Source organism: Nicotiana tabacum, chromosome 15 (assembly GCF_000715075.1).
Source record: "Nicotiana tabacum cultivar K326 chromosome 15, ASM71507v2, whole genome shotgun sequence".
NCBI classification, from domain to species: Eukaryota; Viridiplantae; Streptophyta; class Magnoliopsida; order Solanales; family Solanaceae; genus Nicotiana; species Nicotiana tabacum.
The window spans coordinates 84,200,673-84,272,761 of NC_134094.1; the positions used below are offsets into that span (position 1 = coordinate 84,200,673).

Below are 72,089 nucleotides of genomic sequence, written 5' to 3' on the forward strand. Positions count from 1 at the left end.
ATCCTATGATTCCCATATACTCATAAAGTGTAACATAACCCATATCCATAAATTTCTTTACTCGAGTCATCCTCGATCTCAACCTCTGCAAGTCATAACCGATCCACAAGTATGCCTCAGACCAAAACCAATACAACACGTAACCATTTAATCAAATCGTCAATAGTAGATTCCCTCACTTAGCTTAATGCCATATAATAGAACATATGATAACTCACCATACCCATACTCTATTACTGCCATAATACCGCATGGAGCTTCAACTAAATCCTTCCTAAGTTCACATAACACAAACCATATAGTACCTCAAATCATCTACTAAGCTCGCATACAACCATATGACGACCATGTCAACTTTCTCAACCAAATTCAAATTCAAATCTCAACACATATACCCTGCTGGTAGAAAAGAAACTCTCCACACAACATTTTAAGGATCAGACCTCCGTATATTACTCCACAGGGGATAACCCACTTGCTTAGCCTCAAATTGGCATCTTGCTATACCCTTTCGCATCCACGATTACTACGCCATCACTTAATCTTCCTGAGTCTGAACTCACAACAAGACATGAAAATCTACTTCGTTTCACAATTAAACAACATGAAAAATCTTTCAACACACTCATAACTCGAGACTATACGTCATATCAAGATAGGAATCAAGCACCCAATAGTCCTTTCTACATCTCAAAGAAACTCGTCCCGTCATATTCAACCCATTTAAATAAATACCGCAGTCACATTGCACACATCATATAGCCATCCAACCACTCATCAAGCTACAAATTCCACTCATGGGGACATTACCGGAAATATGAGTCCAAAAGCATGTGCTCGCATAGCCAAAATCCCCGTGATCAAGCTACGGTCAAAACTCGGTCTCAAGTCTTCCAGACTGGCCTATCATCAACACACTGAAATCACATATCGCACCTCATCCATGGAATCATAAGTCATCGATACACAACCGATACCGAGCGCTCACATGCGCATACGAATATGTGGAAGGAATTCAAAGAGTTACGCTTCAAGCTGAATCAATACCGCACAATAAGGAAAGAAAGATGGGAAGTTTATCCTAAATGCCTCGTAACCTCTCAAAGATAGCTATGGATGTCATCAAACTGATCCGCAAGACTCTACTAGACACTTACTCATGACTTGTAGAACCTATGAACCTAGAGCTCTGATACCAACTTGTCATGACCCAAAATTCAACTAGTCGTGATGGCACCTAACCCAACACGTCAGGTAAGTCAATTAACTATAAAACATAATATAATAATATTGATGTGAGTCAAAGATGAGATAATTGAATTGTATGCAACTCCCCAAGGACATGTAGTACAAATCATGAGCGTCTAAGATTTGGATTCTTATAAAACTGAATTGAAATAAGTACAACATCTGTTTGAAATATAATTGAACAGAATTTGAATCTAATGCTACCAAGGACAAGTGATAGCCATAACTGGAACGCAGGTACATCTTCCAATCCAGCTCCCACCATACGCAGCAACATCAGCATCCAACGTCTGCATGCAAGGTGCAGAAGTGTAGTATGAGTACAACCGACCACATGTACTCAATAAGTAACAAACCTAACCTTAGGCTAAAAGTAGTGACGAGCTGGAAAAAGGGTCAGAGTTAAACTCCAATAACCAGCAACAGTCATAACAATAATAATAAAATGGTACATGAAAATGACTCAGAAGTAAGATGCTCAACTCATTCACAGTTACGAAAAGATAGGCATGTTTTTCAAGTATAACAGTAAATCCCAAAACTTTCACCAAAAGCACCAAAAGTATATGAATAAGGTTGAAAACCGTGATTTTTCCCAAAAACCTTTCAATAATAAATAAGATATTTCATTTTCAAATAGCATGAGAAAAATACATCTATATGCCTACATGTCAATATACAAGTGAAATCATGAATGTCACCAAAGCTGGGTAGCAGAAGGAAATGCATCTTTATGCATGTATCTCAAGTACGCATGTCAAATGCAATGCATCTTAATGATGAATTCATGTACTCACCCTCTTAGAGTACTCCATCTCACTGTCTCGTATTCTCACTCATCATGCTCAATACTCAGCACACTCAGTCACTCAGTATTGAACATGGCAAATCCAGCCCAAATGCAAATCAACCAAGGTAGATCCAGCCCAAAGATACAAATAAACCAAGGCAAATCCAGCCCAATGCAAATGAACCAAGATGCAAATAAACCAGGGCAGATCCAGCCCAAATGTAAATGATTTCTAGCAATTGTGACCATTGTGGGTGTGATGACGCCGGAGGGACCAATCCATCCCAAGAGCTATAAAAAGCCAAATCCTAGCATGAATCAATAAAGCATGTTGCGGTGTGCAGCCCTATCCCATAAATATCACTCACAATAGGCCATCGGCCTCACTCAGTAATCAATCTCTCCAGTCTCTCGGGCTCACAACACTCATGCTAAGCAGCATAAATCAATGATACGAGATGTGACAATATACAATAACAGAGACTGAGATATGATATGAAATGATGAATGTGATTGAACACATAACTGCCATTAAGCAAATAACTCAACAGCAAAGAACGACCATTGTGGATCCCAATAGTACCATCATATAGCCTAAACATGATTTCTATCATGAATTATAGCTCAAGTGCTCTAACACATATAGTACGGTAAAAATGTTCAGATAAAATAGCTACACAATTCCATGGAATTGACTAAATCACAATTTACACGGTGTACGCCTACACACCCGTCACCTAGCATGCGCGTCACTAGATTGGTGATGAAGTCATGGGGCCCATGGCTTTGGTGCCCCTAGGAGAGGATGATGATGATGAGCCCGGCGCTACGGCTGGTGGGCATTCTAAGGAGGAGGAATCTGATTAGCAGGGTGTTCTTCTTTCCACCTTACTTTGCCTTAAATTCTTACATGCATCTGGGACTATACATATGCTAAGTGGGGGTAGGGGAACTACTTCTTGGGATGTAAATTGTATAAATCTATTTTTTTTATTAGTTTTTCTTTAGGAACCCATAGTAAACATAGTCTAGTTTTAGAAAATAAAAAATAAAAAAATAGAAAAAAAATCAGAAAATGCTCGGACTTTTCCCGACGATGGATATTTTGGACAATTTTCTTGAGGGATTAAAGTCCGATTAAAAAAATACTAAAAAGATTTTATTTTTTTTAGAATAGTTAGGTAATATCCCTTGGTTTTTCTTTGGGCGCCGGTTCTTTTCCAATGGTGTAGCTCGAACCAGGTACTTTGTTCTTTTTAGGAGTAGGATGGGAAGAACACTGAGTTGTTCTGAGGTACCCATTAACATGTTTGGTGCTGGCACATTAGGCGATGGCATGCACTCTGTCTTCCCGTATATTTGATTTGAATTATGATGCCTGAGTAAAATAAATAGCCTAATCTATGATGCCTTGTCTCAATTGTTTGACATGTATGCCACCTAGTGCAACATTGCTTAAAATTTCTCAACTATATGTGCTTGCTTGACTTGAGAGTTGAATAGAACCATCTTGATTGAGTCATGTGCAATGTGTGTGTGAGGATTTATGATATTTTGTGTTATCCTGTGTAATCTAGAACTTGCCTTGCGTGTTAATCGAAGCGAAACCATTAAGTTGTGCTAGTCTAGGAGATGGATGTAGACGTTTCTTTCTTGATCATAGATGTGTTTGTCACTTAAAAATAAAAAATTTCGTTGCTAGCCCCTTTGAACCTATAGGCCTTTTCTTTAGAACCCGCATTACAAGTCGTATCCCTATTTTGTCCATAATTTGATATTGTTGAACCTTTATCTCCTAAGGCACTTAGTCGCTAAAGAAATAAGGTGAGAGATTGAGAAGTTTCTTTCGAGTGGAACCATGTAAGGGCTCTTAAGGTGCACTAAAATTTTGAAAAAAGGTCAGTAGCCGATGAACCTTAATGTATGGAGTGTGTGTAGAAGAAGAAAAAAGAGAAAAAGAAAAATTGCAAGAAAAGAAAGAAAAAATAATTCAAATAATAATATAGAAAATCACACATCTCCTAATCCTACTAATTGGTGCTAGTGGGAATATAAAAGTGCTTAATTGGAAAAAGGGTTATGATGTATATGGATTGTGGCGAGTGAGTTGGTTGAGAAGAATATGTGCTCGATTTGTGAATGTAATGTATTAAAGTGCTTAGGAGGGTTAGTCACTATTCCTAAATGTATCCTACCCGTCCCTTAGCCTACATTACAATCTTAAAGTCCTAATTGATCCTAGATTTGGCTAGCTTAGATTAGTAAAGATGTACACTACGGGCAAGCTTATGGTACGACCACGAAATACACATGAATTCTTTGTGAGAGTGAGCGATTTTTGTTCAAATTATGTGATGTCCTTAAATTATGTTCAAGGTCATACTTGAATCTGTGGACTATTCTATATTCACTCTTTCGTTTGTTGGTGAGGGCACATGATCTCATGAAGGGTGATGTTGTGAATTTCTCTTGTTGGGTGAGTGTGCGAGTTGAGGGTGTTAGTGGTAATGAATCGGCTCTTGAGGTAGGGTGGTTACGGATAGGTTGTTTGAATTGGTTGAATTGAAATGTTTATAATTGGGCATGTTTAAAATGGGAAGAATTTGAAATTTGTATGTTAATGCTTTATTACCGGTATCGATCATAGTCATGGGTAGAGTGTATGATTAAAAATTGAAGTGCTCCTATCGAGTTGAGATGTGTACGTTGTTGGGTGTAGTTGATAGTCCCATTGCTCGAGGACGAGCAAGAGTCTAAGTGTGGAGTGTTGATATTTAGCTTAAAGTATGTATATTTATATGTATATCGCCTCGCATTTTACTTAGGTTTCGTAGGTTTCGGATGTGAAATGTAATGATTTGTACTAATTCGTAATGTTTTTATGTGTAGGAATCATTCGAAGGCAATATGGGGGCGAAGGTGTGAGATTGGAGGCAAAAAAGGAGAAAAATTGGAAAATGGCCACAAAGTAGCACCACAGGCAGCGTGGGGCACTACTTGTGGCGCAGAAGTCAGAATGTTCAAAATCCCAGCACCAGGTCTAGTGCCCTACACGACCTTAGGTGCTGGTGACGGGAAATTTCTCCCAGTTCGCCCAGGACAAGGTTATTTCGTCCCAAGATCCCCCCCCCCCCTCTCCCAAACGCGTATAAAAGCAAGACTAAGCCTATTTTGAGGGGGGAGACACTACTTTGAGAGGAAAATACATACGAGGAACATCCGGGAGCGAGGATATCTCAGGTTTCTTCATCATTTCTTAATATTCTCAATTATTCAACACTTGTAAATTTGTTTTGATAGTATCATGAGTGGCTAAAACCCATAGTTTTGGGGTTGTGATTTAGCCATGAATACTGTTGTTTAAAGTTGACTTGACCTTAATTACAATTCACTAGTATATTGTTGTTTCTTCAATTCTGTGATTAATTGCTTAATTGTCTGGCCAATAGTTAGGTTCGATTTACTATATATGTTATGCTTGGGAAAGCTACATCTATATTAGAGAAGAATTGAAGAGAGCATGATCTTAACTCTGAGTGGGGGGTGGATTTGTGATTAGGATAGGAATATAACTAGTCACCATGCTTAATTAAATATTGTAATCTTAATGCATTCTTAATAGATTGATTCCATAGGAATATAGGTGTTAATCTATTTTGAATAGGCGAGTAGTAATTCGGGAGAATACTACGAGGGCAATTGTTCGATTAATTAGCAACCATGAGTGAATTATATGAAAGGGAGAGTTAATTAGAATACAATAGGATTAGTGAATCGATCACAACCCTCGAATATTTATCTCTACGGAATACACAACAATTATTTTGTTGCTTGATAAATTAGTTACTTGTTAGAATTATTGCTTAGAATAATCTCACTTTTGAATTCTGATTGACTCGACTGAATAATAATCTTGGTGAAACTAGTGGGTAGTTGACACTAGTCTATGGGGATTCCACACTCGATTTATCACTTTATTACTTGTATGACCACGTATACTTGGGTGTGCATTTTGGAGCGACAAGTTTTTGGTGTCGTTATCGGGGACTTAAATATTGACTACTTTCTAGTTTTTACTTTAGTTGTTTATTTCATCAAGTCAGTTCAAGCAGAGGCCTTTTAGCTGGAAACACAACAAACCCTTTTGGTTCTAAGGTCAAATACCAGGACTGAACACTCTTGGTATTTCATTGGGGAATCAACGTAGAGCTACTGAAATACTCACTGTCCTTCAAGGTACTCTTCAAGTTGGTTTTGTAATCTCGAGTCCTAAAAATCGCCTTATTACTAAGGTCCTTAAAAAAGCTAGGGGACGCGTTTGTTTTCCCTATTGGACTTGTACACTACCAACGCAACGTGGGATATGGAAGTGGTGTAGCTATTGTTGCTTTGAGTAGTCAGAATACTGGTGTTATAAGCATTGCTAATGCAGTTTTCGGATCGGAGCCAGATATAGATACATATGTTCTTGCTAAGGCTTTTCAAGTGGATAAAAGCGTAACCGCTCCGATGCAATCAAAATTTTAAGCAGTAAGTTTACTTACAAACACACCTATGGAATTAAGCTTGAAATTTTTGTTATTAATTTGTGTGCTATGTTAAAGGAGAGACATTTTATTATGCGATTCATTAATAGTTGTGACTGATGCTTAGTTGTTATTGTTGTTGTTGTTGTTAACAGATAATCTTGAGAGGATGAATTTAATTTTTCTCAATTTATTTTTTCTAGTGTTTTTATTTTGTCATGCCCCGACCTTGGGAGATGGACAAGACACTCGATACTTTAACTTGATCGAGCGAACCAACTTTTCATATCATACCTTTCATAATTCATGCATTCTTTAGAAACATTTAAGGCCTTTATTGATACAATTTGTCTTCCATAAACGTGAATAAAATAACAAAAGAAGTTATTCATACATACTATATGAGACCTCAATTAGAAATGACAAAAACATAACTTAACTCATTGTGTCTATGAAGCCTCTATGACAATATGAATAAGAAAAGATACCGATGACAAGGCCTCAGCTATACCGAAAAAAAGATCTAAATGTTCGTAACATAAAAGGGGTGCCCCGAATATATAATGGGGCTCACCAAAGACCGGATGATGCATCGTAAGCTCCCTTACATAAAATGGGATAAGAAACATATATAAAGAAAAACATGTAGAGATAATATGCAACTTAGAGAAACATTAAATCATTTCATAAAACATTTGAGAATTTGAATTTTAAACAACTTATTATCTTAGGTGGGGGTTCATTAGTTATCGACATTCTGTTAAACTACCATGTGTAAGCATGGAATTCGATCTCGACCCGATCGACTAAGCTATGTTGTGTGGATCGATATTAGTTTGCTAATTCATTAACCCCAGCTAAGGGGGGCTATCTAGTCGTCCAATCTAATGGTACGATCATCGTCCTACATCAGTACATGTAGCTTCGGGTATTAGGCACCTTTAACCTATACTTTCTCGGTTACCTAACAAGACACCCAAAATAGTTCGTTACATTTGACACTTTTGGCCCAAAATCGTTAACTTTAGAGTTAGGCTCAATAATCACAAAACATTCTCTTTCCATCTCGTCACCATTTACATTTATCATTTGAAACACCGTAGAGACATATTCGTGTTCATGAAAAACTTTAATCATTAAAGGATTTTCATCCATAGGCTTGAAACATTTATAATTTCATCAAGTAAAGCATAGCATGCGAGATTATAACATCGAAAGGAAAACGTAAAAATTGCACGGGGCACCCTATTTGGTCGCCCCCATTTAACCTATACCCATATTTTTAAAATTATTTAACATATACCCTAATTTTAACAACTTCAGATGCCTCCTCTTCTTCCTCCTGACCTATGCGCTCCTTTCTTCCTCCTATTCTTGTCTATCAAATTAACTTTTCAACCACTATTTTAATATATTCACTAATAAAATATGAAGTCAAATTAACAACTTAACCTACATTTGATCAAATACTGTCATAAATTAACAAAACAGAGTATTGTTATTGTTTTCTATTTAAATTCAGAAACCCTATCAATAAAAGGTAAAACGTGGGCTTCTGCAAATTTTACAATCATTTATTTTGCAAGCTCGAGATACAAATCCAAATGCATCGAAAGCGCAACAGATACTCTCTAGTTCATCTTGTTATGTGTTTATCTTATACTGAATATACAAAAGTTTCAAATCCAGTATGAAGAACATTAAGAATTCTCCATGAGGTAAAGCCCGATGTGATGCCAAACCAGCTCTTAGTTACACTGAAAAGTTAATTTGCCCTGAAGTTTGCATTACAAATTGAAGAACTTCAGATTAATTTGTCTGAAGTTTGTACTATAAAGTGAGGGAAAACTGAAAGTTTCCCCTTGCATTATAAACTGAAGTTCCTAAAGTTTGAACTACAAATTGAAGAACTTCAGACTAATTTGTCTGAAGTTTGCACTATCAAGTGAGGGGAAACTGAAGTTTGCCCTTGCACTATGAACTGAAGTTCCTGAAATTTACACTATAAATTGAAGAACTTCAGACTAATTTGTCTGAAGTTTGCACTATGAAGTGAGAAAAAATTGAAGTTTGCCCTTGCACTATGAACTGAAGTTTCTCAAGTTTGCACTACAAATTGAAGAACTTCAGACTAATTTGTCTGAAGTTTGCACTATGAAGTGAGGGGAAACTGAAGTTTTCCCTTGCACTATGAACTAAAATTTGCGTGATTGCCTTTGCAAGTCAGACCAAATTTCAGACAAAAATATCTGAAGTTTTGCTTTGATAGGGCTACACTTCAGGCAAAAAATTCTCAAGTTCAAACTTCAGACATAAACATTTGCTACTTCAGGCCTGTATACCTGAAGTTACCCGAAAAGTGGGTATGCTTACAATTTTATTTTGCAAAGTGGGTATAGGTTAAAATGTGATCCAAAAACTGGGTATAGATGCAAATCCTCCAAGGAAAACATGGAGTGTATAATTAGTTGTTACCTATATACTAACAATTTGAAAACTATTTACTCATGAAATCACATTTATAAGACATGAGGATTTTGGGAACATCAATTCTATGAGCGAGGTTAGCCAACATACGTTAAAATATCCCAAAGGAGCTCAGCTTCTTCATTCCCAAGTCACTTAGTAAGAATTTTAATCTATACAACACAATAGGTAGAAGAAATTAATCCCCCAATTCCAACATTCAACTATACTCAATTTACAATTACACAATGTGCCTCCGCAAGATGAGAGCTTTTCCTCCACTCAACTGGCAGCTTCTGTTTTTGCCTACGCAAGGCTGTGTATCCTACACATGGATAAATCCCTAAAGATTCAACTCTCCTTCTAAGCTCCAATCTACTTCCTTGAGCTCAAACTAATCAATATTATGCTAGTGAAATTGCAGGGTTTTATATTCTCCCCACTTAGAAACATTCGGCCTGAATGTTGAAACTTAGCCCTTGTTACGCATGAAATGGAGCTTTACACGTTAAGCACATGCCAAACTCCATAAGACCCTCAAATTTCACTAACTCCTTTTTTTCAGAAAAATTTGCCAGAGTTCCTTTGTACTAAGGCCTATCAACCTGCCAGCAAACAAAAGAAACCACACCAAGAAACATTTGTACTAGCCCTATAAAGCATCATAGTAATGTACACCACTAAGCATCTCATCCTTTCCTTCTCCATATCATCAACTGGCATAAATTCTCCAAGCCATGGATAGACACTAATACATGAACTCATACATAGAGTAAATAACAACAACAACAACAACAACAACAACAACAACAACTAATAATAATAATAATAATAATAATAATAATATATAAGACAAGAAAATTCTAATTCTCTTTATATACTTCCATCTTGTTCATGAAGCAAATGAGGATATCTTTTTTCATGTCTTCTTCCGCTTCTCAAATTGCCTCTTTGACATGTTAATTTCTCCATAATACCTTAACGGAGGCAATTTCCTTAGTTTTCAATTTCAGAACTTGCCTATTAAGAATAGCAATAGGAACTTCTTTGTAAGTCGAGCCTTCATTAATTTCAATAGTCTTTGTAGGTAAAATGAGGGACAGGTCACCTATCAGTTTTTTTTCAACATAGACACATGGAACACGAAATGTACGGAAGACAACTCTTGAGGCAATTCAAGTCTATAGGCTACTTGGCCAATATTTTTCGATATTCTATAGGAGTTAATTTTTCCTTCTTCTAAACATTACACTTTTCATGGGAGAAACTTTCAAGAACACCCAATCATCTTCTTTGGACTCCAAATCTCTTCGTCGAATATCTCAATAGGACTTTTGGCGATATTGAGCGGTCTTTAATCGATCTTTGATTATTTTCACTTTTTTCATAGCTTGGTGAACAAGGTCGGGACCTAACAATTCCGCCTCACCAACTTCGAACCACCCAACAGGAGATCTACACCTCCTCCTATACAAAGCTTCGAAGGGAGCCATTTGAATGCTCGCGTGATAGCTATTATTTTAAGCAAATCAATAAGTGGCAAGTGATCATCCCAACTATCTTTGAAATCAAAAACACATGCTCACAACATAAACTTGAATGGCTGAATTGTCAGAATGGAAAGCTATGCTAAGGTTGACTTGAGTACACAAGCTCTTTTGAAACTTTTGTCAGAAGTTAGCTATATATTGTGTACCTCTATTAGAGATAAACTAGGGTACTGTACAACCTGACTATTTTTTTTTATGTACAACTAAGCTTACTGTTCTACAGTGTCAGTAGTCTTCACGGGTAAAAGGTATGTTGACTTCGTAAGTCGATCAATAATCACCCAAATTGAATCAAACTTACGAAACAAGCACGGTAGACCTACTACAAAGTCCATTTGATCACTTCCCACTTCCAAGTCGGGATCTCTATGTTCTAAGCTAAGCCTCCAGACCTTTGGTGCTCGGCTTTAACTTGTTGGTAATTTGGACACCTAGCCATAAAGTCAGCTATATTATTCTTCATGTCATTCTACCAATAAATCTCCTTGAGATCATGATATATTTTTGTGGAACCCAGATGTATAGAGTTCCTCGAGCTGTGTGCCTTAGTCATGATTCTCTCTCTAAGCCCATCAACATTAGGAACACATAATCGACCTTGGTACCTCACCGTACCAACATTTACCCCTAGTGCAAAGGTCGTAGTCTTGTTCTTGTGAATTTCTTCCTTCAATTTCACCAAATAATCATATTGCTTTTCCTTTATCTCTACCACTAGAGAAGAATCAACCCTATTTTGCACAACCACACTACCTTGATCGGAGTCCATGAGTCGAACTTCCAAACTTGCTAATCGATGGACCTCTTTCACTATTGGTCTTTTCGATTCATCCAAGTAAGCCAAACACCCCATTAACCTCCGGCTGAGAGCATCGGCTACAGTGTTAGCCTTTCCCGGGTGATAGAAAATGTTGATATCGTAATCTTTGAGTAGCTCAAACCATCTTCTTTGCCTCAAATTCAACTCTCTTTGCTTAAAGATGTATTGGAGACGTTTGTGGTCCTTGAATATATGAATATGAACACCCTACAAATGATGACGCTAAATCTTCAATGCAAAAACCACCACTGCAAACTCCAAATCATGAGTCGAATAATTCTTTTAGTGGTTTTTAAGTTTCCTGGAAGAATAAGTAACAACCTTATCATTTTGCATTAGGTTACATCTCAAACCTATTCCCGATGCATCACAATATACCACAAATCCACCCGAACCAACTGGTAAGGTCAACACCAGTGTTGTGGTCAAAAAGCTCTTCTCACAAGCATTCGACTATTGAAACTTGGCTGCCTTTTGGGTTAACTTGGTCAATGGAGAAGTAAGAAAGGAAAAACCTTCTACAAACCTCCTATAATAATCGTCCAAACCCAAAAAACTACGAATCTTCGTTGGCGTTGTAAGTCTTGGGCAATTCTTCGCGGCTTCTATCTTTTGCGGATCAACTTTAATCCCTTCACTAGATATCGCGTGGCCCAAGAAAGACACAGACTCAAGCCAAAACTCACTTTGAAAATCTTGCATACAACTCATTATCCTTAAGTGTTTGCAAGGTCTCTTTAAGATGGTTAGAATGATCATCTCGACTCCGTGAGTACACAAGAATATCATCAATGAACACTATCATGGACATGTCGAGGAAAGGCTTGAAAGCTCGATTCAAAAGATCCATGAATGCTGCTGGAGCATTTGTTAACCCGAAGGACATCACCATAAATTCAAAGTGTTCATATCGAGTTCTAAAGCCATCTTCAGGTATCTTTCTCTCTTATCTTCAACTAGTGATATCTCAATCTCAAGTCAATCTTGGAGAAGTACTTAGCACTTTGTAAGTGATCAAATAAGTCATCAATTCTCGGCAATGGGTACTTGTTCTTGATTGTGACTTTGTTGAGCTACCGATAGTCGATACACATTCTCAATGAACCATATTTCTTCCTCACAAAGAGAACCGATGCACCCCTAAGGTTAAACACTCGACTGTATGAAGATCTTCTCTAGAAGATCCTTCAATTGTTCCTTCAATTCTTTCAACTCGGTTGGGGTCATTCTATAAGACGGAATAGATATAGGTTGAGTGTCTAGCAAGACATCGATCCCAAAATCAATTGTGCAATTTTTTCATATAGGAATTTTTTCCAATTTTTAACATCCGGACTTAGTCCTCCTCCCCAAACGCGATCACAATTCACTTTCTTGGGCTTCTACTCTAACCTTAAAGCTCTAAATCATCCATTTTAGCTCCACAATTGCTTCCTAACATGGAATCACCTCCTACAAAGCATAATACACGTAATAAGTGCAAATTATCGTTATTTAATTAAGCTCAAACACTAATAAAGTACAGTAATTAGAGTGCAAAATATAGATAAAATACGGGTTCCTAGCCTAACATTAGGTATAAACAAAATTTAAAGGAAAAGAGTGCAAGATCAAAGTGATATTATTTTTGTGAAAATAAATATAAACCTTTAAAAGAGAAAATTAAGAGGCTACAATTATTTTTCTTAATGAAGTTTTTTTGTACTTTCATGTTAATCAAACGATTTTTAAAGAGAGATAGAATTAAATAATTTTAATTATAGACAGAACGAACAATCAAAATTGTATATTAATCTTTATAGAAGAGTAAATCATTGCTAAAATTTTATACTTTGTGTATACTAATTATTTGAATCTTTTCTCAAAATCGGCTAAACCTTAACGTTGTAATATTGGAAAAAACATACACAGACTCACACAAAAAGGCAAGAGTCTAAGTCAAGATAAGAGTAATTACTATGGGTGTATTTGGATATGAGTCAAGTTGCTCTCCTGAGTAATCTATGGACGATGATGAAAGTGGAGGGAAGGGAGTATTATTTCACTTCCGGTGATGACAAGCTTCTCCATTGTCTGACATGGATCCCATCTTAAATTAAATTTTAATATTCATAATTTGAAAGGCCAGAAGAAAATTAAAAAGATGGGAGAAGAAGAAGGCTATTGATGATTAGAGTATCGACTTTACAACTATTTTCCCGTTTTTGTACATGAATTTATATAGTAAAAGAGCTCTGAATGAACCGTATTTAAGCAAAGACTTAATTCATAAAAATATAAAAAGTGAAGTTAAGACAAAAAGATGAAGATCGAATATGGGGATGGATAACTTGGTATAATGGAAGAATTTAAACAGGCTATTAGTATAATATGATTAGTCAAACACAAACTACTTCTCAACAAAGTACTTTTGAAAAGCAATTTCTCAAACTAAGTTGATTTTTGAAGCTTAACAGGCTATAACAAGGTAGCAGACAGCTTGGCTAAAGTTGCAGCAGATGAGCAGGATACCAGGAACTATATTTCTCCGAAGGAATTTGCTCGCTAGAACACTAAACATGATAAAACTGAAGTGTCTCAAAAAAGACAACAGCTAATCACAAGAACAGAAAAGAGACCAACGAAAACTTTCATACTCCCTTCGTTTCAATTTAAATGATACTTTCCTTATTAGTCTGTTTCAATAAGAATGATACATTTCTATATTAAGAAACAATTTAACTTAAAACTTTTATAGACATACAAATATCTTGGCCCCACAAAGTTTTTGCACTTTAAGCTTTTAACACTGCATATTTCAAAAGGCTTTTTTTCGTTAAACTTTGTTCCAAGTCAAACTACATGATCTAAATTGGAACCGAAATGTATGAAATAGTAAGCATCGATAGTCTCAAAACCAGCCAAATAAACGTTAACAAGAGTTCTTTTCTGCTGCACATCAAACAATTTCCCATTAAAGCAGAGAATTGCCTCCTTTCTCCAGTCTCATGTTTCACCGAACGAGCAAGAACCTTTTTGTCTCTCCCTGCAAAAAAGGAGGGAATAGTAATAAGCACAAATAATTGAAAGCAATTACATTTAGTAGCCAAAAAAAAAACAATTACATTGATCTGGCTATGGAACCATCAGTTAGGAAGCATCATTTTCCAAGTACAAATGACACTACAATCAGGCTTCTGCTAGTTTTAATCGCGGGACAATGTTCATTGATTGGAGCTCCTGGATTAGGAGCTTGCAAGCATAAGGCAACTTCATTGTAGATATATTTTCCCCGTTCTTGCACATAGAGCAAATGCCAGTCTTAAGCTTGTAGTTGTAATATCCCAATAAACCACATTTTCGACAAACCTGAACCTCAAAGGGATCGCTGGAAATCATCAAGCGCTCGTATATTAACATACTTGCACCATATGCAATCAAGCAATCACGTTCCATTTCTCCCACACGTAAACCTCCATTTCTGCTCCTCCCTTCGGTAGGTTGTCTTGTGATCATAACACGAGGCCCACTCCCGCGAGCATGCATTTTATCTAGGACCATGTGTTTCAGTTTTTGGTAATATATTGGCCCCATGAAGATGTATGCTTGTAGTGGCATACCGGTTATCCCTGAATAAATAAAGTCCTTGCCATTGTAGCTAAAGCCGTGCTTTACCAGAGTCTCACTGATTGTGTCAACTGTGTCTGCATGACCACTGGGTTCTCCGAAAGCACTGCCGTAATGAAACCTACCACATGAAACGCCAGCTTTACTTCCAAGAAGCTCTATCATCTTTCCCACTGTCATTCGGCTTGGAAATCCATGAGGATTCATAATAAGATCAGGGCAAATGCCACGTTCAGAAAATGGAAAATCTTCCTGCTGTACAATGGTGCCACACACTCCTTTCTGCCCATGTCTACTACTGAACTTGTCACCAATCTCAGGCCTGCGGGTATGACGGATCATAAATTTGATGCATAAATTGTTGTTCTTATCAGAGTGAAGAGCTACCCTATCAACAACAGGCGTCTCCCCTTCAGGACCTTTATAAGTTTGTCTACTAGGCTTATATGCGCTATCCGGCAAGCTCATAGGAGACGAGACTGGTGTCCTCGTGACTGTAGGGGACTCCTTGTTGATATAGATATCATGGGGTCTAATAATTTCTCCTGGAGAAGCTAGTCCATCTTCATCCAGAATCTGCATCCTCTCAGCTTCATATCCTTGACGCTGTGGTTTAATTATTCTATCTGATGTGTTGTTCTCATACTTCAGACATGTGGCTGAGTACTTCTTCATCACTATGCAACGCCCAAAACCTCGATCCAAAGAAGACTTGTTCATTACTATTGCATCCTCAATGTCATACCCACTATAACTCATCACAGCAACAGTGGCATTCTGCCCAGCCCCTAGTTTATCATAACCAACCAGCTCTATCGTTCTTGTAGTCAGTAAAGGGCGTTGAGGATACACCAAAAGGTAGATCAATGTGTCCATCCGACTCAACTGATTATAGGCAATGTTTCCCATAGCTTGCTTACCCATCGCACACTGATAGGTATTCCTAGGGGACTGATTGTGATGAGGATAAGGTATCAAACCAGCACAAACACCTAAGATTGTAAAAGGCTCAATCTCAATATGTGTTGTCTCTGGCGTAGCCTCCTTCTCGTATAGAGCAATCTGAAAAACATGCATTTGCGCAGTCAGTACTAGTGTAAATAATACTATAATCAATACACTACCAGAATGCACTCCTCATTTGCTTGACACAAACCAATGAGTTGTTCTCCTCGTTGACATCAAGATATTCTATCAAACCATCCTTTAGAAAGCTGTCGAAGTTGCGCACACCATCCTACAAAGAATAAATTTTCAAATCAGATGCAGAACTGACATAAAACATACAGCTCCGAAGTAAGATCCAGGTAAGATGAGTACCCTCAACTCTTTCATATGTTGTTCCTTGATTCTGGAAACACCTTTGTCAGCAATAACAAGTGGACGACAAACACGTCCACCATCTGAGGCGATGTAGACAGAGCGCTGCAAGAGATAATGAATCACCAGAAAATTCCAAATGATAAAAGCAAAGAGGGAAAATGTAAATATTTTGCCAACAGCATCACTATGGTGGAGTAATGCTACCATAAAAACTATCAGAGATATAGGAATTATCTATATGGCTCCTGATACAGAAGGAACCATTTTCTCCCAGACCTTGGAATATCTATGTTTTGGAAAATTAACAGAATTTAATTAAATCCAAAGACATGGGATCTCCTATTCTCGGAAAGATTTCACCAGCTGATCGGTTTCAGCCTCTCAAATTTCAATATTCTCATTTTACAGTAAAACAAGCAAATGATACCTTAGTGGACATCTATTCATCTTTCCTTCCATTAGTATGAAAAGTAAGACTTCATTTAAAATATATAGTTGCCATGTTCCCTTAGATTTAAGTGCCAAAAGACACCAAGAAAGCCTTTGGTCCCTGAATGCAATCTTCACCCTGATACAGCTTGAACTAAAAGGGATTTCAACACCAATATAGGTAGTTTTAACAAGTGACAAAACCAACACTAGGACGACGATGCAAAAGAACAAACTGTCAAATTACCTGCTTTTCATTCACAAAGATGCTTATAAACTCCCCAATTTTACCAGCCCTCCGTAGCTTCCTCATTGCATTAGCAAATCGCTGATTGAAGAGCAGATTATTGGTGAAAAGTGGACAACAAGCCTATGTTCAAAAACAGATACAGGAAAAAACCATTGCTGTTCCACTTCTCGCAAGAACATACCTGTGGACTCCTGTGCTTGCCTAGAATAAGTCCATTTAATATGATGAGATAGGAACTTGGCATGTGAAGTTCTTCTGCTGAAAGTTGTTCCAAGTCCTCAACACCCAAGCAGTAGCACAGAGAAATAATAGGGTGCTCATCCTCATCTGTCGTAACATGAGTCATCAATGCCAGGTTTTTCACCAATCCACAAGCTTCACCTTCCGGGGTGTCACAAGGGCAGAGCATCCCCCACTGGCTTGGTTGCAGTGCTCTAGGACCACTAACTTTTCTAGACTTCTCAAACTGTGGCGAGATCTTTGTCATGTGGCCCAATGATCCAATGTATGATAACCGAGCAACAACCTGAGTCATGCCTTTCCTGTGCATCCTAAATCGTTTTACATCCCAGTTGCCTGTAGAAAGGGTTCTCTCCATGCCCACAGTAATACTATCTTTGGCTATGAATGGAGAAATGTCCAAACGGCTGGAGCGACTGGGCCTTGCTAGAAGGGCATCAACTGTCTTCCTAGCTTCATCATTCATCGTCTTGAACAAATCCTCAAAAAGGAGAGATAACAGCTGACCGGAGAGCTCCAGTCGTTTGTTCCCAACATAGTCCTTGTCATCCATAGCATCCTTGTTTAGGATTGCTTCCATCATGCGCCTCATCATTACTGCAACATATATGCATTTTTTGCGGAAATTGTGTTGATGTACAGGAACATTTGCAAGAAATATGTCACGAAGAATACTTAAAGCTCGCGCTCCCTTCTCAACTGGACCAGCAGAATATGAAGACATTTTCAGCATCTTATCACTCTCGAGGAACTCCAATGCCTGTTGTTGCGTATACACCTTGAGATCTGCACACTCCTCGATTGATGGCAAAAGCAGAGCACTAAACCGAGGATCTCTTCCTATCATTTGCACAACCTCTTGATCGCTCTCCATACCCATGGCCTTCATGACAATCATGATGGGGACCTTGGTTTTGAACATATTCAACTCCAAGTACACCTTTTCTTTCTCCATTTTTACAATTGTTTTGCTTTTTGTTTTTTCTGTGCTGCTGGTAACAGATGCTTGCACACACCCTTTTTTATCGGTATCAATGATTATTCTGTTCTTCGAGAGCTGCTCCTGAATCAGAATTACCTTCTCAGTCCCTTTGATGACAAAATAACCTCCGGGATCAAGTGGGCATTCTCCAAGTTTTGCTAGTTCTTCTTCATCCTTCCCATATAGCACACAGCAACAACTTCTAAGCATAACCGGCATCCTTCCAATGGTAACATTCTTCTTTGTTTGCACTGATATCTGGCCATGACTTCCCGTTGTGTATTCGATATCGACATAAATTGGAGCCGCATAGGTAAGGTCACACAGCCGACATTTCTGTGGATTTAGTTTCTCCGTTACGCCATCAACCATAATTGATGGTTCACCAATATGAACATCATTGTACTTAAGATAAATGTTAGGGTCCAGTATCGATCTAATCTCCTTATTCGCTTGGACGATCTTCTTTATTTCCGTCTTGACAAAGTAATTGAAGGAGTCTAAGTGTTGCTTCACCAATCCTCTCACCTTCAAGAATTCTGGAACAAGCTGATACTTGTCCACCAAATTCTTAATAGGAGATGCAAGGTACTGCTTGTCAATTCCGTGGCTCAAGTCATTTGTCGGATTGGACATGGTGGAATCATCTCCCATACCCATTGCCAATCAATTTTCCAGCAAAAGAAAACCAGAAACAGAAAGAATCCAAATTGAAACAAAGCAAGATGATCCGTTTCACCCTGCAACAACAAACAATGGGCACGATTAAACATAAATATACAAATAGAACTATTAACTATCACTAGCAGCTTTATCCAAGAAAAATAAGGAAAGATGCAGTTATACGAGTGACAAATTTTCTGCTTTATTACAACATATTACTATTTCAAGACCTAATTTTTTGAAAGATAAAAAACTCTTTCTTTCATGCCAGCCTTAAAGCAATCAATTTACGACAATGAAGAATCAAAACATCAGCAAAAATTAGTGATTTTTCTGTATATTTACATAAAAAACTCAAAACCCTAAGATTGAAACAATGGAAACATAGAGGGAAAGGAGGCTTACGATTTCCAAATCCCCTACTTCAGAGCTCTGTTCGAAGGGTTTAACGGAGGCCAGCAAAAGTGAAGCTAAAAGAGAGAGGGTCTTGGGGAAAAACTAGGGCTGTATTTTGTCCCGGGCCCGGGCCTTAGTGGGCCTAACGGGCCGGGCCTCGCGGTCCCGGGCTTCGTGGTCCCGGGCTCTGGCGGTCCCGGGCCTGGCGGTCCCGGTCTTCGTGGGCCTAATGGGTGGAACCGGCCCGTGACGGGCCTAAGCCCACATGGTCCTGTGCTTAACGGGCCGGGCTCGTGGGCTTCGCGGGCCTAGCGGGTTTTTTTTTTTTTTTTTAAAGACAATTTCTTGTAGTATCATGGCTATATTAATATGTAGTATATATGTATATCTAATTATTAAAGTGCTTGACGAAAAAGAAAATAACAAAACAATAGTAAAACACTAAATTGTCATGCATAAATATCACTTCTTGATATTATATTGTATCTTATGTATATATATTCTCTTATATATTTTCTTTTAGTATATATATTGTATCTTATGTATATATTGTAGCTTATAAATATATTTTCTTGTAGTATATATATTGTATATTATGTATATATTGTAGCATAATATATTTTCTTGTAGTATATTATATTGTATCTTATGTATATATATTCTCTTATATATTTTCTTGTAGTATATATATTGTATATTATGTATATATTGTAGCATAATATATTTTCTTGTAGTATATATATTGTATCTTATGTATATATATTCTCTTATATATTTTCTTGTAGTATATATATTGTATATTATGTATATATTGTAGCTTATAAATATATTTTCTTGTAGTATATATATTGTATATTATGTATATATTGTAGCATAATATATTTGCTTGTAGTATATTATATTGTATCTTATGTATATATATTCTCTTATATATTTGCTTGTAGTATATTATATTGTATCTTATGTATATATATTCTCTTATATATTTTCTTGTAGTATATATATTGTATCTTATGTATATATTGTAGCTTATAAATATATTTTCTTGTAGTATATATATTGTATATTATGTATATATTGTAGCATAATATATTTTCTTGTAGTATATTATATTGTATCTTATGTATATATATTCTCTTATATATTTTCTTGTAGTATATATATTGTATATTATGTATATATTGTAGCATAATATATTTTCTTGTAGTATATTATATTGTATCTTATGTATATATATTCTCTTATATATTTTCTTGTAGTATATATATTGTATCTTATGTATATATTGTATCTTATAAATATATTTTCTTGTAGTATATATATTGTATATTATGTATATATTGTAGCATATAAATAATTCTAAGTATAGACAAAGAAATATTGCGAAAAGAAGCTCATGGGTAGAAGCAATAAATTTTATTACCAAAAAATGACATATCTTTCTTAGTCATCCTTCCCCCAATGGAATGAGCACAACAAGGTACTAATACCACCATTAGAAGGAAAAAAACTAAGGAAGATGTGCCAAAATACAAGTTACATATTATTCTATGTATTATCTCTAACAAATCTCATAAATCCTTCAAGGTTCGGAGGAGGTTGCGTTGGTGGTGGTGGAAAAGAAGCTTGTTCATCACCACTTCCGGGCGAAGCCGAATCCTCCGTAAGTTCCGCTATCATTTCTTCATAAGCTTCATCTATCGCCGGTTGTGCTTCTGCAATTCCAAAGTTTCTTCTTTCCGAGCGGATCCAATCTCTAAACAATACTGATTTTTCCAAGCTATCCCTCATAGACGCTCTATGATCACCTATTTGCAGTCTTGCTTGACTGAAAGCGCTCTCTGATGCAACAGTTGAAGCTTGAATTGATAAAATATCCCGAGCCATCCTTGCAAGAACAGGAAAATGTTTTTCCCTTGCCTTCCACCATTCCAAAAGATCAAAAGAGCCGTCTGGATTCTCCTTTTCAAGTCCCTGAGACAAATAAACTTGAAGCTCATTTAGATGTGAAGTTTCATCATAATTTTCACCTTGAGACCCCCTGAACTCCGTCCAAGATTTAAGAGCTTTTAAGCCCGCAACTCTTTTAGAGGATTGTGAGCTAGACGAAGTAGGGGTTGGAATAGTTGGCCTAGCATGCTCTAAGGCAAGTTGATAAGCATTATAAACTGTTTGAGCGTTAATCTTAATTGAAGCTTTTGCATCTGCAAGTGTCGCAATTTCCTCATTTGAAAGATCTAAAGCCTTATAAATATTTGAATACCAAAAATGAGGACCTCCCAATTTCATTGTAGGATTTAGCATTGCAGCAAGACCATAAATAGGAGGGATAGGAAAAAAATATTTTTTAAACTTTTGTTTCATTTCATTTATAGCAAGTTCATAAATATCCCCACCCTCACTAAATTCAACAAACAAATCAGATAGTGCTGCAATATAAACTAAACAGTTTGAAATAGTAGGATAATATTGCCCAGAAAATGCATTTGTTGCAATTTGAAAATGTTCTAAAAAATCTAAAAGAATTTTAACATTAGTCCAATCTTGAGTGGTAAGCATTTCATCATCATCTTCACCACCTACCCGAGAATTAAACGTTGCATTAATTGGGTTTCTATATTCATATGCTACTACTAAACTTTCGTACATACAATTCCATCTAGTCGGGCAAGGTTTAGGAACCTTTCTTTCTCTAAGGCCATATTCATCACATTTTTTAAAATACTCTCTAAGTCTACTTCTACGGTTTGAATAAAAAAGCCAATTAAGAGCCATTCTAACCTTTTCAATTTCTATGTTTAATATTCGCATACCATCACCGACAATTAAATGATAAATATGACAAATACATCTAACATGGAAAATATTAGTAAATGCAGGATTTAGTGTTGTTGTAAGCATGCCTATAGCACTGGTGTTACTAGAAGCATTATCCATTGAAATTGCCATTATTTTATCGCTAAAGCAAAAATATCTACAAATATCTGCAACAGTGTTAGCTATAAATTTACCTGTGTGACGCGAATTAATTATTCTATATGCAATTATGCGTTTTTGCATTATCCATTCTTCATCTATCCAATGACTTGTAACAGTTAGGTAATCACAATCATTACCACTTCTACCAATATCAGTAGTAATAGAAATCCGATTAGGTATATGAGTAAATAAATAACGCAAATATTGTTCATATTCATGTTTGAATTTATAAATATCACTCTTAACTGTTGCGCGAGGCCAACCTTTATAAGTAGGATTAAACACTCTTCTAATATAATGAACCCAATTAGGATTAGAAGCAAAAGTATAAGGTAAGCACATAACAGTAATCATCTTTGCTAATTCTTCACGATCTCTATTTGGATCGTAATATAAAATACCTCCAGTGACAGTGTTAATTCCTGGTTGAACTAGATTTGAACCTGTACTAGGGTTAATCGCAGAATCTACACTTGTCCCCTCTAGATGCGCTTTCATTTGAAAAAATCTAGCCTTATCTCTAGGGTGTGTTTTTATGTGCCTAGTCAAACTACCTGTGCCGCTACGGTCTCCTACATATTTATGCGACATTAATTTCCCACAAGTTTTACACTTAGCCTTATTTTTTTCTCTTACTTGAGTAAAAAAATTCCAAACTAATGATGTTTCTAAGCGTTTAGCAGGTTCTCTATTAAAAGTAGGAGTTTCTACAGGTGGGTCGACCGGTGCATCACTTGGGTTATTAAGAGGACTAGTAGGTGTATCATCTAAATCCGGTGCTTGAGTTTCATCATCATCCTCATTTTCCTCATTATTTTCTAAGATGGTTTCATTAGGATAAAGAGCATTCATAATTTCATCATCTAATCTATCACCTGGTGCAACATTATGATAAAATTCACTATCGGTAAATTGAAAACAAGGGTGATCACTATCAAGAATTACGGAAGGAGGAGGACGTCTAGGTTGGCGACTACTTTCAACTTGCTTATCTTTTCTAGGTCGGGGAGCCGGGGGAAGGGTAGTTGGTTGGCCACTACTTTCACCGGTTTTATCTTTTCCTTTACCAAACATTTTTTTCAAAGTAAATGCCATATTAATTATAATTATGCAAACTAAACCACACAAAAATATATTATAAAAACGTAAGAGTTGAAACGAGTTTACCGGATTGCCGAACAACTTCTTGAAAATTGAAAATCGTTGAACACTTGAAAACTTCAATTCAACAACTTCACAATTTTTCACGAAATTTCAACAATAAATTAAGTAATTGTAGTAGAGAGATTGAGAGAGATTGAGAGATATTGAGAGATATTGATGAATTGGTGAATAAAAATGAAAGAATGAGGGGGTATTTATAGTTGAGAAATGGGGAAAAGTGTAATTATATAAAGTTTGGGGTTAAAATAAAGTTTGGGGGCCAAATGGCCATTTTTTTAACTTAAAAAACGGTCATATTTTCAGCCCAAACGGCTAGATTTTAAATATGGCCGTTTGATTTTTTTTTTTTTTTTTTTTTTTTTTTTAAAATAGCCGTTGGGCCCGCCAGGCCCGCCAGGACCGGCCCAGGCCCGCCTGCCGGTCCCGGGCCAAACGGTCCCGGGCTCGTGGGCTCAACCATGGAGACCAGCCCGTGACGGGCTCAGAGGCCCACCAAGACCGGCCCACCCAGGACCGGCCCACCAGGCCCACCAGGCCCGTTAGGACCGCGGGCCCGGTCCGGTCCGGTTCAGGCCCGGCCCACCGAGCAGCATTAGGAAAAACAGAGGAAAGTTTTCCCACTTATGTTTTTTTTTTTAGCAGAAAGAAGAATATGGCAGAATCAAATTAATTATTTAATTCTGTAGGCCGTATACCATACAAGTTTTGAGAGAAATTAAGTATTTTACCAAAAATAAAAATATATTTTGACAAATATGTTGTTGTTATAAAATAAAGACAGTAAAATAACGACAAGTATAGAGAGAAACTGATATATTATTCAAACTTATGTATATAATGAACTGAATTCTCATCTATTTATAGAAGAAAGGAAGTTGTTGTGTAAGCTGCTACTGCAAGCTGCTGTGTAAGCTGCTTGTAAGTTGTTGTGTAAGCTGCTACTCTAAGCTGTTGTCCCAGATATAAATAATCTTCTACCATGTGTAATATTTATCCATAACGGAGTACCGAAAGGATAAGCTTCTTCATGAGCCTTATTTCCAATAGATTACTAAATAGATAAACATATTTACGGCGGAGTCTCATATGGATAAGCTTCTTCAGGAAGCTTATTTTCAACGGAGTACTAAATGAACATCCATAATATAATATATTTATAACACTCCCCTTGGATGTTCATTAAAAGTTAATGTGTCTCATTAAAACCTTACTAGAAAAAACCCCGTGGGAAAAAATTCCTAGTGAAGGAAAAAGAGTACACATATTTAGTAATACGCATTGCTAGCTGCCTCATTAAAAACTTTATAAGGAAAACCCTGTGGAAAAAAATTTTAGTAAGGAAAAAAGAGTACATCGCGTATTTTACTCCCCTGATGAAAACCTTGTTTCAAATATTTAAGTCTCTGCATTCCAATCTTGTATACCATCTTCTCAAAAGTTGAAGTTGGTAAAGATTTAGTGAATAAATCTGTCGGATTGTCACTTGAACGGATTTGTTGTACATCAATGTCACCATTTTTCTGAAGATCGTGTGTGTAAAATAATTTTAGTGAAATGTACTTCGTTCTATCTCCTTTTATAAATCCTCTCTTCAATTGGGCTATGCATGCAGCATTGTCCTCGTATAAAATTGTAGATCTTTTATCACATTCCAAACCACATTTTTCTTGAATAAAATGAATCACTGATCTCAACCATACGCATTCCCTACTTGCTTCATAAATAGCTATTATCTCAGCATGATTAGAGGAAGTAGCAATAATAGATTGCTTTGTGGAGCGTCATGATATGACAGTACCTCCACATGTAAACATGTACCCGGTTTGAGATCGTACTTTATGGGGATCAGATAAATAACATGTATCTGCATAACCAATAAGATCTGCACTACCTTTGTTAGCATAAAACAAACTCATATCAAGAGTTCCCTTTAAATATCGCAAAATATGCTTAATCCCATTCCAATGTCTCTTTGTAGGAGAAGAGCTATATCTTGCTAGTAAATTAACAGAAAATGCTATGTTAGGCCTTGTAGCATTAGCAAGATGCATTAGTGCACCAATTGCACTGAGATAGGGTACTTCAGGATCAAGGAGTTCCTTATCCTCTTCTGGAAGTCGGAACAAATCTTTATTCACTTCAAGTGATCGAACAACTATTGGTGTACTCAATGGGTACGCTTTGTCCATGTAAAAGCGTTTTAAGACCCTTTCTATATAGGCAGATTGATGGATAAAGATCTCGTCTGTTAAATGTTCAATTTGCAGACCAAGACAAAGTTTTATCTTTCCAAGATCTTTCATCTCAAATTCTTTTTTAAGATATTCAATTGCCTTTTGGAGCTCTTCTGAAGTTCCAAAAAGATTTATGTCATCAACATAAACAGCAAGTATAACAAATTCTGAAGCCATTTTCTTTATAAAAATACATGGACAAATAACATCATTTATGTAACCCTCTTTCATCAAATATTCACTAAGGCGATTCTATCACATGCGCCCAGATTGCTTTAAACCGTACAAAGACCTTTGTAATCTGATTGAGTATATTTCCCGAGATTTTGAATATGCTTCAGGCATTTTAAATTCTTCAGGGATTTTCATATAAATTTCATTATCAAGTGACCCGTACAGATAAGCTGTAACTACATCCATTAGATGTATTTCAAGCCTTTCACGTAAGGCTAAACTGATGAGATATCGAAATGTTATGGCATTCATAACTGGTGAATATATTTCTTCATAATCGACTCCAGGTCGTTGTGAGAATTCTTGTGCAACAAGGCGAGCCTTGTATTTTTCAACTTCATTTTTATTATTCCTTTTTTCGCACAAAAATCTATTTATGACCAACTAGTTTTATACCAGCAGGTGTTTGGACTACTAGTCCAAAGACCTCTCTTTTAGCAAGTCCATTCAATTCTGATTGAATTGCCCCTTTCCATTTTGGCCAATCAGATCTTTGTCGACATTCTTCGATAGATCGGGGTTCAAAATCCTCACTATCTTCCATAATGTTAAGTGCAACATTATATGTAAAAATATTATCCACCACTATTTCAGATCGATTTAAATAAATCCCATCACCAATAGAACTTATTAAAAGTTTCTCGCTCACTTGAGTCTTGGGTTCATTGATTTCTTCATAAATCTCAGAACTAATCAGATCTTGGATCTCTCCAGGAGATCCCTTCATAGTATCATTATCATTTGTCGATTTTCTTTTTCGAGGATTTCGATCCTTAGAACCCAAAGGCCTACCACGCTTCAGGCGTGCTTTAGGTTCACTAGCTCTCATGCTAGTATATGGTCCTGCTGAGACATCAATTCGGATAGGTACATTCTCTACAGGGATATGTGACTTAGTTATCATATTCAAATCAGTAAATGCGTCTAGCAATTGATTTGCTATATTTTTTAAATGGATGATCTTCTAGACCTCGTGATTACATATAGTGGTACGTGGATCAAAGTGAGATAATGATGAAACTTTTCACACAATTTCTCTTTTGATTTCCTTTTTCTCTCCCCCTAATTGTGAAAAATTTATTTCATCAAATCGACAATCTGCAAATCGAGCAGTAAATAAATCTCCCGTCAATGGTTCAAGATAGCGAATAATAGAGGGTGATTCAAACCCAATATATATTCCTAACGTTCTTTGGGGGCCCATCTTACTGCGTTGTGGTGGTGCTACTGGCACATATACAGCACATCCAAAAATTCGTAGATGGGCAATATTTGATTCATGACCAAAAACTAATTGTGACGGAGAATATCTATTATAATGTGTTGGTCTGAGACGGATAAGTGATGTTACGTGCAAGATAGCATGACCCCAAACAGTAGTGGGCAATTTTATTTTCATAAGTAGTGGTCTTGCTATCAATTGCAACCGTTTAATAAATGACTCTGCAAGGCCATTTTGAGTATGAACACAAGCTACATGATGTTCAACTTTTATTCCAACTGATAGACAGTAATTATCAAAAGCTTGAGATGAGAATTCTCCAGCATTATCAAGGCGAATAGTATTTATAGGATAATCTGAGAATTGTGCCCTTAATCGAATTATTTGGGCTAATAACTTTGCAAACGCCAGGTTGCGAGATGATAGTAGGCACACATGAGACCATCTTGAAGATGCATCTATTAGGACCATAAAATATCTAAACAGCTCACTTGGTGGGTGAATAGGTCCACATATATCCCCATGTATACGTTCTAAAAAGGCAGGGGACTCAATGCCAACCTTCATTGGTGATGGTCTAGTGATCATTTTGCCTTGATAAAAAGCATCACAAGAAAATTCATTATTTGTAAGAATCTTCGGGTTCTTTAATGGATGCCCACTCGAATTTTCAGTAATTCATCTCATCATTATTGATCCAGGATGGCCCAAATGGCCATGCCAAAATACAAAAGTATTTGAATCAGTAAACTTCTGGTTTAGGATAGAGCGTGCTTCAATTATACTAATCTTTGAATAGTATAAGCCAGAAAATAAAGTTGGTAACTTTTCTACAATGTATTTCTGGCCAGAAATATTCTTTGTAATACAAAGATATTCCACATTCATTTCATCTATTGTCTCAACATGATACCCATTTCGGCGGATATCTATAAAACTCAACAAGTTTCTTCGGGACTTGGAGGAGAACAATGCATTGTCGATAATAAGTTTTGTTCCCTTAGACAGAAATACAGTAGCTCTTCTGGAGCCTTCAATCAAACTTATATTACGAGAAATTGTTGAAACATTTGCTTTTTCCTTATGCAAATAAGAAAAGTATTTCTGATCTTTGAATATGGCATGAGTTGTTCCACTATCAATTACACAAATATCTTTATGATTGGTCTTTAATCCAAACATAATTTGAGGATTATCCATGCTCTTTAAAATGACATAAACAAAATAAATATGATAGTAAACATCATTTTCAAAGCATAACTTTTATTTATGTACAACAATTACATAACCATATTATCTACTACAAACAACAAAAATTAAAATATTTACATTTCTACAGATTCACTACCGATCACATGATTTGTTTCTTCTTCTGGGAGTGCAAAATAATCAGCTACATCTAAATGCATGAAGTCTAAATTATCTTCAGAAATAAAATTTACTTCAACATTTTTCTCTGTCTTCTTCAGGGAGGCTTGATACAGCTCAACCAGGTGCTTTGGCGTATGACATGTACGTGACCAGTGCCCTTTTCCTCCACATCTATAGCATGCATTTTCTGGCTTTGCTGCTTGCACCGCTTCATGCTTTTGTTCCTTCCTTTTCCACTACTGGTGGTGAGGAGGTTTCTTTGGTGCATTGTTATTATCACGATTAGAGTTTCCTTCCCGACCACGGCCATGACCACGACTGGGGCCACACCCTATTCTACGCTTATCTTGGTGGAAGTTCGTCTCATTCACTTCAGGGAATGGACAAGAACCAGTAGGTCAGCTTTCATGGTTTTTCATTAATAGTACATTATGTGCTCGGCTACAAGAAGATGTGAGATAAGTTCAGAATACTTTTTGAATCTCATCTCTCGATATTGCTGCTGCAGGAGCATATTCGAGGCATGAAAAGTGGTGAAAGTTTTCTCCAACATATCATGATCAGTAATATTGTCACCACATAGTTTCAATTGGGAAATAATTCTGAACATAGCAGAATTATACTCACTGATAGATTTAAAATCTTGTAGCCTTAGATGAGTCCAATCATAACGTGACTTTGGAAGAACGACCATCTTCAGGTGGTCATACTTATCTTTCAAATTATTCCACAGTATGACTGGATCTTTAACAGTAAGATATTCCATTTTCAGGCCCTCATCAAGGTGATGGCGTAAAAATATCATGGCTTTGGCACGGTCTTGATTTGATGCCTGATTTTTATCTTTGATGGTGTCTGCCAGACCCATCGCATCAAGATGAATTTCGGCATCAAGCACCCAAGATATGTAGCTTTTGTCCGATATATCCAGGGCTACAAACTCAAGTTTAGAAAGATTTGACATTATTTAGAAAAAAAAAGTTCGTACCTCTGATACTTTCAAAGTATTTTCTCGAGATAGCAGAGTCTCGTGCTGATAACGTGTTATAAAATAAAGACAAGTATAGAGAGAAACTGATATATTATTCAAACTTCAAACTTATGTACATAATGAACTGAATCCTCCTCTATTTATAGAAGAAAAGAAGTTGTCGTGTAAGCTGCTACTGCAAGCTGTTGTGTAAGCTGTTGTGTAAGCTGCTACTCTAAGTTGTTGTCCCAGATATAGATAATCTTCATAACGGAGTACCGAAATGATAAACTTCTTCATGAGGCTTATTTTCAATAGAGTACTAAATAGATAAACATATTTACGGCGGAGTCTCATATGAATAAGCTTCTTCAGGAAGCTTATTTTCAATGGAGTATTAAATGAACATCCATAATATAATATATTTATAACAGTTGCCAATTTATTTATAATTTTATCTTTTTTCTGAAATCCAATATATTTAATTTATTACTATTATAAAAACTTTAAAATCAAAGAAAATATTAGGATTTCAAACCTTTAAGAGTGGGTGCATTGAACTGTAATTTTAGTGCCGAGTTAGCTCCCACTAAAATTACTATGGATTTGACTATATTTTAGCTTGAAACAATCCCGGACTAATTTCTATACGTGATTAAATTTTCAAACTAAAAATCGAATAGGAGATAGAATATTTCTAGTTAATGTTGCAAATTAGCTAGGATTCGATAGCTCTAACTGCATGTTTTCTTGTAGTGAAACAAATCCTGCAAATAAATATTAGATATGGACATATGGTATATATCAAAATGGAACACTAAAAGAATTGACTTTTGAGGCGTAGGAAAAGTCTCGAGTACAATTGTAAGGGAAGAAGCATGTCCCGTATCGGTTTCTTCATAGCTTTTTAATTGGCTTCTTCAATAGATTATGGAAGCTTACACCTTAGCAAGTAAAGAGTTTACTTGGTCATATGGATAATTATCGTTGCTCCATGTAATGACTGTTCTTTGTATGTCCCCTATGTTTACGCATTTAATGAGATGGATTATTATGATACATGTGAAAATAAATAATTATGATTTGTGAATTAGTGGTTAAAATGATACTAAAGTCACCTTTCAATTGAAATATAAAGATTTCCTTATAAATCTGCATCTTATAAATTTTTATGCAGGTTTGGAATAGTCTTGGACAGTACAAAGGGTGAATACACATCTATCATCAGTGGAAAAAATTTAGGATAGATAGTTAATTTTTTTTTGTATTATCTACTCATCGCGTAGATACCTAGTAAATAGTGATTGTATGATTAATACAAGTTAGCGAGCTAATTGCATCCTGAAACAAAAATAAGGCTCTGAAGGTATATGTAGTAACCCATATTGTTTTTAACATAAACATACATAATTTGTCCATTTATCCTCTTTGGCCTTTAGCGTCAAATTTGGTAATGTATCCTCTCTTATTTTATGTAAATTTGTATTATGTCGTATGCGTTTAGGAATTAGTCTTGAAAATTTTAAGGATTAAGTGTTTGCAATACGTTGATAATTTAGGAAGCATGAAGTGATTATTTTATGATATTATGCAACCTTGGACTTTGATGATTACATTAATTCATTTGTTGGACTGGAATTTCTAACATAAGAGTCAAGGCATAGAAAACAGAGAGTTCATATAAGTTGGTTTGAAAAGACCATTTCAATTGCAACTACTTAGAATCCTATTCAAGATGAAGAATGGAGTTCGAAGTGAAAATGATTTGATGGTGAATTTGTAATTTTTATTTTATTTTTCTTTTGTGTGATAAAATCAAGCTAATTGCATGTTTTCCTTCTATTGCACATATTGTAGAGTCCTAAATATTAATTTTGTTGCACAAAAGTATTGTAGTCCTAAAGATCTTGACTAATTTTGTTGTACTAGAATATTGTTTAATAAGAAGTGCTTTTAGGTTCTTTACTTTAATTCGCACATCTTATAATGCATTGTTTTTTCTTTAGAATTATTCGTGCATCGTGCAAGTGCGTATATTAGTATCTCTTTAAAAGTATTATCGCTTGCATAATCTATATATCTATACTATATTAAAAGCACAAAGGCCCTTATCGAAATATTGTTCGCCTTTTTTACCCTTTCAAAATAGATTTCGCACTAGGCAAAATAGTAATTTAGTTCTTTTTCTAATATTTAAGTGTTTGAAATCAACTAAAATATTGACTACTAAATATTTTCCTATTTTAACTTGTACGAGTCCTAATTTGCACATACATTGTATCTTTAATTTATAAAAGCTTTATTATTATTTCCTTATATTAATTAATTAATTAATTAATTAATACTTCTAAGTTTTATACAAGAAAATTAATTGATTTTTACGGAAGTCAAATCTCCTACTCCTAATAGTTGTCTAACGAAGTAAAATCAAGTTATGTAAAGAAAATATATTTCTATGGGACTCATTAATTAATTAATTAGTACTTTTTCTAAGTTTTATATGAGGAAATTAATTGGTTTTTACGAATGAATCCCATTATGCTACCTCATAACAATAATTACACAACGTTAAAGAGGCACGTAAATATTATTAAATAATATATTTGAATTATAAAATAAAAATTTAAAAAGTATAAGTCATTGAAAATAATAAATAATATATCTCGACTCTCATGAGTGACGATTGAAAAATTTATAATTATTCAAGTTCTTCACTTCTATGTTATTCAAGTAGGGCTATATTTATGACCGGTGCCTATTAAAAGAAGGCAATAATTGAGTTTAATTTATGTAGATGTTAAGCCATCAAAATATACATGTCAAAAGGAAGGTCCTAACATTTTCAGTTTCTGCTACGTGCTTTTTGGTCTATTAGCAACCAAAAAGAAAAATAAAGGAGATTGCTATATAATAAACTAAATGTTGCTGCAAGCAAATTCATGTGTATCAAATCAGTATCGCCTTATCGCAGTTCACACTTACTATGCAACAAATCATACCAAAAACCATTCATGAACACACATATACCCCGATAATATTTCATAGACATTTAAAAGTTAGAAGGAACTATGTTATTTTTGAAATGAGATTTGATTTACCTTCTGCATAGTGATGTATCTATAATTCAAAACAAAGAGTACAATAAAAATTAATTTTTTTAAAAAAGACACAGGAAATTTCCCCCAGAAAGGGACGAATGTAAACAACTCGTGGGCATACAAATTGTATCTAATTATGATATTTACACGTACAAGTTTTAATTTACTTAACACTGGAAACAAGTTCTTAATAGTTTAAACAACCTCATAATTTGGCACTTGGCAGAAATAATTTTTTTCCATTAAATAATTTTATCGAAAGTTCCACAGTCATCTCAGTTTGAAATAGTAAAACACGTGATGTATCCTAATTTTATAGATTAACTTTTATCTTCCAACGAAGGCTTGACATATTCGAAACTATTTATCTATCTATCTATCTATACTATACTATATTAAAAACACGAAGCTCCTATCGAAATATCATTCGCCTTTTTACCCTTTAAAAATTAATTTCGTATTAGATAAAATAATTATTTAATTAAAAAGTCCTAATATTTAGGACTTGAAAATTAATTAAGATCTTGGTCATATAGGACTTTCAAATCAACCATAAGTTTGCCAGAGTATAAATTTTTGTAAATCACCACCGCTACAGAGATCATTATTTGTAATGGATTCTAATTGATAGTTCCTCTATGAAAACTTAAATAGAAATAAATTGTGGTTATTTATTCTTACATGTGATTTTTGCAACAATTCTCATTTAATAGCATGCACTTTTTGCGAGAACAATGTGCCATCAATGATAAACGGTAAGAATCTCTCTTTTGTGTATTTGTCACATGAATCTATATCTTGATTAAGTCAGTAATTTTATATGAAAGCCATTTAATTTCTACAACGCGGTTTTTGTTCTAGGTTGCAATGCCTTTATTGGCATAACCTCTGCTAAGTTTTTACGTGTAATACCATAGTATTACTATCATATATATATATATATATATATATATATATATATATATATATATATATATATATATATATATATATATATATATATATATATATATATATAAAATATATGTGGGTGGGTGGAGGGGTGAAGATAGTTTGGGAACTTGGAATTTTGTGTATTCACAATTAAATTCATGAATTGCTTGATTTGATGATATTCCATATCGTAATACTCATTACATCACTCCTATTTGTAGTATTTGTATGTGGTATTCTTTTAGATTGTATGTTATATCACAACATTCTATGATACTTGAATCTTATAAAAGAAGATTCACACAGTTTTAGGTTGATTAGAATTCACAAATTTTAGGTTTGTGTTTTAATTTCTCCTTTCATTTTTCCCAAAGTTATCGAACCTACAGTAGCCCGTAGAATGGATTCGTTAAGATAACTTAGTTTGGTTGTTTAGTGGCTTTTTGACGCCTCTACGAATTGGACGATCAAACTTTAAATTGAGTTAGACAAATTAAAAAAGGCCGATTCCCGCCACATTGCTCACATCCAAAATATGTAGGCCAGTCTATTTGGTGCTTTCGAATAGTAGTAGAAGCTGAAAAAAAGTACATTTTCCGATAAGCATGGCCAAAGTGCTTCTAAGCATGAATTTATCCCTAGAATTTACTTTGTCAGTACATTTGCATTTTTAGATAAAGTATTTTTTTTCATTTAAATGACCGTTGTATCTATCTCTACATCAATTGCTATTACACATATTTTATTTTTATTCAATATTCCATATATTTTTTAATCGATAGGCGCAGAATACACGTGCAACGCACGTACACTAAAACTAATACTATATTAAAAGTACGAAGGGCTTTAACGAAATGTCGTTCGCCTTTTATACCCTTTAAAAATGACTTCACACTAGACAAAATAGTCATTTAATTATTTTTCTAATTATAAGGACTTTAAAATCAACTAAAATTTTACTTATTATATTTTTTTCTTATTTGAATTATGTAAAAGTCCTTACATTTAGACTTCAACCTACATGTAACAAATTAACTAAATTAAAACTACTTCCAAAGCAAAGTAAACCTCTTTTGTTAAAAATCCTTCAAAATTTAAAAAGTAAAAAAAAAAAGAAAAGAATTTGAATTGGATATGCCAATATTTAAAAAATATAAATGAACTAATATTTAGGATTCTAAATTCATAATTTACCAATTTTACCTTTTTGAAACTTTTTTTCCTTTTAATTAATTAAAAAGGGATTTTATTTCCAGCTCAAAAATATGAATAGTTCATATTAACAAGTAATATAACACTAAATTTGAATTGGAATAGAAGATTTTAAACTTTCCGTGGTAGCTAAATTCGAATGTGTCAAGCCTTCATCGGAAGATAAAAATTAATCAGTGCAATTAGGATACATTTTGTTTTACTATTTCTTTTTTATTAATTCTAAGGGTCTAAGAAAAATTATTTCATCATCTAAATATTGTTGAACGTTTATAATAAAATAAATAATAGTACTAATTTTCTATTTAAGACGGCATACAATAAACCCTTATGGTCCGGCTCTTCCCCAAACCCCGTATATAGCGGGAGCTTAGTGCACTGAGTTGCCTTCTTTATTAATTTTCTACCTTAAATTTTTTATGACAATTATTTTATTTCAATCTAGAAATAAATTTATGTGGATTTGAATAGTACCATCCAATTAAATTCTTTGTATGATAACTAAACTTAATAATATGAACTCTCTTTTTATTTTTCGTATTTTCAATTTGAGTTCCAACAGAAATACGATGAAATTCATATTAGGTACTTGAGCAAATATAATTCATATTTCTAAGACAATGAAGAACATAGTATTGTTGCATTATATTTAAGTACAAGTCAGCATACTATAAATTCGACTCTGAGCTACTAAAATAAATGCATAACTCATACATTGAAGTTATAATAAAGCATTAGATTACTTTTGTGTGGCATAATTCTTCCCCCCTATTAAGTTGGCTAAATAGGATCAGTATTAAATATTTCCACAGTTTATATTTTTTAAAATTATATTCAATAACTCAATTACATGGTTTAATAATATTTGCGTAATTTAAAAATTTTATACTCATTAATATCCTAAAACTAGTCTAAAACAAAAGTTTGGGCCATTCACCTGCCAATAAAATTTTAACTTTCAAGAAATTAAGTACTCCATTAAACTGAATATATAAAAGAATACAACATATTACTCTAGAATAAATAAATAGATCTAAATGTATCCTCTTGGAATTACATTTTCATGAATCACACAGTAAACAAACAAATATAAATTCACTCCTTTAACATAGCACACAAATTAATAACAAAGATTCCAAGCTTCATAAACATCTGTTGCTATAGCTGGATCCACTTGAAAAGCCTTGGCAAGAACATCTGTTGCTATAGCTGGATCCGATCCGAAAACTGTGTTAGCAATGGTTATAACACCAGGATTCTGACTACTCAATGCTGCAATTGCAACAGCATTTCCTTTTCCAACATTGCGTTGGTAGTGAACAAGTCCAATAGGAAATACAAACGCGTAGCCTTTCTTAAGGACCTTAGTAATAAGGCGATTTTCAGGACTTGATCAGGTTATGAAACCATACCTTCAAGAACAGTGAGTATCTCAGTAGCTCTAGGGTGAGTGTGAGGAGCGTTGATTCCCCATTGTGCATAGTCTACGCGAACCAATGAAATACCAAGAGTGTTCAGTCCTGGTATTTGAGCTACATTAAGAGGAGAGGGTTTGTTGTGTTTCCAGCTAAATGTAGGCCACTGAAGAAAAAGTTCTCTGCTTGAACTGACTTGGGATCTTTGCAAGCTAAAGCCGTTTACCCTGGCTGAAACAATGGAAAAAATACAGTGAGAAATTTCATAAAACCATTCATTTTTTTAAAAAATAAGAGAAAAATGTAATACATGCTTATCGCGCTATTCACTGATTTGAAATACCTAGGCTAGCAGGATCGGCCACACAGATATCTTGCATTGGACTTGGCTCAAAAACTAACACATTAACACAGCAAAAATTTACTACGGCTATCAGATTCAGCAGGAGAAGAAAGATGTTTAATTGTGGGATGATATGATTGATAAGTTAGCCTGCTTATATAGAAGAGAGGAAAGACTTGATGCATGTAAATGTACTTGAGAGTAATTTGTGAAAAGACTGTGAAGGGCCGTCCAAGCACATGTGAAGAAGACTTTGACAAAGATTAGCTGTCATTTGCAATAATATGATAGAATTCTTGCAGAAACAAGACATGAATAAGAAGAGGTTAGCCGGCTAAGACAAAAGGAAATGGTCCAAACTGTGTTTTAAGGATTCACTTGGATGGACAAGTGAATGACTAATTCAACTGAGATATGATGGACTGCTTGTTTTAAAAGTTTATCCCAATCCTTCAAATTGATCAACTATCCTGCTCTTCACTTGTTCTTATCAATAGTAGTGATGTTGTAGAGTTATTTCTATAAAATAAAGTTCCTTTTCATTGGTTATCTGCAGAGATCAATGGGACCACACGAATCATGATATATCCTTCCAAAGAATATGCTAAAGTTACAAAGTTTGATAATACAGGATCATAGTTTTATGATTTTCATTTAGTGCATGTCTTTTGATTTACAAGAAACTACCTATGATATCACAAATTCTTAATAATATGTTGTCAAAGTTATTGAAATAGCTGCCTCTGGAAGTTGCCGCTACATATGCGCGCTTTTGAGCAAAATTCCCCCCTGTTGAAAAATAGGTTCAACTCATATCAAATCGAACATAGAAATGTTTTTCTTGTCAAAACCCTTCTCAGCGTTCAAAGGATTTGAAAGAAGTAATTTTTCAAAAACATCAATAACTTATAGAGCAAAATTCATTTTTTAAGCAAATCTAACCTAAACCTACAGAAGTTTACCAAGGGAAAACCGAAAATGAAAGAACAGAGGTGTATCAGAAGTATCACTAGAAAGCATACATATTCCATCAAGCTACAAAAGAAGCAAATAAAATTTTCAGGACTAATCACTAGAAGATCCATCATCGTCTTCATGCGCTGCCACAACCTTCTCGAGAAACCTCTTCCTTACTCCATCCAGCACAGCTTCTCTGGACTGTTCCTGCCTGCTACACCCATCATTTAGAACAGGATCTGACTGGCAGAGTGTCAATGCAACACCTGAAATTAAGGAAAATGCAGATCAATCATTTCATCACCCAAACAGGGCCAGCAGAAAGTAGCAAACATATTGTTAATACAATACTTAGCACCAGTTCAAAATTCCAAAGAGATTATTGAACTTAACAGCATAAAGAACTAGAGTGACTATCAAGGTTTGCTTAGAATGGTTAGATGCACCAATCGACATTTTCTAGAAAGAGGGCTGCGATCCACGGTTTTTCCAAGGGCATAAATACTATCACATGATTCATTAACATTACTGGTTAGGTTTCGCATGTACAAGATTAACTGCTATGTGACTTACAACAATTCAAGGAATTCTTCAAATACTAGCAGGCAAATCGAGGTAACAGGAGAGAACTTGCCAAAGAATGACAAAACCTATGAAAAGGTTATGAAGGTCAATGGGCACAATTCCAACTTCTAGATCAACCCATGATCACAACCTAAGTTGCTCTGATTCTTCACGTTCGGTGCCGCACCCGTGTCGACACGACGTGGGTGTGGGATCCGTACTGGATCTCGTCAACCGATTTCGGGTACTTTGACTAAAATCGATGGAGAAATCAGGACAGATACAATGAGTTTTGAGAACAAAACAAAAGCTAGGGTGATGTTGAAGAAAATGGAATACCTTCTATATAAAATTTCTATGTCGTGCTTTTCCTTTTATCTCTTTCTTGGATTCTCCTCTTTTTCAATATCTTCTCCTTCTCGGAATACCTTGTAAGTTTTTCACATAATGTCCCATAATTTAGACATATCTATAATTCTATTTTAAAGATTTGAATTATTTTTAGCCGAATCCCGCCACCTGTATCGGTACGTGGATCCATACCCCGGAATCTTAAAATTTAGATCATGAACGATTTGTCCCCCACACTAGTCCGAGCAACTTAGGTCACAACTATGTTGAGATATCTTATTGACCACTAGGCCACACCCTTGGGTGCATAGTCGGTGTGGTTATATTTGAGTATCATGAGAGATACGCTGATGGCTACAAGCCTACAACACGCTCTTGAAGTAATTTGAGCAGGTATCACCTAATTTCAGTAGTAGTACCCACCCACAGCCCCTCTTGGTGCCACAGGACCAACTCCCACAAAAGAAGAAATAGACCATGTTGCAATGACAACAAATGAGAAAATAAAAGAAAGGCCCTGCTCAAGCTTTACAGCAATTATACAAGATCTTAAGAGAAAATTCCCAGAAAAGAAGAAAAGTTTTGTTAATTGTACAAGCCATGGTTATATTATGGATTATACCCATATTGCGTCTGAATGAACATCCTACACAAAATATTCATAGGAAGGCAGATGGCAGTGGGCACAACACTGTAAATGAATCCAGCAAATTACTACCACTTGAAAGAGAAGTAAAAGGAAGTTGAGCCAGAAAGTCAACAACTTCGTTAAATCATGCAAAAAGAGAAAGAAAGAGAAAGAGTTGGGTAGCAATGGGACAACCACAATGAGGAACATACCTTCGGGTGTGCATCTCCGACCAAAACTATGAAGCCCAACATAATTTGACTTCAACGCACTGTTGTTGTACACCAAAACAGTTGGAAGATTACAATCTGGATAGTTCGGAATGCAATCTGTAGAGATAATTTTGACAAATTTGGTTGCAGGGTATTTTGTTGCCAATTCTTCTAAGCACTGCAAAAGTATCTGGCAGCCTGAGTATCTATAAAGAGCATAAAATGCTATCAGAAAGACTGGCATGGAGCTAATAGAGAGAAAAGAGTACCATCTAGACGTAAACATATTTGAAGCTCAAGAGCGCGATGTAAGCTGGCTACGGTGATGAAGAGATGAAAGCATTACTTACCCATCCTTATACAGAAGAACAACCACCCAGATATCTTCTGGAGCTTGGGAAACCTCACGCACAAAATCCGATCCAGAAATTGGTATCACTGATCCAAATCTCACAACCTTAGCAACTTCTTTCATCTCGGCCAACCTCTTCATCCTTTAACGATAACACAGGAAACACATATAAGACACCCTCAACTTCATATTACTCTCAAGCTATATGGCAATATCTCATAAGTACTATATCAGCATAATTGCATGTGCACTTTTGCATTGTGTAGCTAATAAGGAGTAAAACTGAAGTTAACCAAGTTGAAACAAAGGCAAATTCTCAAGAGCACGTCAACCACTAACAGAAGTATAATGCCAAAACAGCTGTTATACCATAGTTTCTTAAACAAGACCCAAGAAACTAATCTCACCCAAAGACAAGTACAAGAAAAAAAATGCCACTTGGTCTGTTAATCATAACACAACTATAATGCTCACTTCTTTGCTTTGGAAATAGTTTCTTTATTTGACTTGCACTCTGAATTTTGGTTTTATTGAACAAAGGACCAAATCGGCCAGACTTTAAAGGATGGATACCGATGTAGAGGATGGAGTATGAATAGATAACACAACATCCGTTGAAACACATAGAGATACAAAGGGATGCAAGAATGTAACAACGTAGAGTCAAGGGAAATTAATGAATATTTGGAAAACCTCTAAAGGAAGACACTTTTGAAAATGAAAAGACCATCTGATGGAACTAAAAGTAGTCTGAGAGAATTAGTGATGGGTCGGCTAGTAGCAGTACGGGTACATGTAGAGGCTGAACAACTATTAGGCTTACCTCAAACAGAGTGCCATGTTTTAGAGGTCCAACCGACTGCTTTGCAAAGGAAGTGGTACCCCATATATGTTTGTTTTATCGTAAGTACCTTATATATGTTCATTAAGGTGGGGAACAAATGATATACAGTCCCATTACAAAAAGCAGTTCAAGAATGGGACATTAATCTATCATGTCTCCTTATTGCATTTTGAAATAGATGGGTAGGAATGACGGCTATACTGTAGTCCATGGACAATTCTCAGTTAGTAAATTTCTTAACACTCTTTTTGTGCAGTTTTAGTTTACTTTAAAAATGCTTGTTACTTGAAAAATGATTATGAGGTGATTTTTTCGGAAAAACTGATCTTGGCAAGTTGCTGTTACATTGACAGAAACAAGACACTTAGAAGACAACTCTGAAATGCTTATGAGGTGATTCTTTTATGGCAGTGACGTTCCAAAGGGAGTAAATGCCATTCCAAAGGTTCAAACAATCTCTGTATAGCCTTAAACTGGTGACGCATGAACAAATATCCTATTTCCCATCTTAATTTGTAGCTTAGGATGAGAAGCCAGCACAGATGCTTCTTTTATGATTACATCAGCTTTGCAGCTGCTAAGGCCACAGCTACCTCATTCATCTACAGCCACATTTCGGTACTTAGTTTTGTGATACAAAGGAAAAAGACCACAGTTTGTACTAGGTAATAACTCAGCGTTTTATAAATGGCACTGAAGCTCCTGACACTTTCTATAACCCCAACAAATCCTAAGGTTTGATTAGTCTGTGTCTGCTAAGAAAATCAGGAAAAAGATGTAAAGAAACAATTTTGAACACTAACAAACTCAATAAAAGAAGGATCTTGACTTGATTTAATCTATGTCTCATCCAGAGGTGGGTGTACAATTAAAGCTGTAGCTTTGGCTCAAGTCCTGTATATGAGTTACAAAATCTACTAAATATGTACAAATATTTAATTTTGGGACCCAGTAATTCAAATAATCAGCGACCTCCTGAACCCATAAAATTCAAATACTATATCGGCTCTGATCTACTAGGAGCGCACAATTAATTGCTAATACCCCTCAATTGGACTATATGAAGTGTGTATATTGAATTAAAGGAAAATTGGGAGGAAGAAAAAAGGGACCTGTATTCCTGGAGGAAGCGATCGTCATTGAGATCGGGGTCATCTTCGAGATCGTCAAGCTCATCTTGGGTTTTATCATCGATCCAATCTTTGTCTTTGGATTTGGAATTGGAATTTTGATCCTCAGAAGGAGTAAAAGGGGCGGGCTTGAAAGCGGGGGGTTTTGGAGGGAGATTTCCGAGCTTCCTCTGAATATCATCCCACTGTGTTGATGCTCCTTCCACATCCTTGTACACGAAATGGTAATCCCCCATTTTTTATTTGATTCTCTCTTTCTCTTTCAAAGATTTGATTTTTTCACTTTTTCTCGTTTGCTGGCGTTTCTGTTAGCCTTCGATTCTTAACCCGGATACCCGTCGCCCAACTCCTCACTTGTCCAGAATAAATGAGCCCCAAACAATCAATTCTCAAAATAGCTACCTAAAGAGTATATTAATAACATGTTTGGCCAACCTTCTTCGAAGGCCAAAAGTTTTTTTTTTTATTTTATTTTTAAAAGCACTTTTTTTTAACTTTAAGTTGTTTGGCCAAACTTTTTTGGGGAAAAAAATTACTTTTGAGAAAAAACAGAGAAAAATAGCTTCTTCCCAAAAGCAGAAGCAGAAACAATTTTGACTTTTCTTCTTACCAAAAATACCCTTAACAAAATATAATATATACTAAAATAATCGTTAAACCTAATACTTAGAATATTAATGTATAATATTTATTCTTATTTTTAGGATAGTTTTCTAATATATAGTGACTTTAGGGGTGAATGTTTTTATATTTGTTGAATGACTTTTAATATATTTGAATAATATTAAAAGAATTAAAGTACTTTTTAATTTTATTTTCATATTTTACTTAAATAAAATAAAAAAATTTAATTATTGCTTGTAATAACAAAATTTTGAGATTATTTATTTACTTATAGTATTAACTATTAAGTAAATCTAGTCATGTCCTTATTTGTAATTTGATACTTAAAAGCACTTTTTGAAAAGTTTGGCCAAACACAAATTCTTGCTCAAAAGTGCTTTTTCGAGTGATTAGCCAAACGCAAATTACTTCTTTCCAAAAGTAATTTTTTCAAAAATAATTTTGAAAAAAAATATTTTTCAAAATAAGCTGATTTTTCCAACTTGGCCAAACAAGCTATAATTCTGTTATGAAAATAATTATAATGTGGATGTCCATTTATTACTCCGCTATACATAATCTTCCTGAAGAAGATTATCTGTTTGGTACTCTATTGAAGTTTATCTACAAGTAGCTGATGCATGCAGGTTGCAAGCAACTCAATGAAATGATTTGCAGCAGTTTCTTATTAAACAGACAAGTTGCAAGTAGCTCATGCAGACAACTTACAAGCCGTTCAAGAAAAGCCTCGCAGCTGCTTCCTTTCTTCTATAGATAGATGAGTTTTCAGTTCATTATGTACATCAGTTTGAAGTTGAATAATCTATACTTGTCTTTACTTTACGGTCTTTATTTTATAACACGTTATCAGCACGAGACTCTGCTATCTCGAGTAAATACTTTGAAAGTATCACAGGTATGAACTTTCCTTTTCTAAATAATGTCAAATCTTTCTAAACTTGAATTTGTAGCCCTGAATATATCGGGCAAAAGTTACATGTCTTGGGTGCTTGATGCTGAAATTCATCTTGATGCGATGGATTTGGCAGACACCATTAAGGACAAAAATCAGGCATCAAATCAAGACCGTGCCTAAGCAATGATATTCCTACGCTATCACCTTGATGAAGGCTTGAAAATGAAATATCTCACTATTAAAGATCCAATCATACTGCGGAATAATTTGAAAGATAGATATGACCACCCAAAGATGGTCGTTCTTCCACAGGCACATTATGATTGGACTCATCTAAGGCTATAAGATTTTAAATCTATTAGTGAGTATAATTCTGCTATGTTCTGAATTATTTCCCAATTGAAATTATGTGGTGATAATATTACTAATCATGATATTGTATTGGTAAAAAATAAATGTTACACGTGGAATTATTTGAGAATGACATGGCAAGATAGGTGGATCACTAAGAAGATGACAACTGGAGTGTCGCATTAAAAGATTCACAATGTACAACAGGTACGAACAAATCACTCATGAGGCGAAAGGGTACGGTTACTCGAGCCTAAATTACTCAGTGAAGAGACACAGGCAGGATGAATTAAGACAGTAAAGAGGGAAGATTCATGAACCTCTAATTAATGTGGAAGAAGAATCGGAACCGTTACAGAATCTTCATAAACAGTTACGGTTGCCAATTATAACATTTTATTAATGTCATTAATGCTCATAATGATTCGGTCATAAAAGGGAAGAAACGTTATATTTGTAAATTCCTATATAAGGGAAGGGAATTTCACTTGTAAAGACAGGCCCTGATTATTATTGGAATATAACTACTTTCTTGTGCTCTCAATCGATTATTTTATCATTTCTTATTCTAATTTTCTTTCTTATTTCTGAGAGAATATTAAATTTCTTGATTATCAGTAATCCGAGTACTTCTAAAAATAGGCTTTGACTGAGAATCAAATTCTTTGGTTAAACAAATTGGTTCCGTTACCGTGAATCTGATAATTTTCTCTTACTTTCCAAATCACTCTATCTCAATTGAATCATGTCGAATGTCAATGACAATAACCAATAGGTGGAAGGAACTCCAGTTCCATCACCTCAGGAAACCCCACGCAATTCAAGAGAAGCATCACCAGAAAGATCCACTACTCATAACAATGATCAACATGGAAATGAACAAACTGTCGAGCAGGATGCTGTGAAGCAGTTAATTGCTGAGTACGTGAATGATGCTCTCCAGGCTTTCGTGAGGGGAGTACCAGCTGTGCCACCCACACCTTCACCAAACAATACTACAACTGTGGAAATTCCACGGTCAGGGTTGGTTAATTTTGGAAGCGGAGGAACTCCCAACGAGTCACTTGATGGGAGACTAGGTACGCCTAATAATTCTGATTTACAAACTTTAATACTAACCTTGTAGAAACATGTGAAAGAACAAAACGACCGTATTGAGCAAATACCCGGCGTACCACCTGTGATCAAAGGAGTTGATTTCGACAAATATTCACAACAACCATGGAAACCAAGCGCAACTCCATTACCAATTCCCAAAAAAATCAAAATGCCTGACATCCCAAAATACGGTGGAACGACCGATCCACGTGACCACGTTACTGCATTTACCACGGGAGTAAAAGGCAATGATTTAACCAAACAGGAGATGGAATCTGTGCTGGTCAAAAAGTTTGGGGAAACACTTACTAAAGGAGCGTTAACATGGTACTCTCTTTTACCTGAAAATTCTATTGACTCTTTTGCTGAGCTTGTAGATCTATTTATAAAAGCACACTCGGGTGCACAAAAAGTTGAAAAGAGAATGGAGGATATATTCAAAGTAAAGCAAGGAGATACAGAATTGCTTCGAGAATTCGTAGAAAGATTCCAACGTGAAAGAATGTTGCTACCAAGAGTACCCGACAATTGGGCAGCCATGGCATTTGCAAGCAATTTAAACGAGAAAAGTTCAGAAGCTACGAGGAGGCTTAAAGAGAGCCTACGAGAATTCCCTGCCACGACATAGAATGGTGTCTATAATAGGTACAGTACCAAATTATGAATCGAAGAAGATATCGTAGCTCAGTCAATGGTTGAAGAAAAAAAAGGTTCGAGGCGGTCGGAATCTGAGAAGAGGTCCGGTAAGAATAGGTACGAGCCTTATATGGGACCTTCGGGGCGAGAAGCTCGTTCCAAATTCGAAAACATGCAGGCTGATCGCAGGTTCGCAAATAGAGATTCAGGTTCGTCATCGTCGAGATTCAGCAAAGATCGAGGTGAACACAATAGAGATGCTAATACAAACGCAAGGATTGGGGACTACAATTTTAACGTAAGTACCTTCGAGTTGGTCGCTGTTTTAAGAAGCGTGGGGGATAAGGTACGGTGGCCTAAAGAGATGAGATCAAATCCAAATAGAAGAAACCCAGACTTTTGGTGCGAGTTCCATAATGACCACGACCATAGAACATCAGACTGCAAATTATTACAAGGTGAGGTGGAACATTTATTGATGCAAGGCTATCTGACGGAATTGTTCAGCGAGAAAGGCAAACAAGCTTACATGAAAAATAGGCAAGAACCCCCAAAACCTCCATCTCCAAAGAGAACAGTAAATGTGATAAACGGCGGAGAAGAAGTCAGTGGCGCAACCTATACAGCTACGAGAAAAACAACAAAGTTCACAATAACTCACGGGAAGCGAACTCGCCAAACTCTGGAAGACGGCAACATAACCTTTGATGATGTAGATGCCGATGGATTAATGATTCCTCACAATGATGCACTGGTAATATCTTTACTTATACATGATACTAATGTAAAACGAGTTTTGATTGACCCAGGTAGCTCTGTGAATATCATTCTATTATGAGTGGTGAACGAAATGTTGATGGGCGATCGTGTAGTTCCAAAAGCATGTTCCTTATCCGGGTTTGATAACTCAACCGTGGTTACAAAGGGCAAGATTGAACTAAGCACATACGCAGAAGAGGTCCTCAAAGAAACAAAATTTCAAGTGATAGACACGGATATGGCCTATAATGTGATTCTTGGGAGGCTGTGGATTCATGATATGGATGTTGTGCCATCCACATTACATCAGGTTATCAAATTCCCTTCAAAATGGGGAATTCAACAAATTCGAGGAGATCAACAAACTTCAAGGAGCATCAATTCGGTGATACAGCCAAGTCAAAAAGATACGAGTGCAAGTCAAAGAGATACAAGTGCAAGTCAAAATGATGCAGAGGAAAATGAGAAAGATGCGGTAAATCAAATTTCAACAGAAACTGTATCAAAACAAACAGACGTGAATCAGATGTAATTCAAGAGCCAGAGGAGAACGAAAACATTAAAACAACGGTTGAGGAGCTTGAAGCTGTTTCACTTTTCGAACAATGGCCAGATCGAAGAATTCATATCGGAGCAAGGTTAAACCTAGAAAGGAGAGGTAAGTTAATTGAATATTTAAAAGCTAACGCGGATTGTTCTGCATGGTCCCATTCAGATATGACAGGTATACCTCCGAAGGTGATGACTCATAAATTAAATGAAGATCCATCATTCATACCTGTCAAACAAAAGAAGAGAAAGCAAGGATCATTCAAAAATCAAGTGATCGATGAAGAGGTACAGAAACTCTTAAAGATTGATTCAATACGCGAGGTAAAATATCCTAATTGGCTAGCTAATACTATGGTTGTTCCGAAAAATAACGGTAAATGGAGAGTTTGTGTGGATTACACTGACTTAAATAAAGCATGCCCGAAGGATTCATTCTCTTTACCGCATATAGATCCATTGATTGATGCTACCATAGGCCACGAATTATTAAGCTTTCTAGATGTGTATTCTGGTTATAATCAAATAAAAATGGACCCCTTAAACGAAGAAAAAACTTTATTTATTTCAAACAGGGGGACTTATTGTTACAAAGTCATGCCTTTTGTCTTGAAAAATGCTGGAGCCACGTATTAGAGGTTGATGACCAAGATGTTCCAAGAACACCCGGGGAAGACGATAGAAGTGTACATTGATGATATGTTGGTCAAATCTACACAAGTGGAAGGTCACTTTCAACATCTTTCAACTACCTTCGAGATCCTCCGTAGATATAATATGAAACTGAACCTAGAAAAGTGCGTTTTTGGCGTAGCTTCAGGTAAGTTTCTAGGCTTTCTCGTATCTAATAGAGGAATTGAAGTAAATCCTGCACAGATTAAAGCTATTGAAGAAATAGCTGATATACTCACAAGCAAAAAAGAAGTACAAAGATTGACAGGTAGGATTGCAGCTCTGGGAAGATTCATTTCAAGATCTTCAAAGAAAAGCTTTAAATTCTTTTCAGTTTTGAAGAAGCAAAATCAGTTTGAATGGACTGAAGAATGCCGACAAGCTCTCAAAGATTTGAAAGCATACTTAACAAATCCTCCCCTACTGTCTAAACCAAGGGATGGAGAAAGACTATTTGTATATCTTGCAGTTGTAGAAGTAGCTGTAAGTGCAGTTTTAGTAAGAGAGGACAAATGTAAACAATTTTTTATTTATTATGTTAGTAAATCTTTATTAGATGCCGAAACTAGATATCCTCATCTAGAAAAACTAGTTTTAGCATTAATCATGGCAGCTAGGAAATTGAGACCATATTTTCAATACCATCCTATCTCCGTAGTAACTGCATATCCATTAAGGAGTATTTTGCATAAACAAGAATTGTCAGGCAGACTAGCCAAATGGGCAATAGAACTAAGTGAATATGACATTATTTATCAACCTAGAACAACAGTAAAATCTCAAGTTCTAGCAAATTTCGTCGCATACTTTAATACAAAAATAATTCTTGAAGTAGAAAAGGAATTACAAATTTTTACTGGAGCTAATCCAGGTATGTGGACTTTATTTACTGATAGCTCTTCAAATGTCATAGGAGCTGGTTTGGGTATTGTCTTAATCCCACCCTCAGGTGAAAGTATAAGACAAGCAATTAAATGTTACCCTATTACTAACAATGAAGCAGAGTATGAAGTTGTAATTGCAGGTTTGAAACTAGCATGAGAACTCTCTATAGAGCAAATCATGATTAAAAGTGACTCTCAACTGGTAGTCAATCAGATGCAGGGGACTTACGCTGCCAGAGAGCCACGAATGCAACAATACTTGGAAAAGGAACGAGAACTGGTCAGGCAATTCCAATCACGGAAGATCGTGCAAATACCTAGGGAAGAAAACACAGAAGCAAACGCGTTGGCTAACCTTGCTTCAGTTGCAGAAGTAACGAGGGAAGAAAATGCTATTGTAATACATTTATTTCATTCAGCACTTGACTAGGATAAACATGAGGTAAGCTTTAACAATTTAATCTGGGATTGGAGAAACGAGATTGTTAATTTTTTGCAGTACGGGATCGTACCTGAAGGCAAGAAAGAATCTCAAGTGCTTCAATGAAAATCTGCTCGTTACTGCCTAATTCGAGATAATTTATATCGAAAAATGTTTGGTGGTCCTTTAGCAAGGTGCCTTGGACCCAATCAAACGGAGTACGTGATGAGGGAAGTACATGAAGGACACTGCAAAAATCACGCAGGTGGAAGATCTTTAGTTAAAACACTAATCGGGGCAGGATACTACTGGCCTAAAATGGAAGAAAATGCGAAAACCTTTTTAGCCAAATGTGATAAGTGTCAACGATATGCCAACAATATGCATCGACCTGCAGAGTTATTACATACAGTTATTTCCCCATGGCCATTTATGAAATGGCGAATGGATATAGTAGGGCCTTTACCACAAGCTAAAGGAAAAGTACGGTTCTTATTAGTATTAACAGATTACTTTTCAAAATGGGTAGAGGCAGAAGCTTTCAAACAGGTACGAGAAAAGGAGGTGAAAGACTTCATTTGGCGAAACATTATATGCCGGTTTGGAGTTCCAAAAGAAATCGTATGTGATAATGGCCCACAATTTATAGGCTCGAAAATCACGGAGTTCTTTCAAAGTTGGCAAATCAAACGAATAACCTCTTCATCTTACCATCCCGTGGCAAATGGACAAGCTGAGTCAACAAATAAGATTATCATCAATAATTTGAAGAAGAGACTAGAAAAATCAAAAGGGAATTGGCCTGAAGAATTACCAGGAGTGTTATGGGCTTATAGAACCACAGCAAAAACAGCCACGAGAGAAACTCCATTTTCGCTTGTGTACGGTTCAGAAGCTTTAATCCCGGTTAAAATAGGAGAACCAAGCTCGAGATTCATATTGGCAACCGAAGAGTCGAGCGATGAGGAATTAAGAACAAACTTGGACTTACTCGAAAAAAGAAGAGAAGCAGCTTTAATACAGATGGCAGCACAAAAGCAAATCATAGAACGATATTACAACAGAAAGGCTCACCTCAGGTACTTCAAAATTGGAGACTTCGTTCTTAAAAAGGTTTTCCAATCAACAAAAACAGCCGGAGCAGGAAAGTTAAATCCAAATTGGGAAGGACCCTATAAAGTTTGAGGTATCGCTGGAAAAGGTGCCTACGAGTTAGAAACCATGGATGGAAAGGTTTTACCCTCGAGTTGGAATGCTGTTCATTTAAAGAAATACTATTTCTGAACAAAAGAAATACCCACGGTGAGGTATCGTTCAATTATGATTTTTGTTTTGTACAGTTAAAATTATACTAACAATTTTAGATGATAGGCGAAAAGCTAGCCCATGCCAAATGATGATATTAGACCTGAAGGACATGCAGAAGCAGCATTATTCCCGGTCTAGGGTTGCAACCTTTCTGATGGAAATATAAAGGGTTAAGCAGTCATCATCTAAATTATATATACCTCTGAGTCCCGTATGTTTTTCCTTTTCAGGAAATGGACCACATGGAAGGAATAACCAAGTGCTCGAGATTTCATACTTCAAAGCTCAAACACTTGGGGGACTATATATATATAAGGAAGGCAAATAAGACTGGAAAAGTCAGAATTCAGGTCAAGCCTATGGTCTACCCAACAAATCGAAAGTTAAGAGCAAAGTCAAGAGCCAACAACGCAAGCCTGATTCAAAAACCTATGAAGAATACACTCGTGGATGTAAATTTCAAAATCTTACGAATGTTTAGGTTAAAGGCAATATTAATCATGGGTTGCAAGATATACCCTTGAATTTTGTAAAATCTGTTGTAAAGAAAACAGTTACGAAAGAGTTATAGATGATACAAAACTTCCTCAAAGTTATTCAAAGAAACGTGTGTGTTCCTATTTCTTTCATATGTTTACACCATTATGAAGTTGAGATGTCTTCTTCATTACGTGTCGTTTATAAAAGGACCCTCTTTTATAATTCGTGCCTGTTCAAAAAGTCACGGAGTATTGAAGTATTTTTAAATGCATAATAAAAGAGTAGAATAGAAACTCAAAATAAAATATTATATAAACCCAGTTAAAACTAAGTGTAAACTTAGTTCAAACCAAAGTATTTGATATTGAACCCCAAAACGGATTAGGGGTAAAACTTGCCGACCATTCCACAAATAAAAAAACAAATCTAATAAACTTTCCAAACACAAGTTCATTATGGGGTAGATTCTAAAGTAGTACTATCAGCAACGAGAGAAGTCAAGATGGCATCATCATCAGCAGCAGAAGGTTCGACTTGAGCAGAAGAGATTTGAACACTAACTTCACCAGGAGTAAGTTTATCACCCTCGGGAATACCGACCTCAGGTGAAGAAAAGTTTTGGCTTTGCTGAGTTTTTTTAATGGTTTCCTTAGTTTTTGCAATCTCAGCAGTCAAGTCAAAACCTTCCTGGTTAGCCTCCATCTAAGTCTCGAGGTACGTGTTCAAGAAAGCCCAACTTACATCAAGAGTTGATTTATCCTCAAGGGCCTTGTAATCCCTCTCCCATTGCTTAATTTTGGCCCCCACCTCTTCTTTTTCAGTCAAAGCAGCATCATAAGAAGTTTGTAAAGGGGCGATGATCTCTCTAAGAACTGAACTTGGTTAGAAGACGCACGAAGATCTTCTTGAGTTTGGGTGAGCGTTTGAAAAAGATCCCTGGCGTAAACTTCTTTTTGGTTCAGTAGTTCCTTCAAGCCCCTAATTTCTTCAGTGGCTTTGGAAAGCTGCTCAGAAAATGAAGACTCGAGAAGGTTTTTATCTTTGCCCGCTTGACTGGATGAGGCTTTCTCAACTGCCAACTCTACTAACGTTATCTTCACCTGCTACTCCAAGGTACACTTTTCTTCCTCTAAGACTTCTTTCTCAAGTTGAAGACCTTCGAACTGTTCCTTCCAGTTGTCCGCTTCGGTGCGATAGTCGTTCATTAACTGCTCAATATGGACGATCATATTCATCATCTCCATACCAATCAGGTTGATCTACACAATGAAAAGGAAAATGTGATTGTCAAATATAGATGAAAAGGAAATCACATGCAAAATAAAAAGCTAAGGTTTATACCCTTAAAGATAAATGTACAATATCATTCATCCACGTTAAAGAACTGTGGTTTTCCAATTTGGACTTCTCAACTAGGTCAATCAATGGTTTCAGCCATACAACAGCTTGGCCAGATTTCTTCAGAAGATTACCATCCTCAGGAACCTCGATGGTAACTCTTTTCATTACCCTACCGTTACTGGAAGAACAACCTTCAATACGAGAAGTTGTAATAGTAAGGGCAGTTGAGGGAGTCAAAATAGCCACGGGCGAAGCAGTGGTAGCAGCAACAGGTGCGGGGAACTGAGGATGAACTGGAACAGATACAGAAAAAGAGGCAAGAGGCGTTTCCTCAGAAACAAAGCTGAAGTCTTCATTATCAAACCCACGAGAAAAGAGCTATTTAGTAGAGTCACGGGGTACAACATGCATCTCTTCATCAGAGCTCACTAAGGTAGCACCTTTGGGCTCGTGCATGGGAACAGAACTGGGAGGAGGAGTATCTTCATCATCCGAAATGACACGTCTCCTAGCTCAAGGCTTACGAACTATCGAGCCTTTATCACGTTCCTCTTCACCCTCGGAACTGTGTGCTCTATCAGCTTTTCTTTTTGATGAAGAACTCAAGATCATATCTTGAGCCATTGATAGAGAGAGTCTCGAAGTGGCAATAGATGTGTCACTCACACCTCGAATGGGAAATTCTAGTAAAGAGAGGAGTTAGTAAATGTTTTATGGAAGTAAGTTAGAAAGTAGAAGAGAAAGATACCATGAGTCTTCACTTTCCAAACAAACCTATTAGAAAGGTACTTCCAGGACCTTTCTTCCATAGAAGCAACAGTTAACAATGTTTCTACCCAACCACAGAAGTTTGGAATCTCCTCAACAGATTCCATGGTTGCTAAAACAAAAGGAAAAGAAAAACAGTCACGAGATTGCAGGTTCTTCACAAAATAAAAAGAGAAGGAACAAATCTGAAAAGAAACTTACGTGCAAAGTTCCACTTTTCTGGAAAAGGCATGTTCTCTTCACCCACTAACCCACTTGTGGGAGTAGAAACGAATCAGGCATACCAACCACGATCCTTGTCATCTTCAGGGCTCACTAAAACTCTCTTATTCCTGGCCACGAGAGTAAAAACCCCATAACGAAATAACTTGGGGGAATGAAGATGAATCAAATGATAGAAGGTAAAGGGTAAAGAGGCCAAGTTTTGCAAGTATCTCAAGCATGCCACAACTCTCCATACAATAGGTCCAATTTGTCCAAAGGAAACATTGAAAAAATGACAAAATTCTATGATCTGATCCTTATAATGTTGTGTGGAGAGTTTCTTTTCTATCAGCAGGGTATATGTGTTGAGATTTGAATTTGAATTTGGTTGAGAAAGTTGATATGATCGTCATATGGTTGTATGCGAGCTTAGTAGATGATTTGAGGTACTATATGGTTTGTGTTATGTGAACTTAGGAAGGATTTAGTTGAATCTCCATGCAGTATTATGGCAGTAATAGAGTATGGGTATGGTGAGTTATCATATGTTCTATTATATGGCATTAAGCTAAGTGAGGGAATCTACTATCGATGATTTGATTAAATGGTTACGTGTTGTATTGGTTTTGGTCTGAGGCATACTTGTGGATCGGTTATGACTTGTAGAGGTTGAGATCGAGGATAAATCGAGTAAAGAAATTTATGGATATGGGTTATGTTACACTTTATGAGTATATGGGAATTATGGGATGATTGAGTTATTATTTGTGAAGGATGCAATGCGTGTGAAGTAGTAAATATTGCTCGGTTGCTTAAAGGTGTGGATTACTTCTTTGGGAGTTGTTGTGCTAATGGGGCACATGTCGTTCGACCCGTTTGGTCGGTGCAGTTGATATTTGAGGAGGGTGGATGACTCTCGAGAAAATTCTAATTGATTCAAGATTTTCATGTAGCAATTGTGAATTTCTAAATTTATATATGGCTAGGATCTGAGATTTATATTGGATGGTATCGTGACTCGCGGTATTTCTATATCATTATGGATTTTACATTTCGGTATCAGAAAGGTGGAGGAAATAACTTCAGATTCATAGAAGGTCTCTTCAAAATGGGTATCTCAGTTGTGGTACTTTTGGGGTACTTAAGAGGGAATATAACGGCTTATGGGCCTTAGGGCGGTGCAGTTTTATTTTAGGAGCTCGCGGGGTGAGTTTTGGTTAAGGATCGTAGTGTTCTAGCAATAAGAAGTGTCACCTTGAGGGTAATTCACAAAGAACTTAGAGAAATAATACAGCTTGGTAGTAGGTTAGATAAGCAAGGTAATAGATATGATCGGTTCTTTGGGTACTTATGATGTGGTGAATCTCTACAGGTGCTCGGCGATAACATTCTTGGAGTTGGCGACCTGCATGGCTTGGTTGAGTTAGAGAAATTCAGCTCTGGCGGCTTGATTGTGTGCAAATGGGTTTCAAAGTATTCTCGATAGTTTTTACCATAGTGTGAGATATTTTCTCCTGAATGGGATCAAATGGAAGATTTTTGACTGATCGGGTATGTATTCTGCTAGAATCATAGTTGATTATGGATTCTTGTACTTTTCATATGATGGCATGATAGATGCGGTGTGTTGTATGGGGGACGAGATTTGCAGGTGCAATGTCACGGTCCGGATTTGGAGGGAAGGTAATGAATGTTTGACAGCATGGACAATTTCAAATATTTTGATGAATGTTATAACTACTTGGTAATTCCTGAGAAGGGTGCGCATTTCAGAAGGCGCACTGTGTGTTGACTTACGAATGCTTCATTGGTATTGCGGTACTTGCCTGGTTGCTTACCTGTTTATATTCAGATTTTTGCTATGTGGAAAGGAATAATTATAGAAGTATTCCTTTTGGGATGATCATGTATGAGACATGTGTTAGGCATTCGGGCGACGGAGTTCGGATCAGATATGGTGCTTCATGTGTTCTATGGACTGGGAGACCAGGAGTTCTCAGAAACATATTGTTTCGTGGTTGTGGAATGTGAAGATGTGGACAAAGCTATCTAGATGATAACATATGTTATGGTTAGGTCATTGTGGACTTTAGGAGGGTTATTTATCTATTTGTGGGTGACCAGAGTTGAGTTGGGGCCCATTGGTAGGCATCATGTGTATTTCACACCGGGTCGAATTTGTTGATTCCACATTGTTGTTATGAGGGATGTGCCATTCGGTTAGAGTTGAGTTTATTCATGTTCTGAGATGCTCTATGAATTACCCTTCTATGCTATGAGGGGTTGGGATCTGTTGGTTATAGGCACACATGGTGTAGTCCTATTTGGGCCTTAAAGCGGAATTGAGCAAGATGGATATTAAGGTGTTGAATGATTGATTGCGCATTTGGTTATGTTCTTTCCAGACTATGGTATTGTGTTATTGGTTCCTTCATGGTTATGGTCATGCACCTTGGGTACTTGATGTCGAATTGCACGTGGTTATTTATTTTGAGCATGGTGGCTTGGGGTATTTCATATGGACCAGTGTTTGGACGGGTTCTTAGCATTTCGTTGCGGCGGTACTTGTTGAGCTTGCGGGACGGTTCTCTCATTTGAGTTATTTTCTATGTTTGAGTACACTTAAATTATTGCGTATTGGTTCATGGATTGCACGGTTTGTGGCTTACGGTTGTATTGGTGTGGCACGTCAATAGGGCGGCTGTATTTGATAAGACGAGGTCGTCAGACCTAGAATGGGTGCTAGCGGATCTGATTGTGGTATAATGGAAGGGTAATGATGCTGATCGGCTTAGAATTGGCTATAGTTCTTGTCGAAGGAGAGGGAGCTCCATGACTTGTTGATATGATAAGTGGTTGTGAGTTTCTGCGTGTTTATTTCATCATTGGCATTGTATGAAGGTTTTAGAACGAGGTTTTGCTTGATACTAGGTTTATTACAGGTACCAGATTTGTTTTGAGCAGTTATTATGATTAGAAGTCATTGCTACAAGTACGCGAGTTATGTGGTATATCATGATTTTGTCTTGGGTTATGGTTATGACTTGATACAACTAGTTTAAACTTATACAATGTGTAGATAGGAGATTCAGATCTTATAGGAAATTCTGGATGTTGGAAATTGGATTATGTGGTTTATGGGCTAAGGTTGAAGTAATGATTTTCCGTTATGTTGCATTGTCAGGCCTATATGGAATAAAGTGACATGGTATCACCCCGGGTATGTGCGTGGTAAGGGTACACGACAATTTGATGGTTTTGGAATGACTCTTGGCATGTTCGAGGACGAATGTATGTTTAAGTGGGGGAGGATGTGATGACCCGACCAGTCATTTTGAGCATTTTCACTTCGCTCGGTAGTTTGAGGGCATGAGTAGATCCGTATGATGTATTATGACTTGTGTGAATCGTCGGTTTTGATTTTTAGGTTATTCAGAATCAATTTGGAAGAATGAATTTCATTTTTGAAGCTTTAAGTTGGAAGAGGTGACCAAGTTTGACTTTTGTAAATTTGACCCCGAAATCAAGTTTTGATGGTTTCGTTTGGTCCGGATGGTGATTTTGGACATGGGCGTATGCCCGAATTTGCATTTGGATATTTCTTGAAGGATTTGGCACTAATTAGCAAAAGTGGGAAATTTGAAGGTTTGGAAAGTTCACAAGTTTGATCGGGAGTTGACTTTGATGGTATCAGACTCGGATTATGGTTCCAGGAATTTGAGTAGCTTCGCTATGTCATTTGGAACTTGTGTGCAAAATTTGAGTTCATTCCGGGTTGATTCGGTATGTTTCGACGCGAGTTTTGAAAGTTCAAAATTCATAGTTCTTTCAATTTGAATTGATGTACGATTCATCATTTTGATATTGTTATGCGTGATTGAGGTCTCGGCTAGGTCCTATTATGCTATGGGACTTGTTGGTATATTTGGACAGGGTCCCGAGGGGCTCGGGTGAGTTTCAGATGAGGTCCAGACCATTTCGTCGCATGTTGCAATTGGTCGCAAAAGCGACTTCACAGATGCAGGGTATTCTTCGCAGAAGCGAAAAGGGACAGTTGGGCATGAGGTTCGTAGATGCGGGTGCATAGGCACATTTGCACGACTGCAGATGTGGTTCAGTGCGTAGAAGTGCGATCCCAGAAGGGGGTAGAAGATCGCAGAAGCGATGGCTGCTGATTCAGGGATTCTTCACAAAAGCGAAATATTTACCGCATAAGCAAGGGTCGCATATGCGACGAGTTGATCGCAAATGCTATGAAGCTGGGCAGACTATATTTAGAGACTTGGTCATTTTCTTTTCACATTTTTGGGATTTTGGAGCTCGGTTTGGGCGACCTTGGGGAGGAATTTCACCATGTGGATTAGGGGTAAGTGTTCTCCACTTATTGTGGATTATATTTCATGAATCTATTCTCGTTTTGGCGTTTGGATTATGAAATTTAAGGAGAAATTGGGATTTTAGCCAAAAGTTTCATAGAGTGCATTTTTGAGTTTTGAACATCGATTTAGAGTCGGAATTGGGTGAAACTAGTATGGTTGGACTCGTAATTGAATGAGATGTCAGATTTTATAAGTTTCGTCGAGTTCTAAGGCACGGGCCTGGGTTGGACTTTTGGGTTGATTTTGGGCATTTGATTAAAGATTCAACCTTTATCGATTGGGTTTGTTTCCTTTGGCATTATTTGATGTATTTGAGTTTCGTTTTTCTAGTTTCGAGCCGTTCGGAGGTCGGTACGCGCGAGATGGAATTTTTGGAGCATCGCTTGGCTTGCTCGATATTGGATTTGGCTTCTTCGAAATAAGCAACACTTTTAAACTGGGTGTTGAGGGTATGAAACCCCAAATTAAGTGTTATGTGATTGATGTTGAGGTGACGCGCATGCTAGGCGACATGCGTGTGGGCGTGCACCATATAAATTGTGATTTAGTCGATTCCATGAAATTATGTAGCTATTTTATCTGAACATTTTTACTGTACTCTATGTGTTAGAGCACTTGAGCTGTAATTCATGCTAGAAATCATGTTTAGGCTATATGCTAATAATATTAGGACCCACAATGGTCGTTCTTTGCTGTTGAGTTATTTGCTTAATTGCAGTTATGTGCTCAGTTGCATTTATAATTTCATATCATATCTCAGTCTCTGTTATCGTATATTGTCACATCTTGTATCATTGATTTGGGCTTCTTAGCATGAGTGTTTTGGGCTCGAGAGACTAGAGAGATTGATGACTGAGTGAGGCCGAGGGATAATTGTGAGTGATATTTATGGGATCGAGCTACAAGCCGCAACATGCTTTATTGATTCATACAAGGATTTGGTTTATTATAGCGCTTGGGCTGGATTGGCCCCTCCGAAGTCTGCACACCCACCGTGGGCGCAATTGCTAGCAATTATTTACATTTAGGCTGGATCTGCCCTGGTTTATTTACATTTAGATTTATTTGCATTGGGCTGGATTTGCCCTAGTTTATTTGCCTCTTTTGGCTGGATCTGCCTTGGTTGATTTGCATTTGAGCTGGATCTGCCCTGTACAGTAATGAGTGACTGAGTGTGCTAAGTATTGAGCATGATGAGTGAGAATACGAGACATTGAGATGGAGTACTCTAAGTGGGTGAGTATATGAGTTCATCATTGAGATGCATTGCATTTGACTTGCGTACTTGAGATACATGCATAGACATGCATTTCCTTCTGCTACCTGGCTTTGGTGACATTCATGACTTCACCTGTATATTCACATGTAGGAATAGAGATGTATTTTCCCTATGCTATCTTAAAATGAAACATCTTATTTATTGTTGAAAGGTTTTTGGGAAAAATCACGGTTTTCAAACTTATTCATATGCTCTTGGTGCTTTCGGTGAAAGATTTGGGATTTAGTGTTATACTTGAAAAGTATGCCTATCTTTCCGTAACTGTGAACGAGTTGAACATCTTACCTCTGAGTTATTTTCATGTACCATTTTATTATTATTGTTATGAGTGTTGCTGGTTATTGGAGTTGGACTCTGACCCGTGTCCCAACTCGTCACTAATTTCAACCTAAGGTTAAGTTTGTTACTTATTGAGTACATGGGGTCTGTTATACTCATACTACACTTCTACACCTTGCGTTCAAATGTTGGATGTTGATGTTGCTGCATACGACGGGAGCTGGATCGGAAGATGTACCTGCATTCCGGTTATGGCTATCATTTGTCCTTGGTAGCATTAGATTCGAATTGTGTTCAATTATATGACTGGGTCGATAGGTGGTCTAAAGCCTAATGTAAATGGGATATGTATAAACAAAGGAATAACCAGCTTTGTATGAAGTGATCCTTTGATTTGCATTAGGGACTAAAATTGGGAAATTGAATTTCCAATGACATTCTTTTCGCACAAGAGAAATCAAGCACTCAGAAATCTGGGAAGGGTAAACATTAGCATGATCATGAGAAGTCATGGAAGTAACTTGATTTCTAATCGATTATCTATCAGTAAAGAAGGAAAGTTCAACGGGAATAATCTCATCAATAGTGGGTTCACGAAGCGATTCACTAGACTCCCTATTTCTGGCAGAAGATCTATGAGTTGAAGAAGCTCTAGTTCTAGAAGAAGGAGGGGTAGCAACGTTGGGTCGAGAAGTAGAACCACGAACAGATAAATATCCTAAGCTACGCAACCTACCGCCTCTTCTACTCCTAACAGAAGCCATTGAAGGGGGAAGTTCATCTACAATTACTACTCTGCGAGGATTAGGGTTTGATGAAGACATGGTTATACAAGAAAATAATGCGCACTGAAGAACAAGAGCTATTAAAGAAGAAGAACACTGTATATTGAAGGTTTTGTGAAACTAAAAGTGACTGACACAACCGCAAGAAAGCTTTTAAAACAGCTGAAGAGTCGCAAACCCAATCGATGAAGGCCACATAGCACGTACATTAAATGGAAGTGACATGTGAAGCGATGGATCTAAAGAAGATGCAATGATACATGGGAAACGACAGCAAAATATTCATGCCATAAATACATGCCACTTCCCAAATATTTAATTGCAGAATATTCGGCAAGTGGGGGGACTATCTGTATTGGTAAAAAATAAATATTACACGTGAAATTATAAGAGAATGACAGGGCAAGATACGTGGATCACTAAGAAGATGACAACTGGAGTGTCGCATTAAAAGATTCACAATTTACAACATGTACGAATAAATCACTCACGAGACGAAAGGGTACGGTTGCTCGAGCCTAAATTACTCAGTGAAGAGACACATGCAGGATGAATCAAGACAGTAAAGAGGGAAGATTCATGAACCTCTAATTAATGTGGAAGAAGAATTGGAACAGTTACAAAATCTTCATAAACAGTTACGGTTGCCAATTATAACGTTTCATTAATGTCATTAATGCTCATAATGATTCGGTCATAAAAGGGGGAAAATGTTATATTTGTAAATTCCTATATAAGGGAAGGGAATTTCACTTGTAAAGACAGACTCTGATTATTATTGAAATATAACTACTTTCTTGTGCTCTCAATCGATTATTTTGTCATTTCTTATTCTAATTTCCTTTCTTATTTCTGAGAAAATATTGAATTTCTTGATTATCAGTAACCCGAGTACTTCTAAAAATAGACTTTGACTGAGAATCAAATTCTTTGGTTAAACAGATATGTTGGAGAAAACTTTTACCATTTTTCATGCCTCGACTATGCTCCTGCAACAACAATATTGAGAGATGAGATTCAAAAAGTATTCTGAACTTATCTCATATCTTCTTGTAGCCGAGCAACATAATGGGCTATTAGTGAAAAACCATAAAAGTCGACCTACTGGTTCTTGTCCATTCCCTGAAATGAATGAGACGAACTTCTACCAAGCTAAGCATGGAAGAGGTCGTAGCCCCAATCGTGGTCATGACCGTGGTCGGGGAAGAACCCTCCTCACCACCAGCAGTGGAAAAAGAAGGAACGAAAGCATGAAGCAGTGCAAGAAACAAATGTAGAAAATGCATGCTATAGATGTGGAGGAAAAAGGCACTGGTCGCATACTTGTCGTACGCCAAAGCACCTGGTTGAGCTTTATCAAGCCTCCCTGAAGAAGACAGAGAAAAATGCTGAAGCAAATTTTATTTTTGAAGATAATTTAGACTTCATGCATTTGGATGTAGCTGATTACTTTGCACTCCCAGAAGGAGAAACAAGTCATGTGATCAGTGATGAATCTTTAGAAATGTAAATATTTTAATTTTTGTTATTTGTAGTAGATAGTATGGTTATGTAATTATTATACATAAATAAAAAGTTATGCTTTGATAATGATGTTTACTATAATATATTTTATTTTTGTCATTTTGAAGAATATGGATAATTTTGGATCAAAGACCAATTATGAAGAGATTTGTGTAATTGATAGTGGAACAACCCATGTCATATTCAAAGATCAGAAATACTTTTCTTATTTGCATAAGGAAAAAGCAAATGTTTCAACAATTTCTGGTAATATAAGTTTGATTGAAGGCTCCGGAAGAGCCACTATATTTCTGTCTAAGGGAACAAAACTTATTATAGACAATGCATTGTTCTCCTCCAAGTCCCGAAGAAACTTGTTGAGTTTTATAGATATCCGCTGAAATGGGTATCATGTTGAGACGATAGATGAAATGAATATGGAATATCTTTGTATTACAAAGAATGTTTTTGGCCAAAAGTGCATTGTAGAAAAGTTACCAACTTTATCTTCTGGCTTATACTATTCAAAGATTAGTACAGTTGAAGCACACTCTATCGTAAACCAGAAGTTTACTGATTCAAATACTTTTGTACTTTGGAATGGCCGTTTGGGCCATCCTGAATCAATAATGATAAGGCGAATTACTGAAAATTCGAGTGGGCATCCATTAAAGAACTTGAAGATTCGTACAAATGATGAATTTTTTTGTGATGCTGGTTATCAAGGCAAAATGATCACTAGACCATCACCAATGAAGGTTGTCATTGAATCCCTTGCCTTTTTAGAGCGTATACATGGGGATATATGTGGACCTATTCACCTACCAAGTGGGTTGTTTAGATATTTTATGGTCCTAATAGTTTCATCTTCAAGATGGTCTCATGTATGCCTACTATCATCTCGCAATCTGGCGTTTGCAAAGCTATTAGCCCAAATAATTCGATTAAGGGCACAATTCCCAGATTATCCTATAAAGGCTATTCACCTTGATAATGCTGGAGAATTCTCATCTCAAGCTTTTGATGATTATTGTCTATCAGTTGGGATAAAAGTTAAACATCCTGTAGCTTATGTTCATACTCAAAATGGACTTACATAGTCATTTATTAAATGCCTACAATTGATAGCAAGACTACTACTTATGAAAACAAAATTGCCCACTACTGTTTGGGGCCATGCTATTTTGCATGCAACATCACTTATCCGTCTCAGAGCGACACATTATAACACAGATTCTCCGTCACAATTAGTTTTTGATCATGAACCAAATATTGTCCATCTACGAATTTTTGGATGTGTTGTATTTTTGAATTTTTGGATGTGTTGTAAGGTTAGAAATATATGTTGGGTTTGAATCACCCTCTATTATTTGCTATCTTGAACCATTGATAAGAGATTTATTTACTTCTCGATTTGCAGATTGTCGCTTTGATGAAACAAATTTTTCACAATTAGGGGGAGAAAAAAAGGAAATCAAAAGAGAAATTGTGTGGAAAGTTTCATCATTATGTCATTTTGATCCACGTACCCCTATATGTAATTAGGAGGTCCAGAAGATCATCCATTTATAAAATATAGCAAATCAAATGCTAGACGCATTTACTGATTTGAAAAGGATAATTAAGTCACATATCCCTGCAGAGAATGTGCCTATCTGAATTGATGTGCCAGCAGGACCATCTACTAGCATGAGAGCTAGTGAACCAAAAGCATGCTTGAAGTGTAGTAGGCCATTGGGTTCTAAGGATCGAAATCCTCAGAAATGAAAATCGACAAATGATCAAAACGATACTCTAAAGGGATCTCCTGAAGAGACCCAAGATCTGATTTGTTCGGAGATTCCTGAAGAAATCAATGAACCCGAGACTCAAGTGAGCGAGGAACTTTTAATAAGTTCTACTGGTGATGAGATTAATTTAAATCGATCTGAAATAGTGGTGGATAATATTTTTGCATATAATGTTACACTTAACATTATGCAAAATAGTGACGATTTTGAATCCCGATCTGTCAAAGAATGTCGACAAATATCTGATTGGCCAAAATGGCAAGGGGAAATTCAATCAGAATTGAACGCACTTGCTAAAAGAGAGGTCTTTGGACCAGTAGTCCAAACACCTGCTGGTATAAAACCAATTGGTCATAAATGAGTTTTTGTGCAAAAAAGGAATGACAAAAATAAAGTTGAAAGATACAAAGCACGCCTTGTCGCACAAGGATTCTCATAACGACCTGGAGTCGATTATGAAGAAACATATTCACCCGTTATGGATGTCATTACATTTCGATATATCATCAGTTTAGCCTTATGTGAAAGGCTTAAAATACATCTGATGGATGTGGTTACATCTTATCTGTACATGTCACTTGATGATGAGATTTACATAAAAATCCCTGAAAGATTTAAAATGCCTTAAGCAAATTCAAAATCTCGAGAAATGCATTCAATCAGATTACAAGGATCTTTGTACGGTTTAAAGCAATCTGGGCACATGTGGTATAATCGCCTTAGTGAATATTTGTTGAAAGAGGGTTACACAAATGATGTTATTTGTCCATGTATTTTTATAAAGAAAATGACATCAGAATTTGTTATACTTAATGTTTATGTTGATGACATAAATCTTATTGGAACTCCAAAAGAGCTCCAAAAGGCAATTGAATATCTTAAAAAAGAATTTGAGATGAAAGATCTTGGAAAGACAAAACTTTGTCTTGGTTTGAAAATTGAACATTTAGCAGTCGAGATCTTTATATATCAATCTGCCTATACATAAAGGGTCTTAAAACGATTTTACATGGATAAAGGCACCCATTGAGTAAACCAATGGTTGTTCGATCACTTGAAGTGAATAAGGACCGGTTTCGACCTCCAGAAGAGGATGGGGAACTCTTTGGTCCTGAAACACCCTATCTCAGTGCAATTGGTGCACTTATGTATCTTGCTAATAATACAAGGCCTGACATAGCATTTTCTATTAATTTACTAACAAGATATAACTCTTCTCCTACACAGAGACATTGGAATGGGATTAAGCATATTTTGCAATTTTTAAAGGGAACTCTTGATATGGATTTGTTTTATGCTAACAAAGGTAGTACAGATCTTGTTGGTTATGCAGATGCAGGTTATTTATCTGATCCTCATAAAGCTCGATCTCAAATCGGGTACGTATTTATATATGGAGGTACTGTCATATCATGGTGCTCCACAAAGTAATTTATTATTGCTACTTCTTCAAATCATGCTGAGATAATAGCTATTCACGAAGCAAGTAGGGAATGCGTTTGGTTGAGATCAGTGATTCATTTTATTCAAGAAAAATATGGTTTGGAATGTGATAAAAGATCCACAATTTTATACGAAGACAATGCTGCATGTATAGCCCAATTAAAGGGAGAATTTATAAAAGGAGATAGAACGAAGCACATTTCACCAAAATTATTCTACACACATGATCTTCAGAAAAATGGTGATATCGATTTGCAACAAATCCGTTCAAGTGATAATCCAATAGATTTGTTCACTAAATCTTTGACAACTTCAACTTTTGAGAATATGGTATACAAGATTGGAATGCGGAGACTCAAATATTTGGAACGAGGTTTTCATCAGGGGGAGTGAAATATGCGTTGTACTCTTTTTTCCTTTCTAAGGTTTTTCCCATGGGTTTTTCCTTATAAGGTTTTTAATGAGGCAGCTAGAAATGCGTATTACTAAATATGTGTACTCTTTTTCCTTCACTAGAATTTTTTCCACTGGGGTTTTCCTAGTAAGGTTTTAACGAGGCACAATATCTTCTAATGAACATCCAAGGGGGAGTGTTATAAAAATAATTATAATGTGGATGTCAATTTATTAATCCATTATAGATAATCTTCCTGAAGAAGATTATCCGTTTGATACTCTATTGTAGTTTATCTACAAGCAGCTGATGCAGGCAGGTTGCAAGTAACTCAATGAAATAATTTGCAGCAGCTTCTTATTAAACAGGCAGGTTGCAAGCAGCTCATGCAGACAACTTACAAGCAGCTCAAGAAAAGCCTCGCAGCTGCTTCCTTTCTTCTATAAATAGAGGAGTTTTAAGTTCATTATGTACATCAGTTTGAAGTTGAATGATATATCATTTTCTCCCTATACTTGTCTTTACTTTACAGTCTTTATTTTATAACAAATTCGAAATAGTATGTGGATAATTTTAGAAATTACTTTGATAAGGAAGTTCAAACTCATCCCACATGTTTGCTTAATACATAAGGTGATGTATTAGTAATAATTTTTAAGATTTATAGTTGATGTACATTTTATTCAACCAAAAGGAATATAATTCTTTACCATTAAAATGAGTAACAATTAAATTTGTATACGATTTAAAGGATACGTGACTTAATTTAACATGAATGATCTATGGACATAAAATAATTAAAGTAAAGAGAAGCGAAACGGTCAAACGAAGCGTGATATACAATTAAGCCTGGTTTTTGGATGAACACAGAAAATTAACCTCGGTTGAGCCCTCGAGACGGGCTCGGTTGCAACTAAATAATTAAGCAGCTAAAGAACACTCTGAACGGTAGCTAGTGAACAAAAATGAATATTTATTTCTTTGATATGCGTGCCAACAATGGTCCTAAAATAAAAAAAATCTTCCCTTTATATAGTAGGAGAGTTTCTATCCTAGTACAAGTCTAAATAAGGTAAAAATCTTCTCTTCTCAGTAAATGTTGATTTGTAGTTGATATCGGGCGGGATTCACGCCATAATATCCGGTTGAGGGCGGATATTACGGCTCCCCGCTTATCGTGCTTAACCGTTTTTCCCTTAGTCTCAAACCTTTACTCTGCTCATACCCGAAGTTCAGCTGTATCCAGTCCTAGGTACACCACTCGTCCTCCCCGGGTTCAGAGATGTGGAGCCCCTCGGTTTCACTCGAGGTCATACCAGATCGTGCTTCCCTCTCATTTCTTTACCGGAAAATCGAGTATAACTTTATCCCCGATTTACCCACACATAGATAGTTCCCACACTTTTCGAAAAGCAGATTTATTGAAACAACGAGAAGTGATTAATTGACCCCGGTTCATTCCTCTGTATGTTACAATTGAGTCGACGAGTCAGTGAAACGTTCCATCAGTCGTGTCGTTCTGACTTCGGACGTGTGTCAGCCGCCGGTTGACCGTCCTCGAATGCAAAACATCACGTATTAATTACCTCCATCCTATAAAAACTTCGGTTCTTTTTTCACTTTTTTACTTTCCAATTTCAAACCTTCTTAAGTTACCCCCAAACTTTTTACTTGCTCATAATTCCTTCAAATCTTCATACATTGTTCTTCACATCTTCATCTTACCATCTTCAAATTTCATATTTCTTCCTTGAATCTTTAAGTTTAACTTTCAAACCTTCATATTCATCTTCAAACCTTCATATCCGCCTTCAAATATTCATATTCCTAGTATTCGATGGCAAAAAATCAAAATCCGCGCCTCAGAATACCGCCCCTTCAACTGCCACCCCGGCTGCCTGAAGCGACCTTACCGATAACGTCTCCCAAACCTCCCCTTATAGATTTTATTTCCGGAGGTTTATCCATAGACAATGATTTTAAGGTTGAGAAGGCATCCAAACAAGGGGATCGTGGTGAAGAAGTGTGGAGGTACATCTGCTCTATCACCGAAGACACATTCCCGACAGTCCGGGAGAACTGCAAGTGGGGAGGCAAGGATATAATCATCCTTGGTCGTGACGAGTACATTACAACTAACGTGGAGGGGTAATTAAGTGTTTACACGTACCCCTTCACGCTTGTCCTAATGGTCCTCAATTTTGTAAAAGGTACGATGTCTGCCTCGGGCAGATCCATCCATCTTTTTGGAGGATCGTGATCCTCCTCTGCCGCTTTATTAATAACACGTAGGAACCCTGGTTCACCATCAACAACTTACTCCGCATCTACGACCCCCAAATTTTCCGAGGAGGTTTGATCAAGATTGCCCGACGGGCAAAGAAGGCTCCCTTCTCGAGCATCGACGAAGACAGGGACCGAGGCTAGCAGGGGAGATTCGTACAGGTGAAGATCGAGGATCTCATTCCCTCTGAGTTCCTTCTATTCCCCGAGAAGTGAAACTCAAAATGTAGGTTCATCTCCTCCTGAGTAGTTAAAATAATTCTTTGATTTTATTCTTCTTTCTCTTCGCCCGATTTTCCCATTGTGTAGCGGTCGCCCGAGTCCCAATGCAGTCCCCCGTTTCAAGGACTGGACCGAGGGGATCTGCAAGAAATGGACATATTCCGAGCGCGCGTGGAAAAAAATCTTAAAAGGCAAGTGAGAGGCATGTTCCCATGGCGAGTGTTCTTCTTCCCCCGATTGAATTTCCCTTTTTGTTTCATTACCGTTTCGACTAAGTCCCTTTATTTCTTCTACAGCTTTGCCCAAGACCATCGAGCTATGGGCAGTAGATGAGAATGAGGCCCCGTCTCCATCTACAAAACCCTCCGCTTTGGGACAACCTGCCGACGAGGCCGTTGCGAAGAAGGAAGAGAAGAAGAGAATAAAGAGGGGGTCTTCTTGCTCCCCGGATGCGGACGCCGAGTCCAAGAAGTAGAGGGTCGTGGTTAGGGTCTGAAAAAGCAACAAAAAGAGTACTCGGGCTAGGGTACCGGACCCTGATTCCTTTTATCGGCTCAGGGACTACCTTGAAGATGATGACTTGGAGTTTGTCGCTCGTGAGCTGGCCATCGCTGCAGAAGAACGGGCGGCGTCAGAGGGAAGTGACCACAAGGCTGGAACCTCTTCAGCTCGATATCCAGAGGGAAAGTCCATGGCTACGGCCTCTAGAGAAACTACTCCGGCTCCGAGGAGCCGTCGATGTCATCGATGTCCTAGAGTCACTGTCTCACACGAGGTCTCAATTTGACGAGGCTCAAGCCAATAAAGGAAAACCAACCGAAACATTAGGGACCACAAATGCGGCCCTCAACTTGTTCTTTGAAGGCATGGACATCGGTGCACTGGAGGACTACTCCGGGTTCGGCCACCTATAGATCCCGAAAAAGGATGTTCTACCGGAGTCAGGTGGGCCGAGCTCGAGCCCAAAGTTGGTAAAGCAGTTCCCCTCCTTGAGCATGGATCCCGACCATAAGATAATGGTCATGTTTACGATCCCGGAAGATACAAGGGTGCTGTCCTGACCGATTGGCATAACCAGCTACCTTCGTTGCTTGGTGACGGAAGAGGACCAAGCGAAGATGAACAAAGTGGACGCGCCGAGCCTTTTCAACAAGGCACAACATGCGATGAACATGTTTCCTTTCCTTATGTCCCTTAAAGGGTTCATTTAACTTTAGCATCTTTTCATGATTTCATCATTTTTGTTCCTTAGGCCTTTGTGCTTCATCACGAAAACTTCCATCGGTCTCGGATTGAGGAGAGTCATCTTAAGTTCGCGCTCAAGGAGTAGGTTCGACAGAAGGACATGTACAAATCTCTTAGAGAGAAAAGAGATGAGGCCCTCAAGGACCTCCCCATCCTCCTAGCTTAGCTGGAAAAAGCTCAAAAGGAGGCCTCGTCGGTGAAACGGGAGCATGTTGTTCTGGTAAAAAAGGTAAGGTATTTGAGATTAATAACGAGAGGCTAAGCACAGCTTCTAATGCTATAACCTCGCAGGTCCAAGAGAATATAAACCTAATCAACCAGCTCTGAGCCAAAATGAGCGAGGTCAAAGCCTCGGCCGAGGCGTTGAGTAGCAAGATGGATCTCCTGGCCTCAAAAAAGGTGGCTCCCAAAGAGGATTTGGCATCGACCAAGGACCAGCTCAGGGTGATGAAGGATAAAGCCGACAAGTGGTCTCGGTTGAATGATGAGCTTTGAGCACAACTGGACTCTGCCATCTCGGAACGGGATGCCCTTGGCCGGGAGTACACCGCACTGAAGTCCAAACTGGAGGTGGCATCGAACGAGTCCTCTGAGGTGCAGAATATGCTGGTCCAATATAAAAATGACATGGAGGTGGTCGAGGCCCGTATAATAACGAAGGCCAAGTACATGAATTGGCTATCCCGGAGAGAGACCTTCGATGATATTCATGCCCGGGGGTTCGATCTAACGGCCAAGATCGAAGAGGAGAAGAGGCCGAGGCTAAAGAGGTGTACGAGCCCGAAGGTTCGGGCAGCGAGTCGGGCTCCAGCGAAGACTAGGCGGAAATGCCTTAGCTGATTTTTTGTTTTCCTTTGTACATTTTTTTTATATTTTAGGGTCGCCTCATAGTGCCTTTGTAAATTCTTTTGATATATAAAATTTTTCCCTTCAGCTATATTGTGTCCTTTACTTTTCAACATTTGCTTGAAATTTTGTTTAAAATATGTCATTAATGCCTTAGCATAAAATTTGACATAACTAGGTCTTTGTTCCCCTAGAGCCCGAATGAGGCCTGGTTTAAGTAAAAATTCCGAGTTGTTTGGAACATAATGTCTAATAAAAAATGAAGTCATTAAAATACTTGAATATTTTCACCGAGAACGATTATTCTTTGCCGAGGGTGGCTCTTTTTATGGCCGGATCTGAAGTATTCTTTCATAGATTTTAACTATATGTAAGGACCTTACTTTCTATGTATGGAATCAGACATCTCCGAGCCATCTTGAGTTGGTCGTAGCCTTTCATGTTTGGGCCCTTCCTAATAGGCTTGGTGTCTCTGGGATTTGGTAGATCGAGTTATCCAATCTTACTGTCGGATACCAGTCCCCGGTTCAGGGAGGCTCGTGGGCTTCACTATTTATTTAAGTAACTTAATGATAATATCGTTGGTGAAAATGTGAACTTGATGAAATATAAAAGGAAAACTTCTTTTATTATTTTGAATCTAGAGTACATAATCGAAGGTACAAAAAGCTTTCTGCCATGGCAAGAATGAGCTACACAGGCACGGTTCATTTGACTGTTGACCTTTACAAGTAATTATAATATTCAAGCCTTGGCTTTTAATATCAAATAAAAAATGCCTTCTAAGTTTTCAAACTCAGGATCTTGACTTAGGGTGTGAAGGGCCCCCTAGTATTCGAGACCGAACTCGCGAGGGCTCGAATACTATTGATCCAATACCGATGATCTGCAATCCCGACCTCAGGCCGGTCTTCAAAACTAGGGTAGCATTTTTTACTATTGCCTCGTTAAAAACCTTACCACAAAACCCACTTTCGAGAAAAAATCTGTCCAAGAGAAAAAGAGTGCAACACGTGCTTTCAGATCTAATCCTCAGATTCTAACTCGACCGAATACCTGTACGGGTTAGTTCAAAGAGTAATAAACTACAAATGAAATTATGTTCGTACCTTAGCATTAGTACCACTTTAAGTATGCCATATTCCAGTTGTTGGGTAGCTATACACTGTTCCCTGACTCAAGCGTAAATAAGCCTTTTCTGGTTATATCGGTGACTCTGTACAAACCTTCCCAGTTCGGGCCTAGTTTCCTGTCGTTCGAGTTTCTCGTATGCAACATAACTTTCCCTAATACCAAGTCCCTGACTTGGGAGTGTTGAAGGTTAGCCCTTCGTTGTAGTATCTCCCCATTCGTTGCTTTTGGGCCGCTAACCGGACTAGGGCAGCTTCTCGCCTTTCGTTTGATAAGTCTAAGCTTGTGGTGATGGCCTCGTCATTCGACGTCTCGGTAGCGTACTGGAACCTTAAGCTCGATTCTCCTACTTCGACCGGGATTAGATTTTCCGCGCTGTAGACTAAAGATAACGGTGTTGCACTGGTGCTTTACTTCGAAGTCGTTCGGTATGCCCACAAGACCTCGACAAAATTGCTTTCCACTTTCCCTTTGAATCGGTCAATCTCTTTTATAAGTTTTGGAGTATAGTTTTGTTTGTTTATTTCGCTTGACTGTTCCCACTAGGGTGGTAGGGCATCGACAAGATCTTTTTAATCTTGTGGTCTTCGAGAAACTTACTAATCTTGCCGCCGATGAACTGTCTCTCATTATCACAAGTGATCTCGGCTGGTATCCCGAACCGGCATATTATATGATCCTAGATGAAGTCAATGACCTCTCTTTCCCGAACCTTCTCAAACGCCTGTGCTTCGACCCACTTGGAGAAATAATCGGTCATGAGCAATATGTATTGGGCTTTACCGAGTATCAATGGCAAGGGAGAGACGATGTCCATACCCTATTTCATAAACGACCAGGGGGATAAGACCAGGTGAAGCATTTTCTACGACCGATAAATCATCGGGGCGTGCCTCTGGCATTCGTTACACTTTCGAACGAAGTCTTTCGCATCCTTTTCCATCTCGTTCCAGTAATAACTGACTCTGATCAATTTCCAAACCAAGGATTCTGCTCCCGAATGGTTTCCACAAGTACCCTTGTGTACCTCCCTCATTAAGTAGTCAGTCTCCCCTAGAATCAAGCACCTAGCAAGCGGCCCGAAAAACATTCTTCAATATAATTTTCCACCGACCAAGCCGAACCTGGTAGCTTTCATATGTAGGGCCCTTGACTCCCTAGGATCCGATGGAAATTTTCCATTTTGAAGGTAGTCTATGTATTTGTTTCTCCAGTCCCAAGTCAAGGTTGTTGAATTCACCTCGGCGTGACCTTCTTCTATCATCGAGTTTATCAATTGAACCACTGTTCCGGAGTTGAATTCTTCGGAGTCAACTGATGACCCTAGATTGGCCAATGCGGTGGCCTCATTATTTTGATCTCGAGGTACGTGATATAGAGTCCATTCCTTGAATTGATGCAAAGTCACTTGCAACTTATCCAAGTATCTCTGCATACATTCCTATTTTACCTTAAACGTCCCGTTGACTTGGTTAATGATAAGGAGGGAGTCACATTTGGCCTCGATCACCTCGCCCCCAGCCAGTTCTAGACCTACAATCATAGCCTCATATTCATCTTCGCTGTTAGTCAATTTCACAGTTATAATAGAATGCCTTATTACGTTACCCGTAGGTGGTTTTAATATAATCCCCAACAAGGACCCATTTGCGTTGCAAGCACCATCCGTGAATAGGGTCCAGACCCCCGATCTAGTCCTCTAGGTGCGCAATAATTCCTTCTCGACCTCGGGGATAAAGGCCGACGTAAAGTCGGCCATAAAGTCTACCAAAATTTGAGATTTTATGGCAGTCCGGGGTTTGTACTCGATATCGTATCCGCTAATCTCTACGGCCCATTTGGCCAGTCGGCCCGAGAGCTCGGGTTTATGCATAACATTCCTTAGCAGGTACGAGGTCATGATACATATGGGGTGACACTGAAATTACGGTTTTAATTTTCTAGATGCGCTCAATAAGGTGAGTGCTAATTTTTCTAAGAGTGGATACCTTGTTTCGGCATCGCCTAGGGTTCTACTA

The 72,089-nt window shown here is 37.0% G+C and overlaps 2 protein-coding genes and 1 pseudogene across 2 annotated transcripts; all 3 read right to left on the minus strand.

Annotated features, from left to right (window-relative positions):
• Positions 1-14,015: 14,015 nt before the first annotated feature.
• LOC107811698 (DNA-directed RNA polymerase III subunit 2) lies at positions 14,016-24,074 on the minus strand. Its single transcript, XM_075230930.1, has 8 exons — positions 24,036-24,074; positions 19,299-19,391; positions 17,190-18,970; positions 17,006-17,086; positions 16,327-16,431; positions 16,163-16,243; positions 14,505-16,068; positions 14,016-14,425 (listed from the first exon to the last, which is right to left on the minus strand). Exons 3-7 carry the CDS (start codon positions 18,888-18,890, stop codon positions 14,569-14,571), a joined length of 3,468 nt encoding a protein of 1,155 aa, XP_075087031.1. The 5' UTR covers positions 18,891-18,970; positions 19,299-19,391; positions 24,036-24,074; the 3' UTR covers positions 14,016-14,425; positions 14,505-14,568.
• An 11,611-nt stretch (positions 24,075-35,685) lies between these two features.
• Positions 35,686-36,609, minus strand: LOC107797616 (putative germin-like protein 2-3; annotated as a pseudogene).
• Positions 36,610-37,373: 764 nt separating this feature from the next.
• LOC107797617 (uncharacterized) lies at positions 37,374-41,891 on the minus strand. The gene is made up of 4 exons (XM_016620516.2): positions 41,485-41,891; positions 39,527-39,670; positions 39,177-39,382; positions 37,374-37,687 (listed from the first exon to the last, which is right to left on the minus strand). Exons 1-4 carry the CDS (start codon positions 41,736-41,738, stop codon positions 37,530-37,532), a joined length of 762 nt encoding a protein of 253 aa, XP_016476002.1. The 5' UTR covers positions 41,739-41,891; the 3' UTR covers positions 37,374-37,529.
• Positions 41,892-72,089: the final 30,198 nt, after the last annotated feature.

Bases quoted from the DNA above. Each gene is read 5' to 3' on its own strand.
- LOC107811698 (XM_075230930.1), bottom strand. From the start codon at position 18,890: ATGGGTATGGGAGATGATTCCACCATGTCCAATCCGACAAATGACTTG. The intron at 16,432-17,005 runs GTAATTTGACAG...TATCTCTTGCAG, and splicing joins TCTTTGTGAATGAAAAGCAG to CGCTCTGTCTACATCGCCTC. The intron at 16,069-16,162 runs GTTTGTGTCAAG...CATGTTTTTCAG, and splicing joins ACGAGGAGAACAACTCATTG to ATTGCTCTATACGAGAAGGA.
- LOC107797617 (XM_016620516.2), bottom strand. From the start codon at position 41,738: ATGGGGGATTACCATTTCGTGTACAAGGATGTGGAAGGAGCATCAACA. The intron at 39,671-41,484 runs GTCCCTTTTTTC...TTATCGTTAAAG, and splicing joins CGCTTCCTCCAGGAATACAG to GATGAAGAGGTTGGCCGAGA. The intron at 39,383-39,526 runs GTAAGTAATGCT...TGCTCTTTATAG, and splicing joins GTTCTTCTGTATAAGGATGG to ATACTCAGGCTGCCAGATAC.